This window comes from Oryza sativa, chromosome 7 (genome assembly GCF_034140825.1).
Source record: "Oryza sativa Japonica Group chromosome 7, ASM3414082v1".
In the NCBI taxonomy this organism is placed as follows: domain Eukaryota; kingdom Viridiplantae; phylum Streptophyta; class Magnoliopsida; order Poales; family Poaceae; genus Oryza; species Oryza sativa.
The window spans coordinates 7164562-7218279 of NC_089041.1; the positions used below are offsets into that span (position 1 = coordinate 7164562).

At 42.3% G+C, this 53718-nt stretch overlaps 4 protein-coding genes, 1 long non-coding RNA gene and 1 other non-coding gene across 6 annotated transcripts; 5 read left to right on the top strand and 1 right to left on the bottom strand.

The window, feature by feature from the left end:
- Positions 1-21962: 21962 nt before the first annotated feature.
- LOC4342757 (serine/arginine-rich splicing factor SR45) lies at positions 21963-25186 on the top strand. The gene has a single exon (XM_015789339.3). It carries the CDS (start codon positions 21994-21996, stop codon positions 22663-22665), a length of 672 nt encoding a protein of 223 aa, XP_015644825.1. The 5' UTR covers positions 21963-21993; the 3' UTR covers positions 22666-25186.
- Positions 23794-23874, top strand: LOC112939744 (small nucleolar RNA snoR114). Its single transcript, XR_003243616.1, has one exon. It is a non-coding gene; the product is annotated as a small nucleolar RNA snoR114 (small nucleolar RNA).
- Positions 25187-25724: 538 nt separating the features above from the next.
- LOC107276530 (probable serine/threonine-protein kinase PBL21) lies at positions 25725-27707 on the bottom strand. Its single transcript, XM_015790420.3, has one exon. It carries the CDS (start codon positions 27705-27707, stop codon positions 25725-25727), a length of 1983 nt encoding a protein of 660 aa, XP_015645906.2.
- A 7985-nt stretch (positions 27708-35692) lies between these two features.
- On the top strand, positions 35693-41366 carry LOC4342758 (KH domain-containing protein SPIN1-like). Its single transcript, XM_015789137.3, has 7 exons — positions 35693-35863; positions 36024-36112; positions 37664-37815; positions 38056-38184; positions 38267-38383; positions 39155-39298; positions 40755-41366. Exons 1-7 carry the CDS (start codon positions 35778-35780, stop codon positions 40896-40898), a joined length of 861 nt encoding a protein of 286 aa, XP_015644623.1. The 5' UTR covers positions 35693-35777; the 3' UTR covers positions 40899-41366.
- Positions 41367-46008: 4642 nt separating this feature from the next.
- On the top strand, positions 46009-50748 carry LOC136357357 (uncharacterized). The gene is made up of 4 exons (XM_066312585.1): positions 46009-49536; positions 49609-49978; positions 50063-50473; positions 50567-50748. The coding sequence occupies exon 1, from the start codon at positions 46382-46384 to the stop codon at positions 49091-49093; it is 2712 nt and encodes a 903-aa protein (XP_066168682.1). The 5' UTR covers positions 46009-46381; the 3' UTR covers positions 49094-49536; positions 49609-49978; positions 50063-50473; positions 50567-50748.
- Positions 50749-50750: 2 nt separating this feature from the next.
- LOC136357358 (uncharacterized) lies at positions 50751-51394 on the top strand. Its single transcript, XR_010742670.1, has 3 exons — positions 50751-50865; positions 50942-51200; positions 51293-51394. It is a non-coding gene; the product is annotated as an uncharacterized lncRNA (long non-coding RNA).
- The last annotated feature ends 2324 nt before the right edge of the window (positions 51395-53718 follow it).

Genomic DNA, 53718 nt, shown 5'->3' on the forward strand with positions numbered 1-53718 from the left:
ACCGGCGCAGCCCGCGGTCCGACCGGCCGACACTGTGTCGGTTTCGGTTTCGGGTTGTTTATTTGGATATCCGAGTTTATTTCATGATTATGGTTTCTAGATGGATACTACACGTATGAAATACTATTGTTTGCTGCTAATGAGTCAAGTTGGAGATAGCTTGGTCTCGGAATATGGTTTCTTTGTTTGTTCCATGTGTAGGTAACTCGATGTCTCGGGAGAGTATTTGCGGTGATGGACCGGGAGTCGGCTTGGGGATAAGACGACGTCCGTGGTGGTCAGAGATCATGCGGGATACTTAGGCTAGAGTTGATGCACGTAGTTGATGGAGATTCCATATGGCATACAATGAAGTTATTGTGTGCGTATGGGATTAGGAGTCAAATTTGGAAGGAGTCCAAATTTGGTACGTTTGGTTATGTAAAGTTTCTTTCTTGTACTAAAGGGTTTCCTAAGGTGTTTAGAACTCCTAGTATGAGTTTGGTTCATGGCTTTATGCTGCCTACCTCATGTATAAATAGAGAGGGAGCGTGAGGCTTCCCGGTATCGCTTTTCAGAGCAATAGAGTTGAGTTTTGAGTTAGGGTTTCAAGTTTAGTCGAAATTTTTGTAAGGAGCGCTGTTGGTACACTTTGTAAACACAGAGAGAATCAATAAAGTCGTCATCCACTTTAAGAGTTCTTCGATTTGTGTTTCACCGGGTTTCGGCGGTCTTACCGGCAACTCACCGGCGGTCAGACCGGCGGCATAGCGGCGGTCAGACTGGTGGGAGCACAGCGGTCAGACCGGCGGCGGCGACAGGCGCGACAGGCGATCTCGGCGGTCAGACCGGAGATTCAACATCGGTCAGACCGGCGGCATCCACTCGGTCAGACCGGTAGATCAATCTCGGTCAGACCGCGATCCGTCGATTTCGAGGGTAACTTTTATTTCCGCTAAAAGTTTTCGGTTTTTGGGTATACCAACCATTCACCCCCCCTCTGGTTGGCTTAGTTCTTGTGATTCGATCCTACAGATTTATCTTGCATCAGAATGAGCTGTCCATTAGACCACAGAATGTAAGAAAATATTGTATCAGTGTGCTTGGCCACAACTGGGTCATTCAAGAGGGAATGGGTCAGGTCTGGACGGAAGTAGTAGAGAAATCCCACAAAAATTATCTTCACTGGTTTTTTTTGTGAGATTCATTGATTTATCACTGACATTATATATGCATGTGTTAATTCTTCTGTCTATAATGTTACATCTTCCATGAAATCCATAGAAACCATTTATTTATCCCTCAATCCAGTGGAATTGGCATCTGGTGATGCGTGAAAGGTGGAGCAATGTGGCTCAGGAGGGACGTGGAAATATATTGAAGAAAGGTATTGCACATATGGCTGTATTATTGTTAAGGGATCATGAGTTCAAAAGCGACATTACTATTTATTATGTTTCCATGTGAATCAGGGAATGGGGTTAAGGATAATCGTATATACCTTTCTCCACTCTCCATATACAAAATTAACAAATTACAAGCATATAACCAGCTCGATATATATTGGACAGAAGGCACTGTGCTCATGAGGACGATGATCTGCTTTGTGTGATGGCCCAAGAGAAACTTTACTGGATCTGTTCTTTTCGTGTCCGTTTAGCAGGAGCTGCTGGGATCGTCTTCGAATTAGATGGAATTCAAATTTGGGAATTTATCAAATGTTGGTACTGGCAAAGATTGCAGTTTAGAAGGAAGGGTTTCCTTGAGATCGTGTCCTTTGCTTGCTATTGTTGGTAAATTGTAAGATCAAAGTGTGTTTTGATTCTTATTCTGTGATGAACAATTGGCGTCTGTGATTATTGGTTTTGATATTTGGAGATTATCGTCGAACTGGTTTTGAAGATAATCAATTTTCAGGTGATGAACAGGGTTTGCTGTTTTGTCGGGACCGGTCAGACCGGGCGGAGGTTGCCGGTCAGACCGGCGCTATGTGTGCGGTCAGACCGGCCAGGCCCGCGGTCTGACCGGCCGACGCTGTGTCGGTTTCGGTTTCGGGTAGTTTCTTTGGATATCCATGATTGTTTCATGGTTATGGCTTCTAGATGGATACTATACGTATGTAATACTGTTGTTTGCTAACAATGAGTTAAGTTGGGGATAGCTTGGTCTCGGAATATGGTTTCTTTATTTGTTTCATGTGTAGGTGACTCGATGCCTCGGGAGAGTATTTGCGGTGATGGACCGGGAGTCGGCTTGGTGGTAAGACGATGTCCGTGGTGGTCAGATATCATGCGGGATACTAAGGCTAGAGTTGATGCACGTGGTTGATGGAGATTCCATATCGCATACGATGAAGTTATTGTGTGCGTATGGGATGCGGAGTCAAATTTGGAAGGAGTCCAAATTTGGTACGATTGGTTATGTAAAGTTTCTTTCTTGTACTAGAGGGTTTCCTAAAGTGTTTAGGACTCTTAGTATGAGTTTGGTTCGTGGCTTTAGGCTGCCTACCTCATGTATAAATAGAGGGGGAGCGTGAGGCTTCCCGGTATCGCTTTGTATCGCTTTTGTATAGCTTTTGAGAGCTAGTTTAGTTAGGGTTTCGAGTTTAGTCGAGATTTTTGTAAGGAGTGCTATTGGCGCACTTTGTAAACACAGATAGAAGCAATAAAGTTGTAATCTACTTTGAGAGTTCTTCGATTTGTGTTTCACCGGGTTTCGGCAGTCTAACCGGCATCTCAGCGGCGGTCAGACCGGCGGCATCGCAGCGGTCCGACCGGCGGCGTAAGGGCGGTCAGACTGACGGCGGCAACAGCAAGCGGGAGCTGATCAGGCGGTCAGACCGGAGTTCCAATCTCGGTCAGACCAGTGGCTTTCAGACGGTCAGACCGGCACGACTACCTCGGTCAGACCGCGATCCATCGAATTCGAGGGTAACTTTTATTTCCGCTAAAAGTTTTGGTTTTTGGGTATATCAACCATTCACCCCCCTTCTGGTTGGCTTAGTTCTTGTGATTCGATCCTACAGTAAAGGCATATATGGAGGCAAAGAAATACGAAGGTTTTTGATAATGTGCTACCAAGTGAAGATAGTTGATTTGTTGCTTTTAAAAATGAGATTCTCTTACATGTTTGTGGGATGAATGAAGTCCTTAGCTCTTCTGTCCTCAGCTGGTTACAACTTCTTGTAATTTAAGGCTTTCTTTCTTTGTTCTCCTGTACAATGTTGTAAATACTCTTTCTTTTGATATATAACTTCTAGGCTAGGCCTGGTAGTATTTTAAATAAAAAAGAACCTTCAAAATAATATTAACCCCCATTAGTAGATCTGACTTAATGATGAGACCATGCATTTTTATAGACAGGATGCAACCCTTTCTCAATCAAGTACGGCCAAAGTAACGTGCTTTATTCATGAGAGGATGCATTTTTATAGACATAATGCAACCCTTTATCAATCAAGAACGCCAGAACAAATCATCTTCAAATTAATCTCGTCGCGCCACCGGGCAGCCATTCTGTCCCATCGCTGCACCAACGACAAAAATATCCGTGGCCATTCAACTTGTCACCGATGGCCTATCGATCTGCCGCGTCGAATTGGCTGAGAAGGGAAGGATTCGTCGACTTTTTTGTGCCCGAGTTCCATTGAACGTCCTGGAATGGAGGTGATTTGGATGGGTATCTGGGAGCTGCAGATCGCTGCTATTAGGGGTGGCGGATGGAGTTTATGTGTGTAGTGACGAAATTGCTAATGCGCAACCACTCCCCCCCCCCCCCGGTGGACACGTGGCGCGTGCAGAGAGGGCCCCGCGGAGAGGTGAGGGGCTGACACGTCGCTGGATTTTCCTTTTTTTTTTGTTTTCTCTTTTCCCTTTTTTGCGGTTTTCTGTTTCGTTTTTTTCTTTCTGGTTTTTTACACTTCGGGTACGTATACAAAGTTTGTATACGTGTATAAAACTTTATATACATGTATTTTTTTTGTTTTTAAATGTACATATACCAATTTTATACATATATACAAAGTTTGTATACACATATATAAAGTTTGTATACGTGTATACAAAGTTTGTATACGCGTATGTAAAGTTTGTATACGCATATATATACATATGTAGACTAGTAATAGTAATACATACTACTAGTAGTAGTAGTACTAGTACTAGTAGTAGTACTAGTACTACTAGTAGTAGTACTGTAGCTGAGGCGCCGCGCGCACCGGGGGACGCGCGACTGGTCGCGCATTAGCGGCCACCGTGTAGTGATTTGGGCTCCTCATGTGCTTCTTTCACAATTGTTGTATTAGAGCAGGTACAATAGCAAGCTATAAGCCTGATATAACCACATATCGAGAAGAAAAGAAAAGAGAGATAAGAAAACGGACTACAGATTTATAGTCGGCTGCAACATGGACTCTAAGACGTTATGTGTGTATGAGAGGTGGGACCGTGTATTAATGGTGTAGTATATTTTTATAGGTAACTATTGTATTAATGGACTATTAGATTAGCTATAGATGATTTGGAGCTAGCAGTTGGCTATGCTATTGAACTTGCTCTTAAGAGCAGGTATAATAGCAGACTATAAGCCAGCTATAAACACATATCGAGGAGATAAAAGAGGAGAGAGAAGAGCAGCGGGCTACAGATTTGTAGCTAGCTACAGCACGGACTCCAAGAGATAATGTGTGTATGACAGGTGAGACCATATATTAATAGTGTAGTATATGTTTATAAGTAAATATTATATGAATTGGCTATTAAGTTGACTATAGGTGATTTGGAACTAGTAGTTAGCTATACTACTAAACTTGCTCTAAGAGCGAGTACAATAGCAGGCTACAAGTCAGCTGTAAGCACACGTGGAGGAGAGAAGAGAAGAGAAGAGAGAGAAGGAAAGGGGGCTATAGATTTGTAGCCAGCTGCAGCACGGACTCCAATACGTTATGTGTGTATGAGAGGTGGGACCATATATTAATAATTTATATATAACTATTGTATAAATGAGCTATTAGATTGGCTATAGATGAATTAGAGTTAGTACTTGGCTATACTATTAAACTTGCTCTAGGTAGTTTCCGCCGTGATTATCGAAGGGGCAGCTCTTTGCCTTCTCAACGCATGGAGTGATCTGGAAAGTTCACACGGCCTTCTGGGTTTTAGGAAATATTTCTGCTCGCGCGACCATGAATGGAATGATGCTCCATCCTCTCTACCACATGGCAGATTTTCAGATGAGTACACTTGATTTCTAGGATGCCACGTGGGCCAATCAGGTACCAGGGATGGTACCCTGAAATCGGTATTTGAGAAGCTCTACACACGGTGCCATGTGCCCCAATCAAAAATCGGGGTTTAAACCCTGAAATCGGTATTAGAGATTTACCCTGTTTCGAAAAAAATAACTAAAAAATTATAAGGCGCGCATGTGTTTTTATGCATCCATATGTTACGGGCAAAGATTATGTGGAGAAGAATCAACATGAATAGGGATAGATTGGATTTAGTAGATGAAATAAGAACGTGACTATAACACGCACGGTATCGCGTTAGCGCTAACCAGCGATGCCCTCAATTTCCAAAAATGGAACCGCGTTCTTTTCCCCACGCGCGCTTAGAATTTCCGAAAAAGGTACTGCAGCCCACAACAACACCTTCGCCCCTGAACCCGTGGACAGCATAATGAAGAATCAAACGGAAAAAACTCACGAACAGCTGAAGGTGGAGAGAAAAATCAAGAACAAGTTGAGAAGAACTAGGTCCCATGCCCTAATCCAATGTAGAAAACAAACCCAGACCTATCCAAATCACAAACTTTGTAAGAAGTTTACATCCCACAAATTTATAATGCTATGTCAAATTCATAAAATAAAAAGAGCACAAACAAGCATATCAACTTGGAATTCATGCACTAATCTGCAGTTCTTTTCTCTCAGACCCCAAAATCCAACAAGTTACTTTGAAACATATAAAAATGAAATACATGTAAAAGTTGTAAAAGTTACTTCCTACTAACATGCAAGTTACTTTTAAAATTTGTGCGCTCATTTTGGATCTCTTACATGATATATTTTGTTAAGCGATTTTAGGTCCATTGCTGCCGTCACTGCAGCGGCGGCCTGATAGAACGGACCCTTTTGGAACTTTACCATCGACAGCGACAGATGAAATGAGACACATTCTTCATTTAATCAAACAAGTTCAGGCTTTCAGAGATTCTTTCTTTCATAAGGAAATGGATGAATCATCATTTGCAGAAAAGCTAAATACAACCATGAATCAGTTCTGAATCCATCCATCCATTCACACGTGCATGATCGATGCAGAATTGGATTATACAGGGACACAGATTGCGCATGCATGGAGAAGATAGACATATATTACTAACATTACTGCATATACATATTCCTTCTTCTAGCTAGTGAAGGAGAGGGGGCCAAATGAACAACATGAGGAGAGGAGGCATTGCTAATGCTAATAGTGTCTCATGGCATTATTGAAATATGCCAAAACAATAAATTGACAGACCCTCCCTAGGGGCCACTTTTGGCTAGCTTTCAGTTAGTAGATGTTACTTTCCCTAGCTGAGAAACAAACTTACATGATCATATTTGGCTTCTTGGTTATATGTAAGTTACTTTTGAAACATATAGAAGTTACTTTTAAAATATAAAAGTTGCTTCCCAGTAATACTTAAGTTTCTTTTAGTTTTATTGATCACTTTTTCATACTTGCAGGGGCATATCTAAAGTGGGTACTTTTAGTAATAATTTGGATAAAATTAAGCTTCCATACCCAAATCCTTTTAATTAGAAAGTTATGTATAATCCATCGCAAAGCTTAGTACCTGAAATAGTTATACAGAAAGTTACTTTTAAAATATATAAAAGTTACTTCCTAGTAATACGTAAGTTACTTTTAGTTTTGTTGATCACTTGTTTATACTTGCAGGCACATATCTAAAGTGGGTACTTTTAGTAATAATTTGGATAAAATTAAGCTTCCATACCCAAATCCTTTTAGTAAGAAAGTTGAGTATAATCCATCACAAAGCTTAGTACTTGAAACAGCTATACAAGCTATACAGAAATTTACTTTTAAAACATATGAAAGTTACTTCCTATTAACACGTAAGTTACTTTTTAAAATATGTTGAATTTATGCTCATTTTTCATCTTTTAATTGATTACCTGTTTATACTAGCAAACACAAATTGGAACCTTAAGTTTCCCAAAGGATCATTGTTTTTGTTGTGGATATACGTTGGTCTGTACAGAACCAATAATATCCCCTAGACCAAACAACAAAGAAAAACTAATTGCTCTAGTGAGTCAGCCGTGCTCATCATGTTCAATCATACTAATGTCAGGTTCGAAACTGATGAGTTAGGACAGATAGATTAAACTAGTGTTGCATGCCTGCATATAGTTAGTAAAAACAGTAATCTATCATTCTATCCTGAATCAATTGATGAACATGGATGAAGAGTGATCGAGCCTTGGAGAACGAGATGACAGTGAAATAATCAAAGTTAATTAGGAAAAAGGGAAGAAAATTACCAGTCAACAAATGAATTGGAAATCACTGTACTACTGATCCCGTTTCCATCCATGACAGTATGACACATGTATTTTTTTTTTCGAGCAACCGACGACAGGAGTTTCTCCTGCCGGAATTTATAGAAGAAGAGAATTGACCTAGTTAATAAGGGAAACAGGGCCCGAAAACCGAACAAGCACGGTTAATTAGACAGGAAACCGGCAAAACCTATACATAAAAGGAAAAGAAAGCAACTATTGAGACCTCACAGAAGTCGTCATTGCCGAGCTTACCAAAGGCAAGCAGCTTTGACAACATAACACGAGGTCTCCAGAACTACCAAACGTCTACTAGTGGAGCAGAAACCTTCTAAGCAGAGCCTCTAACAAGGGAACAACATCAAGGATGCTATCAATGCTCATTCCGAAAGGAACCGGGTTTTCACCTGAAGGAAGAGAGAGCTAGCATGACGATACCTCCAAGGAGAAAACGGTGCCCACAGGCGTCGATATCGTCAGCCTAGGAAAGCACTAGGCAAGGTTTTCACCCGAGGCTCTCTCAAAATGCTCCACCTCCAACCCCTCGCCTCGTTGCCGGGACGTTTGTTGAGGGTCATCGTTGCCGAGCTTGCAACGACAAGCAGCTCCGACTCCGCCTCAATAGACAATCCCACTGCAGCTCGACCAGAGACCACCTCACATCCAGTAACCCAGCTGCAACAAAACCTATGGCACGGCCGATGACCAGAGAGAAGATGTCAGAAAACAACTCCGCACGCCACCCCTAACGAGCCAAGGAGCTACCCGGCATCGACTGGAAGCAGCCTAGCCTAAGAAGGGAGGAGCGCCTAAGAAGAGGGGAGCGGTCGCCGCACCGCCAGTGAGCACAGGAAGAACAACCACTGAAGAAGGGGAGAACCGGATCTGAGAAAGAAACAGGAGGGAGGGAGATGGATGCGCCATCTTCGTTGCCAGCAACCGCACCAGACCGGCTGCCCCCGGCTAGCAGATGCAACCGCCGCCGCCAGACGACCACCGGGGTGCCGCCGCCGCCATTCCCCAGCACACCGGGTGCCGCCCGCCGGGGCGCCACCGCCAGATCCAGGCGCGGATCTGGCGGCCTCTTCCTCTGCCACCAGCGCCTCCAAGCTCTGCCGCCTGTTAACGATGAAATTTGGTAAATCATGCATCGGATTTGGAGTTAAGGCCGAAGCGGATCTGAGAGGAAATCGATAATGGAAACAAGGTATGAATCGGCTTCAGAACCGCATCGACTACAGTGTGCATTGGCAGTTACCGAATCGGACAAGGCAAGCCGTTGTAACCGATTCCGGCAAGGTGGTAATGGAGTCATTGTCAGATTGAGTTGACGTGCTTCATGATGATTGCCACGTACGGATCGAGTCCGAAGAAGGCAGTTGTAACTATTAATTAGGAATAGTTTGTTAGTTTCCTTTTTATCCTTAGGAAAGTGTGTTTAGTGTCCGATTATGACTTTATGTTTTCCTTTTATCTTTAGGAAAGTTTCTTTCTTGTCCTACAAGGACTAGTATCTACCCATGGGTATAAATATGTACACCCGTGGTCATTGTAATCTATCGCTACGATCAATACAATTCGGCGCATCGCCACCCTTTTTACTTCTACTTTTGTTTTTACGTTCCGGCAGAACTTGGCACCCGACGCGGGGCTGCATCGTCTTCGATCTCCGGCGAAGGGATAAGTCTAATGTTCCACCGGTCCAGGCAATTGTATCGTCTACGTCGGCATCGTTCAAGGCTGCATCAGTACATTCGACCTCTTGGATTACTCTGGTTTGGATAATATATTTGCCTAGCTATTTATCATATGTCTATGTTAATCTAGTCCTAGCATCTCAATTTAGCTCTATCGGCTGTCTCTCGCTTTAGGGTTTCTGCCGGTATCGGCTAAATCGCCTTGCTAGATTAGATTAGCCTAGGCATCTACCACCCTGAAAATCAGTCAACGGCTTGATTGTCTAGATATTGTGTTTCTTTTCATACTTAGTGCTGCATCAGTTAAGTTTGATCTACTAAGTCGTGCTTAGAACCATAATCTCTAGCCTGCTTCTTGATTGCCAATAAGGGTTTCATCGGGGTTTCAGCTAATGAGTTATCTGGACGTTGTATCGGCTTACAAGGATTGCATACATATTGGATTTAGCCGATCGCAACAAAGGTTTTACTGTTTAATCTAATCTTGTGGATTTTATGATATCGGACCACCAGCCGATGTATGCTTTAACCTTCAGATCAGTGCTTATTATATCTTGTTTCTAGCCAATTGGTTTCTACTCGACTATATTGTTATTACATCATCAACAGCCGATTGCATTTATATCATTATCTACATTGGACATATAGCCGATTGCTTAAACCCTATCACTATCGGCTGGTATCGGCGTCGGCTGGAATCACTACATCGGCTTGTCAGCCGATCGGCTGTTTTATCTGTTGTTTACATATATTGTCAGTTGCAGGATCAAACTGACTGGCACACCCGCATCTCATCAATCTTTGGACCTGCACAGGAGTTAAGCAGATCTCCCAGGCTGGTGTTTTCGATTTTTTTCGTCAACACCGCCACCGCCGCCATCCCCGCCACTCCCATCAGAACGCCGCCGCCCCAATGCACAACCCTGCCGCCAGCTTCCTCCCCTCCGGCCAGCCAGAGCGGATCTGGGCGGCCGCCGCCTCCCGTCGCCGAGCAGCCCGCGAAGCGTAGCCCCGCCGCCGCTATCCTTGTGGCCGTGCGGCTTTGCCGACGGCTGCTCGGGCGGCGGCGAGGCGGAGGAGGAGGAAGGGAGAGGCGGGCGATGGCGGGCTGGTTGCCTCCCGTGTCGCCCGAGGGTAGGCGACACGGAGGGAATACATAATGAAGTTATGACACATGTATGCATCGATCGGGCATCGCTTCAACTATTGACACGAATAGGTGCCCATTTTGCTGCTTGCCTGCCTACTCCCACTGCAAATTAGCATCCACCGCCCAGATGGGGATTGGGAACAAGAAGGATCTACTATTGACGTCGTCCTCAGACTCGAACAACTCCTCTTCCTCATCATCTTCTCTGTCCTTGTCGCTGATGCAGATGGCTTCATCGAACAACTAGAGAACCCCACACCGGAATTGCTGCCGCCATTAAGGAGAACGAGGGCCTCGCCACCACGTCGCTGGAGCACTTCCGCCACTTGGCACCAGGGGCGCCGGATAGGATGGCGGGCACCTTGCACTTCCCCTTCACCGCCATGGGGAGGGAATTGGGAAAGCGAGTGAATTGGGAGGAGTGGAGAATGGAGATGGAGAAGAGAGAGAGGAGAGGGCCACGCTAGCCCAATCGCATCGGCAATCAGACAGGCGTGTTGTCGATCACATGGATCACCATCTATCGGACGGCCCCGTACAGCGTCGCGCGAAAGCGCAAAAACGAGAGCGATCTCGATTTAGATTTTGCGATGAAATAACAAGGAACGGTCCTGAACCTAAACAACGCGACGCTCTCCGTCGCACTGAGAAGGCAGGCTGATGGGCACTAAGATAAATCTTTATCTAATGCCTAACTGACCTAGGATAGTATCCCTCCTTATATAGATGGATGACTCCTTAATCTAATCCTAACAAACCTTATCTAATCGTAACAAACCCTAATCCTATCCAATGGGCCTAGGACGTCCGACCCAAAGCCCATGGCATTACTCCCCCCCCCCCCTTTTTGAGAAGGTCGTCCTCGAGCTGCACCACACCCTGCTAGACTTCAAACGAAACACCATAACCTAAACTAAAACTCTTAAGCCTTTTGCATCTCGGCTTTTATGAAAAAACAGAAATAAAAAACAATTTATGCATAGGAGGACCTTAGCCTAAGGCACTGAAGGAGAGGAAAAGCCCATTCCATGATCCAAATCGAAAGGCCCAGACCAAAATTGCTTGGCTCAAAATATGAGAATGATCCACCTTTGCATCATAGGCCAACGTGGAAACCACCCAGCCCAACTGAGAGAGGGTAGAAACCCTATCTCCTTTCCTTTCAGGAGACCACGCCGCTAGGAGCGACGCAGCCGTGGTTGATCCGCCAACTTCGCAAACCAGTGTGTGGGGCCGGTGCGATCTGCGCCATAGCGACGCGTGAATGCCACGCCCACCTGTCGCACCTACGAATTACACCACACGCACGCCGCCAAGCTCTGATCCAACCATCACCGGTATGTGCGCCTCCACCTGTGGAAACAAAGCCGCATCGCTGGAAAATAGCGCCTGAAAATCAGATGCCTGTACCGAGTTGTATCGCTGTCGAAGTGGAAATCGCCATCGTCTTCTCCGCCACCGTTGAGGGCGCCAATGGCAACGGCGCCATCGCCAGTCCCAGCGGCGAGGTCGAAGATGCACTGCCACTCCCGGACTTGGCACCGCCGGAAGAGGAAACATGAGCGCCTCGCCACGAGTCACGCCGTCCCCGCGTGGTTGCAGCGTCACCACTGAATGTTGCCCCCATCCGTGCTGCTTGAAGACACGCCCTCGCGGACGCAAGGTCACCGCATGCCGGTATAATGGTTCGGCCTCCTCAAGGAAAGCCGTTGGATCGGCTAACTGAGCCGCCAAGGCCCGGAGTTGCGCCGCCAAGTCCATCATCTTCTTTGAGATCTCGGCAAGGCCTTCACTGATGTTGGGAACCGCAGCGATCTCAGCACCCATGGGCACGGAACCGAAGCTCTGATACCAAGTTGTCACAGGCAAGGATTATGTGGAGAAGAATCGGGATGAATGGGGATAGATTGGATTATAGTAGATAAAATAACAAGGAACGGTCCTAAACCTAAACGGCGCGACGCTCTCCGTTGCACTGAGAAGGCACGCCGATGGACACTAAGATAAATCTTGATCTAATGCCTAACTGACCTGGGATAGTATCCCTCCTTATATAGATAGAGGACTCCTTAATCTAATCCTAACAAACCATGATCCTATCCAATGGGCCTAGGACGCCCGACCCAAAGCCCATGACACCATGCATGTATTGTGTATGTCATATGCCTCCCTTCTAATTAAAATAGAAGTTCACTTTTGGTCTCAGCAATGGGTAGTTACAAACATGCAGCCGATTTATCTATGCTACGTGTTGTGATAGTAAATTTCTCAGGTACCATTATTATACACCAACCATGCATGCAAATAACTTCTTTGCAACCGATTTATAGGAAGCTCAAGTGAGCACTTCCATTTTCCATCGCACACTCACTAGTCTGGTGCTAATAAATTTCTTTTTTTTTTTGAGAAACACAGTACAAACGCAGGCGCTCACAACGTGCGCACACTCACCCCTATATTTACATGAATTTGCACATTTTCATATTTACAACCTTTTATGTTAATTATATAGTAGGCTTATGAGGTATCTGGAATACAACAGAAGCATGAAGCCAATATGATTGATAGGCCAAGCAGGCGAGAAGTTCTGGGAGACGGGCAAGCCCTTACAAGGAAATCCAAGACCCTGTAATTAACAGCCCACTAATACATATACCAAAGGTGCTAGTGAGGGGCCGTTTGGTAGAAATGCATCTAGAGTTCTCTAGAGGTGTTTATATCACCACCCAATACCCTGGTTTCCACCCAAATCCAGCTAATTAACATCAAGTCCATGTTTTATCTGTTCTTCATGGAGCAAACAACTTTTTTTTACTGAGATGGAGCAAACAACTTTGTTGTTGCTGTCCAGAATGTTAATTTTCATGCTGCCTCAAGAGGCTTTCTGCATCATTGCTATTGCTTGTACTTACTATGTGTTATCTTAATGCATATGTGAATAGTACAATGTTTTAGTTTGAAGCAAGTTTGCTCCTTGGCTTTGTCAAGCTTCGACATCGTTCTTTCATCGATGTAACTTGCAACCTCTTATTCCCTTCAATCTTAATGAAATTGTTTGGCCTCCTTCGATAGTCCTGGCAATAATCAGAATGTATATAATATACTCCTTGCTTCACAAGTACGGATTGAATTTTATGTTCTTATGTCATCTATGCCACAAGACTTGAACTTCTACCAACTTGATGCACTCACTACTAAAGAAACACACAAAAGAGATGACACTATAGGTGATGGAAATGCTAAAATTGGTACATGTAATGCTTTTCCCACCTACAAAAGATGAAAATATAGAACAGGCACCTTTAAGCAACTATAGATGTCGGTTTTAGAGAAAAACTGGCATCAATACTATAGGCTAGGCGGCAGAACGAGCAGCGGCGGCCTCCCCTTCCTCTCTTGTGCATTCTTTGATTTGGTTTTTGAATAAACTTATTGATGAATGCTTGGTTCTATGATGCGAACTTATCGATGAATATTTGATTCTACGATCTATGAACTAGATGATTCTCTGATATGAACAAGAACTTGTCTCATTTTTTGTGGCTTTGAGGCATCGGCTTGAAGTCACCAGAGTCAAGTCGCCTTTTTTTCAAACCATATACCTCAAAAGTGTCGGTTCTTAAACCAGCACCATTGATGAATCCTCATTAGTGCCGCCTGCTAGTTGCTGGTTGCCAAATCCGGCACCCATGTGGGGTTGGCAACCGGCATCTAAAGGGTTTTTTTAGTAGTGAGTAATCTTAAAGTAATTGGGCAAATTAAGCTAACATTACATTTATTGCTCTCATGAATGCCAATTTAGTCAATTTAGTCAACTCCAACAGGGATAAAATACTAGCAATAACTCTTAACAGTGTTATATGTTTTGCAGTACGTATAAATCGATGGACATCAAGCGCATTTGTGGTGTGCTGTACTAGTAATAGACGAACATTATGTATGAATATGTAGCTAATAATAAAAATCTTATTAGATTGAATGTTTTTTATCACCATCTCTATTGTACATATCCCAAATGTTTTTCTACATCGATGTATTTCACAGTTGTGTGTTCCATAATAGGATTAAAGCATCCTGTAGAGAAATTCCCTCTGGACTATTTTGGCTGCCAACCTTTTCAAAACTACTAGCTACTGTTTGGATTTTTCGTGTGGAGGTAACATTTCTAGATTTGTCACCAAAAGTACTTTCATGTAATTATGTTTTTCATATTTATACTGAAGTAAATTTGAAATAGTGATGATCAAAGCATTGACTGGAAAATGTCTCAATGTCTAAAATAACTACAGATGTAATTATCAATTTGTTGTCCCATGGGCTCTACTTTCAGTGGTTTCTTCAGCCCATGCTCAATTTTGCTAGAGTCTCTCAGGAACCTGCGTAGATGCATCTTGTATAGTGTCAAGAAGTTCATATATGAAATGAATTTTGCATAACGTTTTCTGCAAGACCGCAAGTTCCTGACATTTTCTATATATGTGTCATATTCATGGATCAAACGAATGATTCTGGTTGAGAACTCTCTTGTTGATTCCATTTATTTGTAAAGTTCTAGACCAAACGCATCATGTTTGCATGACCCATCTCATTTCAAATTTAATTATGGATAATTTTAAACTATATATATTCATACATAAGCATTGTACAGCACACTGAGTACACTGAAAATTCATTTAATTTTCATTAATTTAAAATATTATTGACATTGATCACAATTCCTCCTTGCTAATTACTTTCAAACAGCAGAGAAGTGGTTGAGATATGAATTTATACAAAATCATACAACCTATGCATGTGATTTGGTTGTGCAACAATTGTCAATCATCAAATCAACATCGCCGGCTTTAGGCTCCATATTGTCAACTTGTTTGGTGGCACCGGTTTATTGTTTTACCGGATGAATGAAATTGGTGGCTGATACTCACTCATTTTAATGTGCTAGGGTTGATCAGTGTTGTGGTTGCGCTCCTCTGCTAGAATCTCTTGTGGTAATTGAAGATATGGAACCCTTTTGTTTTCACTTATATAACAACAGGGATCTAGTTTCTTTTATTTTTTAATATATTCTACCCTTTTTCACAAAAATAAAAAACTTATATGTGGGTGCATGTGTTTTCCCTTGTGTATAAGTTCGGCCTCATAATTGAAACAAAAGTTCACTATGGGTCACAACTCACAATAATGGGCAGTGACAACCAATTTATCTCATACAATGGGGCTGGCATAACGAATTTCTCTCAGGTACCGTTATTGTAAACCAACCACGCATGCAAAATTGCTTCTCTACAAGTACCATTGTAGGATATTAAAAAGGGGGGGTGCTGGTGTGGTCGGCCACATTTGCGGAGATAAAATAAGGGGTTTAACAACTCAAGTGAACACCTCGATTGATCTGTAGCTCTGCTCCCAATGCAAACACACTATATTTGTGCTAATTTTATTTCAAGTAGCTATGAATTTACACCTAGTCGTGCACCTTTTCGGGTGCATGAGATATGATAGGTTTAGGAGGCATCAGGATTAATACATCAGGAGGCATAGGGACTAATACATCAGAAGTTGGATTAGCATGTACAACAGTTATGTGTTTCCTCTGTTTCGGACTACATAAAGTTAGCATGAGACTTTGCACATGTTCTCCTACTTCTCTCAATATCTCATTGGTCTTTCTTTAACCTATAGGGCATGCCTTTCGCATCTACCAGAGAGATTTGTTTCTTAGGTTCATCTTAGCTTACATTGCTTATATACATTCATCTTAATTACAGTCTACAAGCATGCATGGCTGTTCCATCCACCTGCCATAGTTGGTTCCTAGGTGATATAAAGCCTAGTAAGCTTAGGAGGCAAACGGACCTTAGAATTGAGCTTTTGCGAAAGTGTGGAAGTTGTCACCATAGCTTATAGGAGTTTATGGTGTCAGAGGAATGATCTAATTTTCAGCAATGTTAATCCAAATTTCATTTTAAGGAGAAATTTGCTATACATTTGTATAGAGCAAGAGGAGATAAAACAGCCTGGACATTATGGTTTGATGACAACCTTTCATAGATTTTTTTAAAAAAAAAGTATTTTTTCCTTGTATGTATTTATAACTTGTAAATATTATTCTTTTTTAATATAAGCATCTCCTACTATTTTCGGGTAAATAAGTTATTGAATACTTTCTTTAGCTAGTACTTCCTCTGTTTCACAATGTAAGTTATTCTAGCATTTTCCGCATTTATATTGATGTTATAAATGCGGAAAATGCTAGAATGACTTATATTGTGAAACGGAGGAAGTAGAACATTGTGTGGCAGTGCGTGCAAGAGGTGATTGTTAAGCATGCATGACTCATTTCTGCGATTAGAACGCTAGCGATGATGAGAAAACGTGTATCGAATGCACATGTGAAGTTCATTGGCTTGTGTGGATATCCCTTGCATCCAAAAGTGGCTGCAATTTCTTTTGCACATGTATGGATCTAGCTATGGTGTTATAGATCATAGATGGTCAGATAAAGATTTCTCCGACCTCTACAGACAAAAGTCTTGACTAGAAGCCATTGCCACTACATAACATCGTATAGTTACATGACATCAAAGAAAACAACCCTAATGAGACTAAGTATGGTAGTGCACCTCAATATAGTTTTCCTCTGATATTGTCGGTATGTCAATGATGTCTATGCAGTTGTACTATTTGTTGGCCACAAACACATGGATGTGTATTATCTTAAGACAATTAATGCGATAACATTATCCTTGTCTCTACACGCCATGCTCTTCCTAACTACTACAATTTTGTAGCATTTCTATGTTATAGGTTATGAAACGATATCGGATTCATAAAAATAAAAAATATCACAAGCCTAAGATATAGATTACAATTTACATTAACACTTGTTTGTAATGTACATGGTTTTTCCGTGTGTATGTCTCCCTTATAATCAAAATAAAACTTCACTATTTTTCACAGCAATGTGCCCTGACACTGAATTTATCCAGGACTACAGGGTTGAGATACTGAATTTCTTCAGGCAGTATTATTGTAAACCAACCATTCATTAAAATAGCTAGCTTCTTTGCAAGTACCATTGCGGCCTATATGAGTATCAGTGCACTCATCCTCATTTGTGCTGAACAAACTGAATCATGCATGGTTCAGCGGACCCCTTCCAGTGAACACCTCTCCTCTTCAAATTGCTCACTCACTTAGAGTCTCTAGACTCATGCTATTTTCTTTTCCTGAACCTCTGAACTCACACCTAGTTAATACATTTCCGGGTTTAGGCTGTGTTCTCCCCCCACCCCCCCCCCCCAAAAAAAAAAAATCCCAATCCACCTCTCTCGTTTTCTACACGCATGCTTTTTCAAACTGTTAAACGGTGTGATTTATGCAAAAAATGAAAGTTGTTTTAAAAAATCATATTAATCTATTTTTTAAAAAAAAATAAGTTAATACTTAATTAATCATACAATAATACGAGCTTCGTTTTACGTGCCGGGGAGGAGGGGTTCCCAATCCATCCTCTCGAACACAGCCTAAGGCTATGAAAAAACTTTCTATATGAAAGTTGTTTAGGAGGCATCACGATTAATACATCATAAGCATAAATTCAATGCGGTTAGAAAATTGAAGGCTATGGACTGGATTCGGTGGACAAGGATGATCTCTTGGTTGTAGTGGGCTGTCTTTTGTATCTAGTCGTGGTGTACTGTGTCCCAGAGCATATCATGCCTCAGATTGCACTGTGAGAACAAGAAGAATAGATTCCTCTGGCCTATGAGGGTGCAGCCGACTACGGATCCGGCGGGGCGACGACAGCGGGTGCCTCGGGGGGGGGGCGGCGACGGCGTGCGGCGTGGATGCGGGCGGCAGTGGCGGGCTAGGGTTTGGGATTTTTTGGATTTTATTTTTCTTCGTTTGCTGAATTTATTTTCGCATGCGGCCGGTATAAGCGACCGCTTGTGAAAATCCCATCTTCACATGCGGATGCGTCGGCCGCATGCAAAAAGGGTGTTTTTACAGACGATTTCGTCCATGCGGTTGGGGCAATCGTATGAAAAATGCATCCCAAATACATGGAAAGACCCTTTTTTAGTAGTGCGTTGCACCCGTCGTCATCGTGGTGCCCGGCAACTCCGCCAGAAACGAGAGGCACCAGATCAGATCATTAATTAGTGAGTAATGCAAATGTGCTAGTATCAATTACTACTAGAGTTTTCTGCAGTGAGGCATTACTGTGCAATTGAGGTATATATATGCTCCCACATCTACAAATGATCAGTTCCACGAACTAGAAAAGTTAGAGAATTTAGATCCAAGAGCTTGGATTAGCACTAGCAAATCCTAGCGACGAATGATTCGTGCTGCAGGGTGGTGGCGATGCAGAGGGTATAGACACCCTCCCTCGACACGATTGAGGTCGAGGGGTTGCCAACATCCGCACTAACAGTTGAGAATTGAGATTGGTTTTTGAGTTTTGGGGCACTGGTGTGAACAAGCTGAGCGAATACAGTACTACGGTAGAACCTGGCTGAGGTGGTGTTTGGATCCAGAGACTTAACTTTAGTGTCTATATTTAGACATTAATTTAGAGTATTAAATATAGACTATTTATAAAACTAATTACATAAATAAAAGCTAATTCGCAAGACAAATTTTTTAAGCCTAATTAATCCATAATTAGAGAATGTTTACTGTAGCATCACATAAGCTAATCATGGATTAATTAGGCTCAATAGATTCGTCTCACGTATTATTCCAAAATTATGGATGGGTTTTATTAATAGTCTACGTTTAATATTTATAATTAGTGTCAAACATCCAATGTGATAGGGTCTTAAAAGTTTTAGTCCCATCTAAACAGGGTCCAGGTCTGAGGACGGACTTGTCGGGCGGGCCATCGTGGTTGTAACTAGAGGACATACGGGCAGCCCTAGCAGGTGGGGATGTCGAGATGGAGAGTTTGCTTGCCATCGTCAACCATGTATATACAGTGGAAACTACGGTATCATCAATAGTATATACGTATGAGATTTAGCTATATCATCAATAGTAAATGTTTTAGTCCCAGATTCAATTGTAAAACTTTTAATATCAATGATGTGATCAAATATCATGTGTCCTTTTTTTTAATCCAACAATATTTCTATGTTTTTATTATATATATGGTTTGCGCTATATATATTCCCACTTTAGAGTCACTAACATGTAAGTCCACAGCAAAAGGAGCCCATATGTTTAGTGACTCAAAGTCATGTGAGTCGCAATCTTGCAATCCAATGTGGGGGATAGAAGAGATGAAGAGAGAGATACAGAGGAGGGGACACTGACATCTGCTGAGTCAGCCACTGACATCTGCTGAGTCAGCCAGTTGGACCATATCAATAAGCCTCGTCAACAATTACCGTTGTAATTACTGTCTTGGAAGTCAAATTAGACTGGTTTTAATAGTTTTAGGGTATTACGGTTAAGGTATATAAATTATATCGAACATAAATTTGAGCGACTCAAGTTGGACTTATTTCTTCAGAAATTTGGTTCATAAATGTAAAAGAAATGTGTAATGAGGCCCATTGCTGCAGCCCAAGCATGAACAAGCCCAACAAATCAGTGCCATCCATTCCATCCAAATTGGACATCTACTATACATAAGAATGGTTTAGCTAGAACTATTATTAAAACGGGCTTCACTAGAATACCATTGTCAACAGAGTGCAGTTTGATATTTTGCTATTTTTATCATTTTGGGTTAATGATGAAAAAGATTTTGCTCTCTTTTAGAACCTTTTGTGCCGAAACTGCCCCTAGTTTTTTCTTTCGTCCTCTCTCTATCCAAACCGAGCGGCATCTTTTTTTAACGCACGTTTTTTCTCTCGCGTCTCTTCTGTCGACGGTCGACCACCTGTTTTTGTCGCTCGCTGAAGGACTGAGCCGACCGAGTGGCGCTGGAGGCGGAGGTGCGAGCACCAGGCGCTCGCAGTGGCTACGAGCGCAGGTGGCAGCGGGATCGGGGGTGGCAGGGAGCGGCGAGGTTGGGGGTGGCGGTGAGGAATGGGGAGATGTGGCGCGCCGGCCGACAAAGCGGTGGTGGGCGGTGAGGTTGGGGGTGAGCGCCGAGGATAGGAGTGGCGGTGGGGAGAGGTGGCGCACAGGCCGGCAGAGTGGTGGTGAGCGGCAGCGGCGTCGCCGCGCCCCTTCTCTCGCCTATTATGTTTCCTCTCTCACGATTCAACAAGTTGACCTAGGGATATAATCATCTGAGAAAATGTGTAATTTACAAAAAAAAAATGAAATACCATCGACAAGCACCCTAATCCTAAAAATGTCATTGACAAAGGCAACTTTCTATAAATACCATTGCACAAGTCTCTTTCTCCCAAAAATACCATTACCGTCAACTCCACACCATTACAACCGTTAATTTTTTTATAGTGACCATTTTGCCCACAGTGCAAAATATACCCAATTTTCACTGTCAAAGAAAAAGATAGATGAAACAAAATTTATAACCCTAACCCTACCAATCCTGATCCTAGCGAGGAGGTCCATGGCGGCGGCGCGGTAGGGTGTGGCGGTGGAGCGGCAACACGCGACGAGGAGGTCCGCGGTAAAGGTGGCACGGGGCGCGGCGAGGAGGCCGCAAGCGACGGCACGGCGGTTGCAGGCTGCGGTGCGGGGGCTGTAGGCGCCGGCGAGGAGAGGCCCGCAGGCGTCGGTGATGAGGGGGAGGAGAGGCCCACAGCCGCAGTCGCGAGGTCGCCGTGCAGGAGGAGGCTGCAGTCCTAACACGTGGCGCAATTTTTTCCCTTTTGTTTGTTTTCATTCGGCGTCGCCGAAGGGGTGGAACAAGCCATGGCGATGGCCGCCGAGGTAGGCGTCCCAGAGGTGGTCGGCGACGTTCTTGGCCGACCTGGGCATGGGGAGGGAGTACTGGTCACCTTCACCACCAATGGAGAGGAGCACGGTGACATTCTTGGCGTGCTGGTAGTGCTTGATGTCGGCGCCGACGCTGGCGACGGGGTGGCCGGAGAGGTCGGCCCAGTAGCGGCCATGGCCGAAGACGCTGAGGAAGGAGATGATGACAATGTTGTGGAAGCTGTTCCACGCACCATTTGTTCAAGAGGATGAGGAGCACTATAACAACAAATGAGAGCAGCAGACATTTTTAATTTAGTTATGTGTCGATCGTTATCTGCACCGCAGACATTTTTTGTTGACTAAAGACAAATGTTGTGTACGCGTAAGTATACAGAAGTTGCTTGCAATGACAAAACCGAAAGATGTCTCCTGATGAACAAATGGTTGTCTAGGGATAAGATTGTCTTTTCATATAACTTAACGGAGAGATGTTTTTTTTTAGGTTTAACAGAGAGATGTTAATAGCAGTTTGATGGTGATAGTATTTTTGAGAGAAAGAGGCTTGTACAATGGTATTTCTAAAAAGTTATCTTTATCGATGATATTTCTCGGATTAGTATGCTTATCGATGGAATTTTATGGATTTTCTTTTTTATAATGGTATTCTATCGAAGCGATGCTTATACCATGCTAGAAATGCCATTTTCTAATTCACGAGGCTCCAACCGCGAGAAAGGCGAGACAGAATGAATCCTCGCCGGCGACGAGGCGCCGACACCTCCCTCCGGCGACTGGGTCTCCGACCTCGTCGCCGGTGGCCGGACGGGGCAGCCTCGCCGCACGGGGAGCCCCATCGCCTCCGACTCCGTCTCGGAGTCGGATTCCCGCCCTCCTTATGGGAAAAAGAAAATATCTCACCCCGATTCGATCGCGACGAACCCTCGCACTCCGACTCCGATTCCAATTCCAACTCCAATGTCGGTGGATTTTATCCCTCGACGATAAAAAGGGCGCCACATCCTCCACCCGAGATCACCAAATCTCTCAATTCCCAAAATCAATTCGCGCACCAAACCTCCCAAATCCCTCTCCCACCAGTTCTTGGATTCGCCGAGGAGCTCTTGTCCTTCCATCCATGGCGGCGGGGTGGCGCGAGACGCCCGCCGCCTCCGCGGCCTTCCCGGTGGCCTACACCGCCGTCCTCGCGCTCTACCTCCTCCTCGGCGTCTTCCCGCGCCCGCGTGGCGCCCCGCCGTGCGAGGCGCTGCTGTGGGAGCTCGCCGACTGGGCGGCCGTGGCCGTCTGCCTCGCCGCCGACGCCTACTTCATCTACTGCATCGCCTCCTCCCGCCGCCGCCCCGACGTCCCACCGCGGCTGCCGCCCCCTCCCCCGCAGATGGATCTCTGCTAGGGTTTAGGGCAGGGCCTCGCCGTCTCGACATCGTCAGGGAGTGTCCTTAACCCTTCTTTTCTCATCATGCTGCTACTGTTATTTTCTTCAGTTAATTAGGAAGGTTTCTTTCTGGTGTAGTTTAGTTGTTAGCAACAGCCCTTGAACTGAAACCATGGTTAGAATTTGGAAGATTAATGCTGTAGTCTAGTGTCAACAACGCTTCCTTGTGCTGCTTTAATGAGCTTCTGCATCACAATTGCTACTTCTGCTACTAGTCATTGTGTGATTACCTTTTGTCTTGCAAGTTTCTACACTTATTAGGAAGAATTCTGATGCTCTTAGAATATTGATTAGTCATTAGAATCTAGTTTTGTTAGATGTGTCGATGTAGAAATAGTCGATTGCGTTCGTGTTCCTTTGATAAGCCTTCTTTCCAAACTTCAATCTTGTTTTTGTAATGCATATGATCCTCCACATATAAGGATCAAATAGTATATTCTATTGTCATCTGCTCTGCAAGTCTTGAACTTTGGTTTTTATCATACTGCAAAACACCCCTAATAGTACTTTCTGCAGTTACTTTTTGTCACCTGTTCTGCTAGTATTACTTTCTGCAGTTAGGATGATTTCTGTTGTACTGTAGTTGTTAGCAACAGTCTTGAACTGAAACCTTGGTTAGCTAGCTGTGAAAGTGTCTCAGCCAATTTTCTCTCCTTTCTTAATGAAACAACAGAGTTCCTGCTTTAGTATAAAAAAATACCAAAAAAAAATGGTTAGAATTAGGAAGATTTCCAATGTAGTGTAGTGTCCACAATGTTCTTCATGCTGCTTCAAAATCGCTACTTTTACTACAGTCATTATGTGATTACCTTTTGTCTTGCAAGTTTCTGCACTTAAGTAGGAAGATTTCTGATGATATTAGTCATTAGAATCTAGTTCTATTACATATATCAATGTCGGAATAGCATGTGCCATGTTTGTGTTCATATGCTCCTACACATATAGATCAAATTGTATATTCTACTATCATCTGTTCTGCAAGTCTTGAACTTCGGTTTTTATCATAGAGCAAAACACCCCAATAATTTCCTTTTGGGAAAACGGTTGAGTGATCATGAGGTCGAGAGTTCGAGCCTCTGTCACCCCAAATATTGAGTGATGAGGAAATGCTCCTGTGACAATCGGGTTCGTCACATTCATCTGACCATCAGATATTAAGAGCTAGTCTGAACTCAATTAACTTGAATCTTCTTTTTGTAATGCATATACTGTACTCCACACATGTCGATCAAATTGTATATTCTATTTTCATCTGTGCTGCAAGTCTTAAACTTTGGTTTTTATCATAGTGAAAATACCCCAATAATTTCCTTCTGGGAAAACCTAACTGCCAACTAGATGCACTAGTCTAAATATACAGTTAAGGGCTGGATATCACCATTGACTTGGTCTCTTGGTTGATTTATTGCTCTGATGACTACCAATTCAGGTCGCATTATTTTGCACTTGTGCCTGCCCCCACATATTTATTGGTCAATTTAGTTGGCTCCAAAAGGGTATAAAATACTAGCAGTTACTCTAACATAGTTCTGTGTTTTGCAGTATAAATCCAGGCACACCAAGTGGACACAAATATATAGAATACATCATGACTTTTCACCATATCATTCAGTATGAATATGTAACTAGTAATAAAAATGTTATTGATTTGAATGTTTTCAATCACCATCTATATTTTACCTATCTCAGTAAACTTCTTAGTTGTATTTGACCCCATGTCCTTTAGAATTGCATATTCCTTAACAAAGGGAGCAGTTGATGAGTGATCCTTTCTAAAACAGTTATTTGGATTTGTCTTATTGTAGTAATATTACTTGATTTGTCACCAAAAGCACTTCCATGTGTAATATCTTTATACTGAATAAAATCGAAATAGTAATGATCAAAGCATTTACTGAAGATTGTGTCAATGGTCTAAGACGACAATAGATGTAATTCAATTAGGTATGCCTGCATTCTATTTTCAATGGTTTCTTAATCTTGTGCTTAACTTTGCTGCAGCCAAACACTGTCGTAGATGAAGTGGTCAAGATTGTCTGGAAGGAGCAAAACATGAAGTCAATTGCTCTCCAGAAGACAAGGTCAATCACTGCTGTGCTGCCAAACAAATCAGTTGTTCTCCAGAGCGCCAGGTCAATCACTGTTGAGTTCGAGAACTTGAGCGAAAACTGAAGTTCGTGTATGCTTGGAGCTGCAGTGTTGAGAGCTTACTAACTTCGTGGCTCACTCATCTGAACTGAGAAGTTACAAAACCCAGTGGTGGAAACCAAACTACACAGGTGTAAACCTGGAGTAGCAGTAGCACTAAAGTAATTCTGGTCTAACATAAGTTACTTGTATCATTAGCTGTACTGAATCATTGTAGAGCTAATACTAATATATGAATGGTATATATAAACTAATACGTGTACTAAGCTGTACCAAACGATGCACCTATACTGTTGAGAAGTTCATATATGCAATGAATGTTGGTTGACATTGCTTAATGTTATCTGCAAATTCTTGGCTTTCTCTATGTACCATACACATGGATCGAACGAGTGATTCAGGTCGAGAATTCCCTTCTTGATTCGTTCTGTTTGTAGTTCTGAACCAAATGAACCGTATTGGAAACTTGGAATGTGAATATCACATCCCATTTCAAAATTAATTATGGACAAACTGTCACAACTATAATCAACCTCCATTTCTCTTATCAGATGGACAGTAGTCAACCACAAATTCATTCATGAATATGTGCACCGGACTAAGTACACCGAAAATTTTCAGGTAGTTTTCATCAATAAAAGAGGGCATTGACTTTGATCTCAAGAACTCCTCACTAATCACTTTCAAACAGCAGGGGAAGGAAGTAGTTGAGATATGGATTTGTACAAAAAAAATTATCCAACTTGTGCATTTGGTTTGATTCGACTTGCCGGTGAGGGCCGTCCAAGTGACATGTGGGAGTTTCGCCTTTACTGCAATCGGGCCCTACCCCGCCAGGTGTTCGACCAGTGCCCCGACCGCCGCGGCGCCACGAGCCTAACTGTCGCGCCGCGGCGGCGTGGCCATCGCTTCGGTGTTCGCCACGGATGACGATGTCGATGGGAGCGACGCCAGGTCCGGGGTGGCGGTGGATGATGACGTCGAGGCCTCTGATCGGTCGGCGCCGCCGCCTCGTGCGGTATAGTCGGCGAGCATGGCCTTGAGCTCGGCGAGCACCTCGCCCATCGCGGGGCGCTCGTGCTTGTATGGGCGCACGCACCGGCACGCGAGCGCGAACACGGCGCGCACGGTGGGCCTGTCCCAGTCGGCGCCGAGGCGCTCGTCCACCATGGACTCCGCGGCGGCGCCGGCCTCGCCGCCGGCCTGGGCGACGGCCCAGTGCGCGGCGTGCACGATGGACTCGGCGCCGCCCGACGGCGTGGGCACGACGGCGCGCATCCCCGTGGCGAGCTCGAGCAGCACGACGCCGAAGCTGTAGACGTCGCCGGCCTCCGAGACGTGCCCCGCCGAGAAGCTCTCCGGGTCGACGTACCCGCGCGTGCCGCGCACCTCCGTCGACACGTGCGTCCCGCCCTCGGGCACGATCCGCGACACCCCGAAGTCCGACAGCTTCGCCGCGCCGGACTCCGACAGCAGCACGTTCGTCGGCTTCACGTCGCGGTGCACCACGGCGCCCTCCCGGAACCCGTGCAGGTAGGCCAGCCCCTCCGCGACGTCCACCGCCACCTCCAGCCGCCGCCGCCACGCCAGCTCGCCCTGGAACAGCGCGCGCCACAGGTTGCCGCCGCCGAGGTACTCGTACACCAGCGCGTGGTGGTCGCCGCCGAGGCAGTAGCCCACCAGCGTCGTCAGGTTCCGGTGCCGGAGCTTGGCGAGCACGGCCACCTCCGCGTAGAACTCCGACACCTTCTTCGACCTGTAGATCTTCTTGATGGCCACTCGCTGCCCCGACGGGAGCCGCCCCAGGTACACCTTGCCGGCGCCGCCGCTGCCCAGCAGAAGCTTCTCGTCGTAGCCATTGGTGGCCTGCTTCAGCTCCGACTTGGTGAAGATGTACAGGCCCTCGCGCGGCAGCGGCGGCAGCGACGCCACCGACTCGTCGTCGCTGACGTCACCTGCCGTCGTCGTCGACCTACGCCGGCGACGGATTGTTACGATTGCCAGCGCGGCGGAGGCGACCGCCACGACGGCCACCACAACCGCGGACGCCGAGCCGACGGCGATGGCGACGGTGTTCCTTCTCGAGGAGGAGCTTGGGAGTGGGCGCGATGCGGTGGTCGGCGACGCCGGCGGCGGCGGCGGCGAGGGGACGAGGTCGCTGGTGCCGAGGCTGTTGACGTTCTCGAGCACCTGGAGCATGCAGAGCGCGTAGGCGCGGAACCGCTCGAGCGGCGGCGGCGCGCGGGACCAGACGGCGACGGTGGCGGCCATCCCGCACGGCACGAACTCCTTGGTGCGCGCGCTGGCCAGCATCTCGTAGGTGGTCGCGATCACCGCGCCGCGGCACGCGGCGCAGCCGGGGTCGCCGGGCCCGACCCCCGGCGCGCGCGCCGCGCCCGGCGCGGCGCAGAGCCGCGTCGCGTTCGGCAGCGCGCGCGGCGCCATCGCGCGCACGGCGTCGATGGTGGCGAGCTGGCACGGCCGCGAGCCCGCCGCGAGCTTCCCCGGGTCACCGGTGAGGTCGCACGACCCGTTGTTTGCGAGGAGCGACGGCGACACGAGGCCGGAGGAGAGCAGCCTGGCGGCGAAGGCGCCGGAGCACGCGGCGGCGGGCTCGGCGGGGAGGAACGCGGCGCCGGTGCGGTTGGCGTGGTCGGCGGCGGCGAAGATGTAGGCGGCGAACACGTACCAGCAGCAGCCGGTGGCGGCCTGGCCGGCGGTGGCGTTGGCGTAGCACTCGCGCGGGATCATCCGCGTCGCCGTGGCGAGGTCGTAGGGGCACGCCGTGGGGCCTCTCGCCGGCGCCGGCGACGCCGCCGCCACGGCGAGCGGGAGGAGGAAGACGGCGAGGCGAAGCATCTGGCGGGGTGGTGGTGACCGGAGTGAGAGGGGGAGAGTGGCATCGATAAATGCGAGCGGGTGGGAGTTTTTTTTTTAAAGGTGGGGCCCACAAAGTGATTTGACGATTTGACCCTTGGAGTGTATTGCAGCTACAGTGCAAATTTTGATTATGTTGATAATCTCTTTTTTTAAAAAAAATTAATGATAGAGAATTATAGAGCCTGGGACTGGGAGATGATGGATCTCACAAAGCATCCATGTTTAGAAAAAAAACATCAAATATTTTTGAAGTTTTGTCCACCTAAACATGGTATGTACCAACTAGGGAGTGAACTATTGACGTCAGGTACTATTGTGAAGTGTTATATGTTTGGAAATCTCGAATAAAGTAAGTAGAACATATGTAGCTTGACCAGAAAAGTTGTGAAGGGTAAAATATCTTTATGCCATGGAAGGAACCAAAATTATAGCTCACCTCTAAGATCAACTACAGAGTACCTCCGTTCTAAGGCCCTCTTTTTTTAGGCTTATTGGCCTAAACTTTTAAATTAGCTTATTGGCTTATATGATTTATAAGCCGGTGGATTTAATATCCTAAGTTTAGTGGTTGAGTCATACATCTACCTCACATAAGCCAAAAAAGCTTCTCCAACCTAGCTTTTGGCTTAGGCCCTCTTTGTTTAGGCTTAGGCTTATTGGCCTAGACTTTTAAGTCAGCTTATTGGCTTATATGATTTATAAGCCAGTGGATTTAATGTCCTAAGTTTAGTGGTGGAGTCATACATATATCTCATATAAGCCAAAAAAGCTTCTCCAACCTAGCTTTTGGCTTAATAGTGTTAGAGTGGCTTATGGCTTCAAAAAAAGCCAAATGAAAAAGCTGCTTGTTTGTTTTGACTTAGACTTTTCGACTTATAAGTAGGCTTATAAGCCTAAACAAAGAGGGCCTTAATAGTGTTAGAGTGGCTTATGGCTTCAAAAAAGCCAAACGGAAAAGCTGTTTGTTTGTTTAGGCTTATACTTTTCGACTTAAAGTTGGCTTATAAGCCTAAACAAAGAGGGCCTAAAATAAGTGCAGTCATGGATATCCATGTCCAATATTTGACCGTCCGTCTTATTTAAAAAATTTATATAAAATTAAAAAAAATAGTCACACATAAAGTACTATTCATGTTTTATCATCCAATAACAATAAAAATACTAATCATAAAAAATTCAAATAAGATGAATGGTTAAATATTGGACATAAATAGTGCAAAACAATACTTATTTTAGGACGGAGGGAGTAGTAAATAAGCGCAATGTCTAATTGATAAATGATAGGTTTTGTATAAGTGTGGAGCCACAGCCCAGCTAACCCTGGACAGATGCCTAGGAGTGGTATAGTTGAGTTTGTCTAGGCCTGAAAATATTTTTGGCTCTATCATTGTTTTGCATGAAGAACAACAATTGATAGCCACTAAGGGCCTCTTTGAATCGCAGGATTGAAAAAACAGAGGAATAGGAAAAACACGGGATTTTGGTAGGAATGCATGTGTAAAACAGATGATTGCAAAACACAAGAAAAATATAGGGACGACCGTTTGATTAGACCGCAGGAAAAATACAGGAATAAGATGAGAGAGATAGACCCAAGGAAAGTTTTCCAAGAAGTTAGAGTAGATGTTAACTTTCCTACGTTTTTGCTCTAGAATTGTAGGAATAGGGAAGTTTCCTACGTTTTTCCTTTTCTTATTCCTACGAATCAAAGGCATGAATAGTGTAGGATTTCAATTCCTTTGTTTTTCCTCTATTTTTCCTCCAATTCAAAAGGGTCCTAAATCTTTTTGATTCATACTATCTAGGTCTGTTAAGGGCCCCTTTGAATCGTAGGATTGAAAAAACGGAGGAATAGGAAAAACACAGGATTTTGGTAGGAATGCAAGTGTAAAAACAGAGGATTGCAAAACACAGGAAAAATATAGGAATGACCGTTTGATTAGACCACAGGAAAAATGCAGGAATTAGATGAGAGAGATAGACTCTGGGAAAGTTTTCCAAGAGGTTAGAGTGGATGTTAAATTTCCTACGTTTTTGCTCTAGAATTGTAGGAATAGAAAAGTTTCCTACATTTTTCATTTTCTCATTCCTACGAATCAAAGGCATGAATAGTGTAGGATTTCAATTCCTTTGTTTTTCCTCCATTTTCCCTCCAATTCAAAGGGGGCCTAAATTCGCTATGTAACAACAAGTAGTTAATTGTGTGATGGGTTACTAAGGCCCCCTTTGAATCAAAGGAAAAACCATAGGAATTCTAGAGGATTTTATCCTATGGGAAATAATCCTATAAAGTCATATAAAACAAAGGATTGTTTCCTATCAATTCCTTTGAAATTCCTATGGAATGAACCTTACTAGAGCAATTTTGGAGAAAAATAAGCATGAGGTCTCACCTCATATTTTCCTCTTCATATGTCTAACGTTTCTGCGTTTTTCCTGTGTGCTAATCAAACGACAGTTTGAAGACTTTCCTGTGTTTCGAAATCCTGTGGCATTCAATTCTTACATTTTTTCTATTCCTCTGTTTTCTTAATCCTGCTATTCAAAGAGGCCCTAATTTTTAGCTCTTGGACTCTTGGTTAACTATATATACGACTCTTGTCGGGATCTATCTGCCCCACACAACTAAACATGGAGAATAAAATTATTTTCACTAGAAAGTCAAAATGTTTATTGGTTAAACATGTTATTTACAACGAAAATCATGCTCGATTATTTGACTAGGTAGAATGTGAATAGGGGTATATATGAAAGCAAGATTCATTCCCAATGATGATCAGATCAAGATCAATATATTGCAATCTGGAAACCTTAAAGTAGTCAAGATTTGGAAACAGAAATTGCAAATTCTGATCATGACCAAGATTTCAGTGGATTATTCAACTCAAGCAGGCTTGAATATAGAAGAGAACTAGGATTCCTATTTTATAAAATAAGCAAATACTCCATGAAGTTGTGAGAAGATATCTTTTTTTTCCAGTGTACTATGTTTCTAGCTTAGCCAGTGGCGTCTTTATTGGGCTAAGTTCACCAGAGTCCAAAAGAGGTTGTTGACAAAGGGGAATTTGATCTTTTGTCAACGGCTCTGTTGCGTTTCCAACCTCTGACTGAATCATTAGTCATGTTAAGCACACTGTTAGGTTGTTAATCTCACTTGCAAGATCGCATCTCCGGCGTTGACTTTGACATTTTTAAAATTTGTCCAATCATGTTCTGACAGTCCTTTTCCAATTTTTCTTTTGCATAGACCAAGAAATTGATGACAGCAGTAAAATAAGGTCATATATTACCAAACAGGAATATTCCCGTACGAATCTAGACATACCTCTGTCTAAATTCGTTGGTCTAGAGAATGTGTCATCCAGTCCTGGATTTGTTTTTTGTTTTTTTTGACGGAGAGAGTATGCCTTAAGTAACATACCACCTTCAATTTGTCTAATTAAAGGACACGCAATTATTTTTTTTTTGTTGTGACTTGGCTCTATAATTAAAGCACAACTTATATTTTCTTAATATGTGCACAGAACTTTTGAATAAAATGAATGGTCATACGTATATCCGTTAATTGATTGCGTCATCTATTAAAAATGTTAAAAATGTGATGAAGTACTTTATACTCGTTTTGATTGTTTAGCCTATGCCTTTTTCAATATTGTTGCGAGATATAAGGTGAGCATATGAATGTAGTAGACATTTCTTGTTTGCCTTATTTATCTATTTTTATCCTTATCCATTTTTTTATAGAAACTTGTGTATTTACGTGCATATTCATTGACTTGCGCTAATATTTTTCTTGCGAGGAAAAGATGCCTAGTGTCCACTGTGATTGTTTAGACCATATCATTTGGTGCAAACTTTGATGTATGGCTTTTGGCAAGTAAATAGGTAAATTTCATGTTCTGTTCTCATTAGTCATTTGCATTCCTTTGTGCAAAGCACATGATATTTTTTTGCTGGTTATTCCATTGGCTTTAGAACATAACTTTACACCCATCAAATATGCTTCTTAATGATCTCAAAATGTGCACACATGGTATGCATTTCTGCAACTTTGGATTGTAGACAGTTAATTAGTAATTCTCTGATGTGGTCCTGACAGGTTAATGGCTTTTGTTTCCAGATTTTGAGGCCATACTTCATTTGATTTGTACCAAAAAAGGTTAAAGATTGCTAGAGTACAGTACTACTTTTGTTTATATAAATTTAGCCAAACTTTTAGTACAAAGTGGATGAGAAAGTTACTTTTGCCCCTAGATTCAGGCTACTGCTTTGGTGTAAATAAGAACATATTATACATATTTTCTTTTCTTATTGAACCGTGCAATGATTCTGGATACTAAATTGATTTTTAATCACATGGTTTGTTCATTGTTTTATATTTGTGCGGAATCCAGGTAGGAATAGCATTAACCATTTTGAGTATAAATAAAATCAGTTTTGGTTCTCAAATAGAAACTTTTGTCCATCCAAAAAAACAGTAGAAACTAGAAGAATGAATAAATAAAAGTAATCTCCTTTAATTATCCAAACAAACAGAACAAGCTTTATAGTGACATCAGCCATCACCAAGTCCATAAATATAGATTGCAATGGCAATCTTTAGGGATTAATTTCGGTGACACTAGGATCTAATCACCGGTGAAGCTAGGAAAAGTAAGATGGGCATACATTGCCAAATCATATAGATTGGAATTATTGAGTATAGGAAAGGTCTCAATCAGAAGGGAGCCAAGTTTAGCAACATGGTGTACACTTGCACAACCAAGAATATTCAACATAAAATTAACCCCAATTCTTTTTGTAAGATCAAATATATGTTAAGTATATACTAGATATATTATGTAAAATACTAGCAATTAATGCTGTCAAATAAATACATATTGTACAGATCTATTGCTGTTGTTTCTTAATTTGCCGACCTCCAATCTCGTACCTTATCCTCCTTTGTTGTTTCTTTTATATCCTACATCGATTTATTCTACTTTATATTCTCTTCGGAGTTCCAGCTTCCACAAAACAAGCTCCATGGCTTGAAATAAGCAATATATTTAAAACTAAACACTGAGGATGCACACCGATGTTGATTTCTATAAATAATAATTGTATATAATATTCCCTAATTATTTTTTTACCAAAACTCCGAGTTATTTTATAAACAATAAATATTGGAACGATACTTCCTCCGGTCAAAAATATTTAACGTTTAGGAGTTAAAATTTTAAAATTCTGATAACCAATTTTATGTTATAATAAGTTTCTGATTATAATAATTTTCTATGAAAATCTACATATATTATTTTATTTGTTAAACAAAGTATTTGAGAAATTATTGATAGTTGAATTTTACAAGTTCGTAAGAATATTGTTCAAAACAATAAATATTTTTTTTACCAGAGTAAGAGTTAATTAAAACAATAATTCCCACCACTGAATTCAAAGCTCAAGTCATCTTCAACTTGAATTGGATCGGGTGCCTCTTTCTTCTAATTAAATAAATATCAAACTTGATTGTTTATTTTTCCAGAAAAGTGAAAGAAAAGGAAAAGGAGGAATGGAAACTAGAACTCTGGGCTGAGCTAACATGCAAAAAAGGAGCTTAAAAGGTTTGGGCTGGCCAGCCCAACATCTTCAATGGCCCACCACCTTGCTAGGTTTATGATGTATTGGTAGATATATCGACCATCAACATCTTGTTACGGTGATCATTAGCTATGATGGTGCTTTTGAGAGGTTAGAGTATCAAGTGAGTAGGTTAATTAAATAAATGAGTATATTTCCCATCTATTCAAGGACTAGATTGTGATGGTTGTTTACCTTCATCTTTGGTGTAAGATACTTATAAATGTTCAGTTTATCCATGATATGATTTGCATGATACTTATCTCGGTAGACCACAATTGCGGTCAACAATTAGAGTCTCTTGATATTAAAAGACATTTGTAAACGCAGTGAGGTCTTTCTTTTTCTTATGACAAATGTTCCGGCTCGCTAGTAAGAGAAACTGCAGTGAGCTAGACAGCAACGTCAGCTGCTGCAAAAGCAAAAATAGTTTTGGGCTACGGGACATGTAAATGCATGATTAAGAACATGAAAGGAAAAAAGGTAGGATTTTAACAGAAATATAAGCGTAAAATATAGAATTGTAAAATACAACAAAAACACAAAAATATTGTTTGATTGAACCATAAGGATAACACAAAAATTAAGAAGAATTTAAGGGTCCATTTAATTTGGAGGAAAAACATAGGAATTTTGGAGGATTCCAATCCTATAGAAAAATTCTTATGAATGTCTTTGAATCAAAGGATTGGATCATTTCCAATCCTTTGAAATTGATCCAATCCTTTGATATTCATATAGAATAATGGACAATCCTATAGATATTTTGGAGAAAACTTAGCAAGAGCTCTTGAAAAATTTCCAATGAGTTTTTCCTACGGTCCAATCAAACAATTATTCCTATGTTTTGCAATCATATGTTCTATTCCTTCTTTTTTTTTCTTTCATGCAATTCAAAAGGGCCCAATAAATCAGGTTATTTGGTCTGCACGATCAGCCAAGGTAATGCATGCTGCACAATCGTAGGGAATGGCTGCCTAGTCATCCTTACAATCCAAACTAAAATTACCATTATTCCATCCCATTTACTATGTTCCTCTAATATTTCATGTATCGCCTACAACATTTTTTATGCTAACTATTGTGGCAATGAAAATTATTTGGCTTGATCCCCTCATAAATAACTCTATTTTGCCAAATATTGGCATGATTAATTAATGATGAGGTCGACTTAAATCAGGTATATAGCCTCTGTGGTGAGAACCCACAATCTATAAAAAAAAATTATGGCTAGCTAGTCTCGTCATATCGAACCATTGATATTAGAAAAAAAAAACGAAAAGGGCTCATAATTGTGAGGAAAATGATAGAGGGAACAATGATAACAAGTAAGCAGACTTGATTAAATGCTACGGAAGGGAGAAGCCTTATTCTTAGCTCGCATGATTGCATATGAAGAGCATTTGCTATATGAAAAGAACATCTTCTGATCAAGACTGTTGCTTGTCCAAGATGTGGATGGATATTAATATAAGCCAAACAATTGGTTATGTCTTCAAATTATTTTTACTCCAGTTTGTTGTAAAAGACCATATGAAAAACACATTAACGATAAACCAGTCAAAATATAAAATAACCATACAATACCATTATATGACTTCGGCATTACCCTTTCCCAACCTCTACACCTTCGTTTTCTGCGCACACGTTTCCTTGACTGCTAAATGATGTAAGTTTTGTAAAGATTTTCTATGGAAAAATTGCTTTAAAATATCATATCAATACAATTTTTCAAGTTTTTTTAGCTAATACTTAATTAATCATGCGTTAATAAGCTACCTCGTATTTTTATGGGGGAGAATGAGTTATAAACCAGCACTATTGACACATCCTTACTTAAATAAGCCCGTAACAATATTGCTCCAAAAATCTATTACACTAAAACCCTAGAGCAACAAAGCCATTATTATGCACTTAAAATTTGGAGAGAGTTAGCTACCCTCAACAAGAGCATTGGATATAATGGGTTACTTTATTTAATTGTACCGTTTAATTTATTATCACATTACTTCTCTTTACATATATATATATATATATATATATATATATATATATATATATATATACACACACGTAATTTCACTCAGTAATAATTTATACCGTCTATGAAATAGCCATTTAGGTGATGTGAGGTAAGGGATTTTCTCCTATCACCTGCCCTCCTTTTAATTTTCACCTGAGCAGCCAGCAATTCCCCTTTATCCAACAGAACCTGGCAGGTAGTGTAACCTAAAGCAGAAAAACCTCTCCTTTTTAGTTTTTCTTTAATTCTTTTTGGAACCATCAAAACCTTTCCAGTTTCCACCATCTTCATATTTTTTTTCCTCTCTCTAATCTCTATCATCAACCTCTTCGCTAGGAAGGAAAAGAAACCAAGAAACCCTCTCCTCTCTTCTCCTCCTCCTCCTCTCCTCGCTCGTGGCCGCCACCATGTCAGGCGGCCTCTACAACCACCAGGGTTTCTCCCCGGCAAGAACCCTCTCGCCCCAGATTAGGAGCAACCCCGAGGCCGATAGGTACGGCCTCGCCCGCTTCCGCCGCCGCCGTGGATTGCTACTGTGTTTCTTGCTGATTCTTTGATCCAAGGATTGCTTCTTGCTCTTGGTTGCGTGCCCTTTTTTCGATTTGTTTAGGTGATTGGTTGTGCGATTTCTTGGGTTTTGTTTCTTTTTGCAGCCAGTACTTGAGCGAGCTGCTCGCGGAGCATCACAAGCTGGGGCCTTTCATGCAGGTGCTGCCGATATGCAGCCGGCTGCTCAACCAAGGTGAGATCTTTTCTTTTTTTTGATTGATTGATTGATTGATCTCTCGCTTACTGTTTGTCACGGATTGGTGGGGGTTGTGTTTGTTTCGTGTGAGGAAGAGGGGGGATTTGTGGTGTTAGTTTTGCAATCGGGATTTGGGAATCGGGTGGCTCCAATGCGTGGAATGATGCTGCTGATTTTGCCTGCAGCTTATGTTTGGATAGAGTTGCCGAGTTGCCCTCTTGTTCTTTCTCGGGAATTTTTCGTTGCCAATCGAGATAAGATTGTTAGAATATTTTGGGGGTTATATGCACAACACAACAGAGATGACCGAGTGTAATGGTATAATACAGCATGCGAATCAAGGCTTGTTGCGCTGTTTTGGTGATTGCCATTGAATTTTTGCCTTCAAATAATGTAGATGTTTCGATGTATTGAGACTTGTTGAGAACTGAAGATCAATGATGAAAAATAAAGTGGTGATGAGAACTAGTAGTTGTCAAGATTTATGTGTAGAGTTGCAATCATTTGTCCATTGCATCAGCAGCAGACAATGGTATGCGCATTGTGGATACAGGATGATTACTGATCTGTTAGGTGCGGCTAGCAGCAAGTAGCCAACAAGATGTCCTGGCTGCTATGTCGCTACCCAGGCAGGCAAGGTGGGCACCTAAGTGAGCTATAGGTGGCTGCCTCTCTTCTAGAACAGTGGGCGTGAATGCATCAGCAAATTTTTGCGCTTCACCGTGTGCTGTTGATAGGCTTACTTGATAAAAGAAACTGTTGAATTTAATATATGAAGATGTTTTGAATGTGTAAGAATTGCATGAATAGTTAGCTCATATTGGAGAAATTTGCATTCTTCTTGTGGGCTGGGAACTTCGGATGTTGAGTATGTTGCCTTTATTTTTAGTGAATAGCTTCAGACTGCATTTGATCAGGTTCTATTTTTAGCTGCATTAGTGGGAAGTCAAATTTTTTGCCTCAATTTCTCACTGCACCTTTTAGTGTTTATAAAGTGGTCTACGGCCTGTTTTCATGGATTTACTACATGTAATTTAGATTTGCAATTTTTCTTTTATAGATGAGCAAGGCGGGCATTTAATTTATGTTTACTATAGGCTGGAAAATAGAGCAAGTATCCACAAATAAATACATCCTTTTTTTGTCATATACTGAGAGCATGTCTCTCTGTTTATCTAAAACCCACTCCACGGTTCAACCCAAGTAAATGGGTTGGATAACTATCGATAAGGACACTCTTTCCTGGTTTAACCCTTTAACTGACCATTTTCGAGAATTCAAACTGAAATATGTAAGTAATATATTTGTTGTTATGAATTATGCTATGGATTCAAACCTGCTTCTAATTGTAGCATATATTTGCACCATGTAATATCTATTTATCTTGATGTGCTTCTTGATTTCACTTCTACCTTAAATGCTTCTCATAGGGAAGTTATGATTTGATCATAGCTATCATCTAACTCTTGCATTCCAAAAAAGTATAAACTCCTACTTCTAAGTAATAACCTTATTTATTCCTCCTTTTCCAATCTTTGTGTTGTTTAGAAATCATGCGGGTATCAAGCATGGTCAACGACCATGGATTCAACGATTTTGACAGGCGTCGTTATAGAAGTCCGAGTCCCATGTCTTCGCCAATTATGAGACCCAACCTACATGGCAATGGATTTGGGCCTTGGAATGGCATACACCAAGAGGTATGTATAATGAATTAATTACTGAAAAGTGCAAAAGGAAAACAAGCTTTTAATTACTACAAGAATCTTCTTGTCTATACATTTACTCATTGTTTTCAACTTCTGATTCTGAAGAAATTTTCTTCAATTGTATATAGAAGGTCATCAAAACTCTGTACCATTGATTCTTATGTTCTTTGGCTGGCGTACATTAGGTTGTGTCTTTGTGAGCAATACTAATAAGATTTGTTTATATGACAGAGATTAGGCTTTCCTCCTCCTCCTCCTCCTGGGACAAGTATGGACTGGCAAGGCGCACCGCCAAGTCATGGCTCTTATATTGTCAAGAAGATTGTACGCATGGAGGTTCCAGTTGATGCTTACCCTAATGTATGTGTTCCTCTTATGCGATTTATCATCCAGCAGATAAAATGTCTTGTTTTTAATGTCTGCTATTTTCGCTTTGCTCCAGTTCAATTTCGTGGGACGTATTCTAGGACCGAGGGGTAATTCTCTAAAGCGGGTTGAAGCATCAACTGGTTGTCGTGTTTTCATTAGAGGGAAGGGTTCTATCAAAGATGCTGATAAGGTAACAAACGTTTGTAAATGTTAATTACTTTACATTTATATACTCATATAACATGCGTTATATAAATTAAAACTAAGTATTACAGCTAGCTAGGATGATAAACTTCTTTGTTATGTTTAATTTAATATCCTTTGTAGAAATCTTGGAAATCCTTCATTGTACTCTTCCCTGATTAGTAAATCCTAACTATCCATTATTGGTGTGACCATTTCTGCCATGGTCTATAGTATTTCTGAATTCTGGTCTTCAAACTTCGTCCTAAATTGATCTGAAACACGAAGAAACATGGGAAACACACAAAAAGAACTGTTTAAAAAATTGTTTTTATGGAGTATTGTGTGCCTCAAGGCAGATTTTATATTGCCTGCTCATCAGTTTGCTTACCATATAAACCTTGTAACAATAATAAGTTAGTAACATTGAGTAACGTATTTGCTTACATGTATTGGACAAATGTATTGTTCTAGTATTTCAATTTTCTATTTATTTTTTGGGTTCATGATATATGGTGGTGAGTTTTATTGCATCTTTGTAGAACATATGTTAGTATTTTGTACTACTATATTCCCATATGGGTTTCTATCTTGTCTTCTGGGAATCTGTCTTGCCCCTTAAACCCATTAACATGTTACATCAATAATGTGATAGTACTCTGTCTCATATATTAATCTTGATTGCTGAAAGATTCCAGATTGCTCCTTGTCCATATTTTTTCCCCTCATATATCCTCCAAATATACACAGTTACACATCTTTGTTTTCTATTTTATAGGAGGAGAAGCTGAAAGGAAAACCTGGCTATGAGCACCTCAATGATCCACTGCATATCTTGATTGAAGCTGAGTTGCCAGCCAATATCATTGATACAAGATTGAGGCAGGCACAAGAAATAATGGATGAACTGCTAAAACCAGTGGTATTAATTTATATGACTTTATGTATTAATTTATTCTGAAATTTGGATAATACCACTTCACAATTTAGAATTTAGAAATGTGCTACCATAAAGTCTACCATACAGGCTAATGGCACAAACTTTTCACCGGTTATGTTTTTTTATCTTTTTTTTTTTTGCATGACTGAACTGAAAAGGAATTTTACATCTCCATGCTTATTGGAGTAGTTACAGCTATTTGCATCTCTGTGGTTTTGTTGACATAAAATTTAGAGGTACCACCCCATACAAGTCATGGTAACTTCACCTCTCCCTCTCATTCGCAGCCCAGTGGCAGCACTTTTCATTGGTCCTGATGTCCTCATTGTTGCAACTGGTTAGTGTGGTATGGGTGCAGATCTAGGCTGGAGACAGTCCTCAGCGCTAGTCGCTAGGACAGGAATAGTTTCCTTTCTCTGATTGTGGTTCTGCATGTGACCCTGTGGGCATCAAGAGGGCCATATATAATGAAATAAAACTGATATCCAGTAATATTAATTGGAGTTAATGACCCTTAAGATATTCAATGATGATCTAAATTGTAAACTTAGTCTACTGCCAATACTATATCTAGAGTGTTGCAGTACAAACTTAGTAAATCTACCCTTTCAGGAATATAACATTCACCATAGTAACAAAACAGATGCAACTTGAGGGCCAAAAGAGTACTAGTCAGACCTGCAGCTTTCCTCAGCTAAGGGCATGTTTGGTTATTTTCCTGGGAAAATGAGCAGTGATCTATGCGGGAAAATGTCTGTTTCCCCACAAAAAGAGAGAAAGAAATAGGTCTTTGGTACTTGCCAAGAAAGCACAGAAATGAATCATGTTGTATCAAATCATAAAATTAAAATTAAGTACAAAACAAAGTTTCTTCCATAAATCCCAAGTCATTACTTCCATTCCATGCTTCATTGTTGTCCATAATGAATATTTTGTTGCTGCAAATCATTGTTAAGTGGATGCGGTATGTCTATACATCTGGCACTGTGGTACTCATCGTCCCAAATTGCAGTGGATCTGCAATGTTAAGTTTATGATGAAGGGCCCAAAGGTGATGAGAAGGCAAGGGTTTAAGTTTTGGGTGCCAGCCCGAATCCTGCTAACCTACAGACTTGGCTGCTTTCCGTTTCATACCCCTGGACCATTTTTTTGTTTGTGTTTCGAAGCTTATGCATATGATGCCACAGAACTAGCCTTTCTCATGTTGTCTCACATTGTAGCTTTGCTATTTATTTGAGATATTTTCCAACAGCTCTTCTTGAGTAGTAATTTATTTTTATTTCATATACAATGTTTCTTCTCCCCCTCACTTATTCTTTCCCTAAGTTGTCATTCTATGATAGTTATTCCTGCAGTGTTTTTCTGTGAACCATGTTCTGTAGGTTGCTTACAGCTATGACCGCCGTTCATAGCTGACCTCTTTTGTTCGTCTTTGCAGGATGAGTCGCAAGATTACTATAAAAGACAACAGCTGAGGGAACTGGCAATGCTGAACTCTACTCTGAGAGAGGACAGTCCTCATCCAGGAAGCGTCTCCCCTTTCAGCAATGGTGGCATGAAACGTGCAAAACCGAGCCATTAGCAAATATGGTTCGACCTCACCGCTTTCATCAAGGTCAAGGAGCTCCTACACGGCTATGCCCCTAGGCATGCCGTCGAGCTTGAGTGGTTCGTTGTATGGGCTATTGTGTAAAAAACAGTATGCCTTTTACTGGATGATTAGTCTGGTACCAAATGGTTCTCTCCTCTGGATGAGGAGATCGATGGTTAAAGCTGCCTCAAATCTTTTGGCCGGTCCAGATGTGTTGTTGTAACTTGTAAGGTTCACATTCATTTTGTTCTTTATCGACTGTTAACCCTGCTAGCTTGTGATGCTAAGATAGGTGGTTTTCCCTTTTTTCAGGAGAGATTAGAGAAGTCTTGGTAATGTAAGATTTCAGTTTAGAAGTTGAGTTAGATTGCATCATATTTGCCTGAACATCATGGAGTTGCAAAATGCAGATCATGACCGTGTTATGCAATAGTTTGATGGGAAAAATCTTTGAATTAACCATGTGGATTCAGGGCTCTCTGTATTGCAGTGTGGTGGATGGTTCGAAAGTTTTATGTTTGCTTTACAAGTTACAGAGCTATTTTATGAATCTTTCTGTGATTTTATTGTTAGATTTACGGTAGTGTGTCTTCTAGTGTTTGACATACCAAGAAGCACCATAGCTTAACACAAATAAGTGTGGCATCTCTTGGTATCTTCCTTTAAGGACCATAAAATACCTCATAAGGCTAATGTTAATTTCTACATTTTTTAAATTCTGAAGTGTATTGTGTTCGCCATGAGCAAGTAAAGTTGCCTCTCAACAGGCAGCCATTTTCTTGAAGCAAAATAGAAAACCATCTAGTCAAAAGGCAATAACAGCTTTAGCAATTCAAGATATAATTTAGACATACATATTTGACTTGTCTTTTTTTTTGCGGGGAACATATTTGACTTGTCTCAAGCTGTATATTTCTTTGTTGAGTCCTAAAAAAATTAAAAATAGCTTTGGATTATAATTATTTGAGAACACAAATAAATATTTAAATATCAGAAAGTTGATAAGTTGATTTTTTTTAAAAAAAGTATATATATACATATACATGTATATACATATACCTGTAAATACATATACATGTATATAAGAAATGTTGATGAAGAAAGTTCATTTTTTTAAAAAAAATATATATTACTCCCTCCATTCCAAAATATAAGGCACAACCACTCTTAATCCAAAGACTAAGAAATAATTATTATCATCTTGTAGTTTGGATCATCCTAATAAATATAATGCATGTATCCAATAGAATTAGATAACATGAGAGTGGAGGATTTAAAAAAGTAATAATTTAATGGAGAAGATGCTATAGTTAATTGCATGCTTGCATGCATGCCTTTTATTATGTAACATCTAAGAAAAGTGGTTGTGTCTTATATTATGGAACGGAGGGAGTATCGTTAGAAGCTTGAGAAGTGTGCCTATAATCCATAAGCTACTTAAAGAGCTTGAAAAACACATATCACTAATTATACACTCACCAATTAATCTTATGGATGTAAGCAAACGGCGTAGCCCATAAATCTACTAAAGAGCATATTCTGTCTCTAGAAATACAGATTCAGCTCCAAATCTCCAATGCAGGCATCTGCTGGTCTTTCACCGTGGGACCACCAAAATGTAGTAGTATTCGAGAAGCTAGTATATGCATTGAAAACCGTTGAGACAAACAAAACAACAGCAATGTCAATATTATGTATTGAAATTTTGAGTATCAATATCTTAATTCACATTGGATGTATTAAAAATACACCTTCAACGACATCCATGTAAAGAATGCTTTCATGGCATTAAAATTTGTTGGAATGTGCAAACAAACCACCACATAGGTATTAGAAGTCCAAATGGCATTACAAACGCATCGAATGAACATTCTCATCGTTTTGAATTACTGCTTGTTATTTGTCGTTTTAGATTTATCCTATGTCAAACATCTATCTCTGACCATAAATTATTTTCTAAATAATGGAATATAATTTCGGTCTTTGCTCTAAGAGCTACAGCTTATTATTAAAAAATCAGTTCATTGATAAGCACACACAACAAACAATTTCATAATGGCACCTCCAAAAGAAAACATGAAGTGATGCACCCACTAATAACCACCAACACTAGACAAAAGACTTCACAATTATTGCACCCTATTTGTGAATCTCCATCCGAAGTTGAAAAAAATCTGCAAACCATTGCCCCTAGGTTGCAGCATGCAGTGTGAATAAGTTTGATGTCCTCATCACTCCATTGTAGTTACGTCCAAAACCGAATCTAGTGCGTTGCCTCCAAAAAGTACCTACATATAAGATTTAAACAGTGATTTGTCCTACAAGAATGAATTTATTGGTCCTTTTATCAATACCCACAAGCCAGTTTCCAAAAATATGAGTTGGAGTATATTATACGAGGATATAGACCAAAAGAAGTTTGTACTGATCTCCAGAGAAATCTAACAAAAAGACAATTAATAAATAAATAATAGATTGTTTCATTTTTATTAAAAAACAATATCTTATACTACCATTTTAATTTGTCCTAGCCGGAAGGACAACTCTTGAAACGCTCAGTGACTTAAAACGAATAAAATGATCGAAATTGTATCAAAGCTGTTGTAATTAACAAAATAATTAAAAACATGTGTTTCCTCGGAATGCGTGATGACAGCAGCAGCTAGTGTCACCAACGCAACATGGGACCTAGCTATACAGTGGTAGTATATATAGCTAAAGCTTAATTGATGGCAGGTAGGCGATGTCGGCCGTTAGCGTGTCAGCCTTGATTGCGTACTTACGTGCTCTCCCTCTCAGCAGTTTGTAGGTGACGAAGAAGAAGAAGCCGATCTCTCAACAATTGAGCACACAAACGACACACAAAAGCCGCGGCTTGAGGTTGCTCCGTTTGAGCCACAGCCCCTTGTTCCCCTTTCTCCAAGTTGCTCTTTCCTTATCCATGTGTTTCTGTAAAATGGTGCCTCTGATATTTTGGTAAGGTATTGTCAGAGATAGGCAGGCATGTGATGGTATAGTAGAAGTAGATTGGTAGCTGCTGGACCAGAAAAAAGAAACATTAATCTTTTAGACACTATATTAACATACATGCAGAAGTTATGTCCTATCTCCGTTCTAAAATAAATTCATTATTTTCACCTATTCCACACATACTAATAAAAAAACTAGAATTCCCCTACTTTATCGAATTTCAATACAACTATTCCTCACTTTATCTACTCATAATATAATTATTTCTTATTTCACAAACTTCGATGTAATAGTTACTCTAAAAATAAAATTATTTTCGGACAAGCAAAATAAATTTATTATGGGACGGAGAAAGTAGGTAGGAGTAATTTTTAATGGGTAAACATATAGGGCTTATTGGGATTGAAGGATTTTTTAAGGAAAAGACAGGATCCAATCCAAAGGAATGAGTCCTTATGATTGCAGGATTGCTTCAAATTAAGGCAATTTAAAGGATAGGAAAAATTCCTCCACAATGTTGATGAATTTTAGCATTAGGTTCAACCTCATTATTTCAAATTCCTTTGATATTTTAAGGCATTTTCTCTCTCCATTATCTCTCTAGCAAATCAACATATAATCTTAAAATTCTTTTGTTTTTTTCTATGGTACACCAAATACATGTTTTGAATAAATTCTGTAGCTTTCTTTCTTGTAGGATTTTACATGGCATGATATTTTTAATTCTATGTTTTCTCTATTCCTATACTTTAAGAATCTTACGTTCTAGAGGAATCATAGTAAAAAAGTTGCATTTAAGGTTTACCCGTAGTTGTATTACATAATATCGGTTTTCTCTATTTGTACAAGTGACATCTGAGTATAGTTGAATTTTCTTTGTAGATGGACTAGTCTAAAAAAATACTAGTAGGTCAATACTTTTCTTACTCTTGATTGATAAAACGACATCTAATATTTCATTATATATATTTTTCATTATTAACGGTAACAAGCAATGGACTTATGGCTTTCGTTTCATCTATTCATCATCCTTGTCACCGTAGCTCCAGGCAACATGTAGTATATATATGGACTTATGGATATTTTTTGCAAAGTAATACGCATTAAGTAGGAGTAACTGATAGTATGAGCTATGTGCAACTATATATTAATTGTTGTGTATGGTTGATATCATGGTGATATTAATAATCTCACAAATTAATGTGGTTATATCAATCTTATGTATACTTAGTCTTGAGAACAACTATCATGTAAATACGTTCTAAAATAGACATTACAATAAGCGGCTATTATTGCTGATGCAATGTACTATTCCTGCTAATAATTATATGGTGGAATCGTGTTATTTTTTTAACCATGGCTTACAATATGGTGTTAAACACCGCACAAAACCAATAATATTTAGAGTGGGTGATTGATGAGAATGATGGTTATATAACGTATTAGTTCTTTCGATATAGTAGTAACAAGGATACTAAGAGTTATACCTCTTGTTTAAACATGAAGGTACTTTCACCAAGACCAATGATGAAACATCAATATCAACGACACATAGAGATTAGTTCCAGACACACCAAAAAGCCACATACTGACTTTTATTCTATGAAATTGGCACCTATTTTATCCACAATACAATCAGAATTTTTTTTATTTATAATTTTTCTTATTAAAAGTTTTACAAAAATAATTTTCCATTTTGAAAATTGACGGAAATAGTCGCCTACCGCCCTCTGGGAGGGCGATTTTTAAAAATCGCCCTCCCAGAGGGCGGCGAAAATGACGTGGCAGACGGCCGTTCGCTCTCGGGCGACGGCCGTCAACGAAATTTGCAGGCGGCCCCCTTGCCGCCCTCCGCGAGGGCGATTTTGTACTGTGCGGGGGGCCGCCTGCAAATGGGCGGCGAGGGGGGGCATGGAAATTTGCAGGCGGCCCCCTTGCCGCCCTCCGCGAGGGCGATTTTGCACTGTGCGGGGGGCCGCCTGCAAATGGGCGGCGAGGGGGCATGGAATTTTGCAGGCGGCCCCCTTGCCGCCCTGGGGGAGGGCGATTTTTGCCTCCCCCTATAAAGCCCAGCCCCTCCCCTATGAAATTTCATTATATTCACTAAAAATCCAAAAAAAACGAAAGAGAGAGAGAGGGGAGGGCAGCAGAAGGGGAGCGGCGAAGCCCTGCTGGTTCGCTCACTTCATCACAGGTATGCTCCCATACATCTTTTGCATTTGTACTAATATATTACGTTTGAGTACATATGTTGCGTTTTAGTTTTAGTTCCATATATTTTAGCAGATCTGTAGCACACAGCACATATGTGTAGATCCAGAGCATAGAATATAATAGTATGAATTGAGACATAGACAGTAGTGTTAATTGTAAGATGTAGTTTAGTTTGATCTGGAGAATGTAACCTACTTTTAGAAATTTAGAGAACAATATTGTAGAGAATGTAACTTAGGGCGTAGTACAGAAATGCGAGGTTAACGCAGTTATTGTTTTCATCAGGCACAATGTCAAGTAAGGTCACATTTCAGATAGTTCACGGTGAAGGAAATATTAGATTTGGTCCAGATGGTGTTGATCTGTCAGATTTTGTAATGACATCTAAGGGCATCGATAGGCCTGCGGAGAGAACATTTCAGTCAATTTATAGTTGGTTGTTGAGAGGATTTAGAATAGACCAAGAAGTCTACACAATGTCAGTATCTGTTGTAGTGAGTCGTGCAATAGAAGGTTATTTTTGGGAACTAATGCCGATGGACAGCACTGCTGCTTGGAGACGGTATGTGGAAATGGCTTTTGAACGGTCATGGCCCCTCGTTATATTTGTGTCGGTACAAGAGAAAGATACAAATGTTTCAATGCAAACCGAAGATGTGGAGGGTCCTAGCAATGCAGGGGATGTTGTTGGACCATCGATGCAAAATGAGGAAAATCAACCAAGGGAGGAGCAGGCCATGGGCATGGCGGATGAGGGGGAGAGAGTCGGTATAATTGTTGATGAAATGGAGAGGGAAGATTCGGATAATGAGCAAGCGGAGGACGACGCATCATCCGATGAGGAAGGTGATGTAATGGCCACTGATTGGGCAAATGAGGACTTCTCTGGTCTTGTTATATCAGAGGGTGATCATGTACCCTGGGAGTATAAGGAGTACGAGGTAATTGAGGGTGCAAGGTATGCTCATAAGGATGAGATGAAGGAGGCGGTGAAGCATTGGGCAGTTTCATTGCAGAGAGAGTTTAGGGTGGTCAAGTCAACAAATTATGTGTATGAAGTGAGGTGCATGAAGGAAGATTGTCCGTGGCGTGTCCATGCATATAAGGGTAAATGGAATGATTATTGGAAAGTTAGCATTGTGACCGAGCACAAGTGCTACTTACAAGGGGTGGAGAAGTATCACCGAAACATCACTTCAGCTTTTGTGGCAAGTGAGATGTACAGCAGTGTTGTTGGTAACATTGGCTTTGAACCAAAATCAATTATTAGGCACATCGAGAACAAATTCAAGTACACCATAAGCTATGCAAAGGCCTGGAGAGCCAAACAAAAGATCATTGAGATGAGGTATGGCACATTTGAAGCTTCTTATGATAATTTGCCTCGTTTGTTAGCCACCATTGCCCAGAGGAATAATAATACTTACTATGACCTACATACATTTACATCGGTTGAAGATAGAACAAAGAGTGTGCTGCAAAGAGCCTTTTTCTCATTGGGTGCTTGCATCAATGCTTTTGTGCATTGTCGACCTGTTCTATGCATAGATGGAACTTTTATGACAGGTAAATACCGAGGTCAGATATTGACAGCAATTGGGTGTGATGGGAACAACCAGGTTCTACCTATGGCTTTTGCATTTGTAGAGAGTGAGAACACTGAAAGCTGGTACTGGTTCCTAGAGAGAGTGCACATTGCAGTGGTGCGTATGAGGCCCAACGTTTGCCTTATACATGATCGTCATGCGGGTATGTTGCGGGCTATTGACTACTTGCAGAACGGTTGGGATGAGAAGGGACTTCCAGCTAAGTGGCCTGATGTTCGGAGTCGGTGGTGCATGCGTCACATGGGTGCAAATTTCTACAAGCAATTCAAGAACAAGCATCTTATGGAGCTCTTTAAGAGGCTCTGTGCACAGAACCAAGAGAAGAAATTTAATGAGTTGTGGGACAAGTTGGATGAGTTGACAACGAAGCAAACAGATGAGCAATCTCGCAGACCACAAGTTGAAGGTGACGAGCCTCCCATACCTCTTGGTGCATTACTTGATGACCCACCAACAATGAGAAGGAGGTCAGGGTCGGCCATCAGAAATTTCTCTCAGTGGATTGAGAATGAGCCTAAGGAGAAGTGGGCTCTATTGTTCGACACCGATGGATCTCGGTATGGCATAATGACAACCAATTTGGCAGAGGTGTACAACTGGGTAATGCGAGGAGTTCGGGTACTTCCATTGGTTGCTATTGTTGAATTCATCCTTCACGGCACGCAAGCCTACTTTAGGGATCGATACAAGAAAATTGGTCCGTCCATGGCCGATAACAACATAGTGTTTGGCAACGTAGTGACAAAGTACATGGAAGATAAAATCAAAAAGGCACGGAGACATAGAGTTGTTGCTCAAGGCACACAAGTGCATCGGTATGAAATAATGTGTGTTGATAGGAGCAGGCGTGGTATCTATCGCAAGCAAGCCGTGCAGGAATGTGTCTTGAAGGCGGATGGTGGATGTACCTGCAGTTGTATGAAGCCGAAGCTTCATCACCTTCCTTGCTCACACGTTCTTGCTGCTGCCGGTGATTGTGGCATATCTCCCAATGTGTACGTCTCAAATTATTTCAGGAAAGAAGCAATCTTTCATACATGGAGTGAGGAGATATATGGGTTCGGGATCTCAGGATCTTACACAACGCTGAGTGCCCAAGTTTTTTATATTCCAGATCCATCTAAGTTTAGGGTGAAAAAGGGTCGACGCCAAACTAGACGCATCAGAAATGATATGGATGAGTCAGAAGCAGGTGGGAGGACTTTACGCTGCAGCAAGTGTGATCTGCGCGGCCATACTTACAAGACATGCCCGAAGAATGCAGAAGTTCCAAGCGGCGCAGATGCTAGTCCATCTGGACAGGCAAGTGATGGTAGGCGACCACCTGGTGAAGGAACAACAAGCAGGCGCGCAAGGCCAAGGCGTCGTCGCGCAGCAGGCGATTCCATGGTGTAACAATGCTTTCGATTTAGGAAATAAAATGATGTAATGAGTGTTCGGACTAAATACTTCTATCGTGTAATTTCAATTCAATCTTGTTGTAATGAGTACCTCCGACTATTGTTGTACTAGTAGTATTGCGAACTATTCGGTGTTGTATCATAATGTTATCGTGATGAGTGTTCGGACTAAACACTTTTGTTTGTTTGTACTCTTGTTTAATATGTGTTAGTAATTCGCTTATGAACATTTATTACTTATGTTGAACTAATTATTTATATGTTTCTGATCAACCTATTTGATGCAGGTATGGCGTACGACACACCGGCGCTGTTGAACCGTGGGATTGACAGGAACCACCGCTCGTTCCTGTCAGCAGTCGAGGGTGCACAGCTCGGCACCTTCCGTCCACGCACGTCGCGCGAGTGGTTGCGTGTCGACCCCCGTCACGTTCCTTGGTACGCGTATGTTCACATTTCAACTCAACTTTGCTTTGTTTTATACTTATGTTTGAAGTTTGCTCTATACAGGTTGCGTGCGGCAGGCCTTCTACCACTTTGTAGGCTTGTTGAGGCGGCGGCGGACGACCGTGACCCAGCGAAGCGGTGGGATGCAGACCGGTCACTCCTTGCCGCTCTTGTAGACCGCTGGAGACCTGAGACGCACACGTTCCACCTTCCCTGTGGGGAGATGGCTCCGACACTGCAGGACGTGTCGTACCTGCTCGGGCTACCGCTGGCGGGAGCACCAGTTGGTCCCGTCGACGGTGTTTTTGGGTGGAAGGAGGATATCACTGCGCGCTTCGAGCAGGTGATGCGCCTTCCACACCTAGGACCGACCACCACCCTTCCTCCGTACTCTACAGTCGGGCCTAGCAAGGCTTGGTTGCTCCAGTTCACTGTAAGTAAATAAGTTGTTATTATCATACGTGCTTATTTGCGACCGGATCAGTGTTTTGTACTAACATTTCATTCTTAACTGTAGGCGGACCTTCTGCACCCTGACGCTGATGATTACTCGGTCCGACGCTCCCTTGAGGCGTACCTGTTGTGGTTGTTCGGGTGGGTGATGTTCACTAGCACCCACGGGCACGCTGTGGACTTCCGGCTGGTCCACTACGCACGGTCCATCGCGGATGCTCAGCCACAGGACGTGCCGCAGTGGAGCTGGGGTTCTGCCGTGCTAGCAGCCACGTACCGTGCCCTCTGTGAGGCGTGCACGAAGACTGACGCGGGAGCGATCATCGCTGGCTGTCCTATGTTGCTTCAGCTTTGGGCAGCCGAGAGGTTTGCCATAGGGCGACCAGTGGTGGACAGCGCACCCTACGGGGTTGGTCGCAGCGCGCAGTGGCCAGAGGACGGTCCCACGATGGGGACTTACTGGTGTCGACGTGGGGTTAGTGCAACTTCGCTGCGTTATAAGTTTATCAGTCCTCTTCTTTTTTTTTCCTTCACATAACATGTCTAATTCCGATCATGTTTATTGCAGCGTCGTTACGCTCACGTCCAGGTGAGACGTGGTTACCCGGACTTCGTGTTCGAGTTTGACCGTCTCCAGCCGAGCGACGTCATCTGGGAGCCGTACACAGAAGAGGCCGTCGCTGCGAGAGCACCGCTAGGACTTTCGTCCTTGTGCACACGCGACCAGGCTTACTGGCTCACCATCCTGCCAATGGTGTTCGACATTTTCGTTGAGCCTCACTGGCCGCAGCGTGTGATGAGACAGTTCGGACTTAGGCAGGTGTTTCCCGGCAACGTGCAGCCGACCGTCCCCCCTGCCGACCACTCGTGAGTTCGGATTGTTCATTTCTAAATTTTTATGATAATTACATCATCGAGCCATACAATTTACCTCTCTTCACAGGTTGACTCGACGGGGACAGCTAGCAGGCGCACTTTGGGCTCCACGTGTACAGCAATACGTTGACGACTGGGTGTTAGCTACAGAGGAGGTGATCAACGAGCTCTTCCCACACACGGAGGAGAACTACCGTGACTACCTTCGCTGGTACCTTCCTCGCACTCGTGCGCGTGTGACCTTCACTCCAGACGCCCCAGAGCCGCACGTTGCCGCTGTCACGGACGCGTATCCCACGCACCGTGACCGAGACTACTTCGTGGCGGTACGTCCAATTTGTATTACTTCCAACAATTATGTCATTTATCTTTCATAATATAGGACAACTACTGAATTTTTTATTTCCATCTTGCATAGGCTGATGCGGCACGGGATATCAGTGCCGATATCACCGCAGTCCAGGTGAGGTTGAACAGAGGTTTGCACTTGACTGACGTTGAGCAGAGGTCGACCTTCGACTGGATGCAGGAGAAGATGCGTGCGGTCATGCGCGTCTTCTCCTGTCGCAGCGCCGTGGACATCGTACCTCCAGCTGGTCCGGTACACCCACGGCCTCGCGGTCCTACCGTCGGAGCAGGACCTCGTTTGTCTTCGAGCGCCCCTAGCTTCGGAGCAGTGCGACCTACAGCACCGGTTTCGCACGGTACAGTTCAGCCCAGATATTAGTTCATTTTTGTTTCAGCTTTTGCACGAATGTGTCACCATGTTTTAACTGCACGTTTCCTCATCGCAGGACCTCGTATGCCTTCGAGCGCGTTCGCAGGCACGACCGGCGCTTCCGCGAGCTCCGCAGGGGCGTTCGCCACCTCTTTAGGCGCGTTCGCCAGCTCTTCCTCTCACGGAGCGTCGATCCCTCGCCCACACGGTACTTTACTTTTTATTAATACTGTTAAATACCTATACGAAACTGATGGTCCTTGTCCAGCAGGATTTGCAGCCGGGATCTTCGGTACTGGGGCCTCTTCGTCTCACGCCGGTAGGACTGGTCCTACTAGCCAGTTCTACGACGACGACTTGCACGGTGCAGACCACCAGGACGTACTAGGCTCCTCTCAGCTTGGAGGAGCTCCAGAGGCGCACACTCAGGAGCAGCCAGAGGTCACACCTGTACAGGCAGGACGGGTTGGCCGTGCCGTACCCCCGGACCGACTCACGTACTCCCAGGGGCACATTAGGGCGCAGGGTAGGAGGGACAGGGGTAAGAGGCCTCGTCAGTAGTGTTCTACCTCTTCAGTCCTTATGTGACCGTTTCTTTTGGCTTACAAACTTGTAAAGCAGTACTACTTTTGCTATTACTACTGCAGTACTACTTGTGTTTGTCTCGTCTACGTAGTTCTTTTCATTCGTATGGTGCTTGAACAACTTATGCTCACAACAACACACTTTCGGCGCTTCACGGTAGTGCCATATCCAGTAGCGCGCACAGTCCACAACAGCACACATGAAAAGCGGCAGCTCGAGTTATCACTATCAACTTTCGGCGCTGCCTGTTGACATAAAGTGAATCACGCCCACGCGTGATCGTCTTGTCACATCTAATGAATAATGTATCTCATTGAGTTCACATATATTGCAGTGAAAACGACGCTATATAATTGACAATCTGAAGGCAACCTCTTCATATCTTCTTTCCCACTACCACACCACACACGAAAATGGAAGCCTATTAATTGGTAATACGTAATCTAGAATTGAGATTATGTACAACATTCTTCACTACAATTTTACATTTTGGCAGCAAACCAAATATGATCAAATGCAATTTTACCTTACCAAATATTTGGTAGTGCCAAAACTTGCTTATATTTTGGCATTAACAAAATATTTGTACGGTAACATTCCAAATATGCCCTAAAAAATAATAAAATTGTATTTTACCAATCTTGGAGATTTTAATCTTGTATAGTTTTCAATATAAAAAGATTTGATAACTATTGATATTTATATAAAAAAAATATAGAGCACAGTACAAAATCGCCCTCCCCCAGGGCGGCAAGGGGGCCGCCTGCAAATTTCCATGCCCCCCCTCGCCGCCCATTTGCAGGCGGCCCCCCGCACAGTACAAAATCGCCCTCGCGGAGGGCGGCAAGGGGGCCGCCTGCAAATTTCGTTGACGGCCGTCGCCCGAGAGCGAACGGCCGTCTGCCACGTCATTTTCGCCGCCCTCTGGGAGGGCGATTTTTAAAAATCGCCCTCCCAGAGGGCGGTAGGCGACTATTTCCGTCAATTTTCAAAATGGAAAATTATTTTTGTAAAACTTTTAATAAAAAAAATTATAAATAAAAAAAATTCAATACAATCACGCTTTCTTTATCCATGAAAAGAAAATAAGGTGGTAATAGTGGTGAGACCATGGTATCACCATATCTCCTACTCCCTAAATCTAAATCAACCTAATGGTAATTTGTTTTTTTTAAAAAAAAAATCATCCTCTAAGATGTTTCCAACATTTGCAGCCATAAACAAGCAGGGGCGTAGGTAATCCAAAATCAGCTTGAACTTAAGCTCTAGGTTTGCCTCCATAATTATATTTAAATCTTCATAAACCACTATGTAATGTGTTAAAAAAATTAATATCTCACCAGTTGAGTCCTACTCGAGTCATAAGTCTCGACAATTTCTGATTTCGTCAGGGTGGACAAGTATTTATCCTACTCTCCAAGATTTTTCCAATACTAGCACAACCACATACATGGATGTATTCAGCTATACAGAAACAGTGGTGCAGACCGTAGCCAACAAACATGAGATATTTCCAAGTCACACATAAAAATAAACTACTG

Coding starts and splice junctions, on each gene's coding strand:
- LOC4342757 (XM_015789339.3), top strand. CDS start 21,994: ATGAATCCTCGCCGGCGACGAGGCGCCGACACCTCCCTCCGGCGACTG.
- LOC107276530 (XM_015790420.3), bottom strand. CDS start 27,707: ATGCTTCGCCTCGCCGTCTTCCTCCTCCCGCTCGCCGTGGCGGCGGCG.
- LOC136357357 (XM_066312585.1), top strand. CDS start 46,382: ATGTCAAGTAAGGTCACATTTCAGATAGTTCACGGTGAAGGAAATATT.
- LOC4342758 (XM_015789137.3), top strand. CDS start 35,778: ATGTCAGGCGGCCTCTACAACCACCAGGGTTTCTCCCCGGCAAGAACC. Junction 37,816..38,055: donor GGAATGGCATACACCAAGAG/GTATGTATAATG, acceptor TTTATATGACAG/AGATTAGGCTTTCCTCCTCC. Junction 38,384..39,154: donor CTATCAAAGATGCTGATAAG/GTAACAAACGTT, acceptor TCTATTTTATAG/GAGGAGAAGCTGAAAGGAAA.